The sequence below is a fragment of the Arachis hypogaea genome, chromosome 16 (assembly GCF_003086295.3).
Source record: "Arachis hypogaea cultivar Tifrunner chromosome 16, arahy.Tifrunner.gnm2.J5K5, whole genome shotgun sequence".
NCBI classification, from domain to species: Eukaryota; Viridiplantae; Streptophyta; class Magnoliopsida; order Fabales; family Fabaceae; genus Arachis; species Arachis hypogaea.
In genome coordinates, this window is record NC_092051.1 from 147,712,142 (window position 1) to 147,784,230 (window position 72,089).

Sequence of the window (72,089 nt, forward strand, 5' to 3'; positions counted from 1 at the left end):
TTAATTATATTTAAAAAAAAAACAGTTTCATAAAAATAATAAAAATATTTACTAGCTAATATCTTTAAAAATTACATTTTTTTAAGTAATTAATTAAATTTCCTCTTAAGAGAATATGGAAGCATATTATTCTGGGAAGAACCATACCTGGCTCTCCTGTTCTGGAACCATACCTCCACTTGTCTCGGCAGCAGATGCAAGTGTGTTGCCAATTCTTGCTTTTGCTTCTGATGATCAGGAAAAGTGATCAATTTATTATACAAGATATCAAAAGGGCAAAAAAAAAAGGAAAAAAAAAAGAGAAGGTTGTTATTAGTGTATTGCAATAGAAACAAACTAATACTATATCTGATTCTCATAAGGTGAAAATTCGAGTGTAGTTAAGAATTAATTTTATGTAAAATTGATAGTCGAAAAACTTTACATGATAATTCAGTCAAATCTGTCAAATTATTTAACGACTTTTAACAATTAACTTTACATGAAATTAACTGCAACTGAGTTTCTACCTTCTGATAATTAATAAAGTGAGTTCTACTATTACAGAAAATATTAGTTAGAGAAGATTAGGTTTTAACTATGATTGAAAGATTAGATTGATGAGGAGGATAGTCTTTATTTTTTCTTTAGTAATAATAAAATGCTAACATATACATAATAAATAAATAAAGAATAATATGGTACATAAAAGAAAAATAGATAAATGGAGTAATGTTATAAGGCATTATTTAATTAATTACCGGATTGGGATTAGAATGGTTCTTGAAGCTTTCCTCCAAGATTGTAGATTGTTCTTTTGTGAGCCTAAGTTTCTTCCTTTTTGTGTTGTTACCATCTTCATCCCTTGATGATGATGGAGCCTTCTCATCAATCTCAACCTCAAATTCTTGATCTTTCTCCTTCTTGATTATGATAGAAGAGTTGGAAAATGATGACACTGCACTTGGAGAAGAATTATTAGAGTCTTCAATAATCTTTGAACCTTGATTATGATTATCATCATCATCAATTATTGCTGGTCCTAATGTAAGAGATGGGTATGCCTTATTATTGCATTTTCTTGATGGATCATCCTCCTTTCTCTTCATGCAATTCTTCTCTTGATCATGGAAGCCAATTCCAAGAGCAAGACCAAGATCAAAATTCATGATCACATAAATTATGGGGCATATACTTTACTTTAATTTAGTAGTTTGTAGAAAGTATTTGATATAATAATATATATAACAACAAAAGTAAGTGTAGGAAATGATGATGATAGGAATTGAATTAATTACTTGTAGAGGAGGGTGTGAAGGAATAAGAGGGTTTATGATTGAATATAGGTGATAGGGGGTGCTTTGTGGGGACTAATTCATTTATTTATTAGGCAAGAGATTAAAGACTTTGAGGCAATAATTATATGAATATAATAATCAAACTTAAATTTAATTTTGCATCTCAAATTTTGGCTCATGCGTTGACCAATAGAAAGTTCATGACTCACCCTAGCGCCCTTTTCAACATGGGGTAAAAAATTAAATAATAAAAGTATATTATTGTAGATGAATTTAATTTGTACCATGCATGATGAATGTGTATATGGTAGATGGCATACGTGGAATCACGTGGAAAGTGGGTAGCACAATCAAGAGAATATGATCTTCAGAATATTTCAGGCCTTTTATTATTATTATTATTGGCTTTTTTTTTCTTCTTTAATTTCTTTCTTTTTCATGCACTTTCCTCTCATTGTTGAGATTAATTTTACTTTGTCCATATTTTACTCATGGGGGGTGAAAATAGGCAGGTTAGGCAGTTTAGTTAGAAGGCTGCGATCTGGCTTGTATTTATTTGTGTGACACATTGAGATGAGTAGATATCTAAAACATTTTTGTGATGATGAATTTATAAGGAGTCTGTGAAAAAATTATTTAGCAAGTTCTTGACTTCTTGAGGGATTTTTTTAATAGACTCATTGATCTTTAAGGAGAAAAAAATACCAAGGTTGTTGTTAAAAAATTCCAATGTTTGACATAATTCATCTCAAAAGCTTATTTGATTTTTTTTATAGTTCACATGGAAAAAAAAAAACTAGTTTTAGCCTTTAGTAGCAAATTTTTGGTAGCTATAGTATTATGATTATTATTTCTTTTAATTATTTTTTGTGACAGTTATATATTTGTCATTGTTATTATATATTAATATCACACGTTAAAAGAGTTTTATAATTATTAAAAAGTTTTTACCGATAATTATTATATAAAGTAGTTACTTTTATAAAGACACATTTTTATGTGAAGATGATATTGTGAACTGTTAAATAATTCAATCAAATAAGTTTAGTCAAATATATCAAATTATTTGACCGTTTACAGTATTATATTCACATGAAAATGCTTACATTAAAATAAATTATCACATAAACTTTTTAATTATAAGTAATAAATGTATTAACAATTATTTTTATTGTCAAAAAAGATAAAATAAATTGTCACTAAAAATAATTTTTATACCATGTGCGCATATATGTCATGAAATAATACAGGAGGAATGTTATAACTTTTAGAATATGTTATAAAAGAAAGTATATCCAATGCAACAATTTAGTTATAACTTATAATGGAGTTAAAAGAAACTTTGTCATAAAACGTTTTAGGTATATGGTTCTATGAATAAATTGTAAATCTCTTGTTGAGTCGAGAAGTAAAATAATATATATTTATTTTTTATTTAATACTGATAACTTTAGTTGATATTTTTTAGCAAAAAAAAAATCCAAATAAACCGATTAAATACAAATTAAAAAATTGGTAAAAACTCAAATACAATCAACTTCACATAAAGTTGATAGTTGAGAGCCGTTAAATAATTTAACTGATTTAATTAAATTTTTATTTAACGACTCTCAACTATTAACTTTACGTAAAGTTGACTACACTAAATTTTCACCAAAATTATAATGACAAACTGCAATACAAAATTGTATATAAAATTATGTCCATAGTCTCTTTCGTCTAATAATCTAATCTTTAATTTGACATTTTTTTTTTGTTACTTCACTGTGCCTTTTATGTTTACATTCAGTATAGTAACTTAATTTACTTGAACATCATAATAAGTTATCAAATATGATATGCAATAATCTATATAATTTAATATCTAATTTATTTTTTATAATAATTTTTAAATATTTAAAAATTATTTTGTTTTATATTTATTAAATTAAATATTAAATTTCAACATTTTTTATAAATTAGACGTTACTTTTTAATACTGTAATAATTACCTAATCTATACTATACACAATATAATGTTTATTTGATTTGATATAATTGACAGAGACCAAGAGATTATAATTATTGAAATAAGATAACCGAAAGTGAGACAGAAAGGTCTCGTCAGAGACATCATACCATCTATCCGATGAACACCATAAATTAAGTCTTTATCATCAAAATCAAATCCCACTTGGATCTTATTTATTTTATTTGGTCATGCTTCTAACTATTATTTAAAGTAAACAATTGTATTTGTTTCTAACATTTTAAATCAAACTTAAATTATACCTTTATCTTATTTTATTTATTTAGTTAAAATTAATATATTTTTTGGATAAAATATATTTTTTATTATCCTTGAAATTTGTAAAATATTTTAAAAAGATAAAATATTATTTTTATTTCTAATATTTGAGATAAATTTTATTTGTATTCTTAATGTTTAAATCATCTTATTTATATTTTTAATATTTATAAAAATAATTTAATATTATCCTACTGTTAACGCATCATGAATTTTAGAGTTTATACTTCGTTAATTATTTTACCATGTTTTGATTTAATGAGTCATTTAATTGTGCCATGTGTTCATCTCTTATTTATGGGTCAACTTAAAGCCACCCATAGTCACCATTCACTTAGTCACCATAGAAGCCGCTATAGTTAATTAATTATAATAATTTAGTAACGAAAGTAAAAAAAAAAGATAAACAAAAGATTGATAATCACAAAAAAAAAATTGATAGATAAACAAAAAAATTATAAATGAAAATATACATTAATTTTTATAACTAATTTTTATTAATAATTAATAATATCAATATATGTTATTATTTATCAGTTTTTTTTATTAATTTACCACTGTTTTTAAAATTTATTATTAATATATTATGTTTTAAAAATTATTTATTTAGTAATTAGTAGTCACGATTTTGATTACGGTGACATTTTTTTGGCATAGTAAGAGAAAAACGCAAAAGCAAAAGCACCTCCAATATAATCGAAGAAATATTTTTACGATTATCGCATTTTTCAAATTAAGGAAAGAAAACGTGTAGTCAATAAACTTCTTATAAAATAACTAGGACCGCCCATTTCTATTTTCCCCCATAAAAAGCTGAAAAAGAATAATAGAAAGAAACAAAAATTCCTCCCAGAGTGTGACTTGGCCCATGTAAAATAGAGTAATATTATAGACACAATAATTTAAAATTTGTAATTTTATGTATATAATATTTAAAGTTATATATTTATTATATCTAATATTATGTATTTATTTTTAAAATAATTAATAAATATAAAATAAAATAATTTTAGACTAATTTTTATTATCTTTTAAATATTTTTGCCTGAAATATATGCGTGGGGTTATGATTGCATTACTTGACTTCATATCTTGTTATTGGCGCTCTACAAATTTTGCCTCATTATTGGACATCACAAAAGATCATCTATAATAATTGCCATATCTATTATCCTTGATTGATAAAAAGCCAAACTCCTTATCTTCTTAACCACTTTAAAAACTCATAATTTCATCTTTAATTATTGTCTAAGTAGCTTCTGATTTTGATGTATTCACAGTTAAGAACAACACAACATTGTACATTTTTATTTTATAATCATATTATTTTTGACATACAAGTTATTTTACTATATAAAAAAGATAATAATATTGTTGAAAGTAAAGTAGTTAAGAGTAGTGAGTGAGTGACCAAAGCAAAAAAAAAAAACGAAGAAATCTATAAAGTTCTTGAATTTCATGCAATTTTTTTATAACCACATTCAAATTGAAAGAAAAAATAATAAAAAAAGAGTGATAAAAAATTAAAATCGTATAACTATCCTTAAAAAGAGACTTAAAAAGAGAGTTATGCAGATAGTGAAATTCTGACATGTCCTTTTCTAAGATAGTTATACGATTTCAATTTTTTATCACTCTTTTCTTTCATTATTTTTTCTTTCAACTTGAATGTAGTCATGCAAGAATTGCACGAAATTAAAAACTCTTATAGATTTTTTCGCTTTTCTCTCTTTAGTCACTCACTCACCACTCTCAACTACTTCACTTCTAACAATAATAGTGTAATATTTTTTTCTTAGCAGCACTTTTTTAAAAAGTGTTGTTTAAGGATAAAAAAATATTTTAAATTTAACAACACTTTTTAAAATATCATAATCACCATAATATAATCATATTAAAATAATATATATCTAACTATATATACTCCATAAGACTTTTTTTATGAGTTTCATAAGATATAAAATGGCAAATATTACACATAATTAAAGGGTTTATGTGAACATAGTATATTTAACAAAACAACGGACATTAATTCTTTTGTTTCATCACTAAATCCGTAATTTTTTTGGAACAATATAAAAATATTTTACATAGTCATCTAATCATATTTATTTGGATAAAAATATAATTATTTTATTAATGTGGCATTATATAATTAAATACATGTATAAATTTATTTTATATATATGTGCACCAATTTTTTCTCTTTTCTTTAACATATTTTCTATGGACATTGTTATTTTTTTTCAACGGGGCCGAGGCCCAATAGACATTTTTATGTATATAAAAACCATAATTATTGGACATTACAAAATAACATATTTTGTGAACTCATAAAAGTAGCCCAACATTTTATTTTAACTACGTTACAAATTATATTTTTTGTCATGACTACATTATAATTTTGACTAAGGTTATAAATTAACCCAACTAAGACTAGGATGAGGTTCCGACCAAAAAAAGGGGAAACTCACGTTAAGGTTAGAAGCATCATAAATGCTTCCTTCTCTTGGAATATAAACTAATAGTCTTGTTCTCTTTTTTATAATAATAATTATTATTTATTTTTTTATTTTATTTCTTTGTATTCTGTATCTCATGTCTTTTGTCTTTTATTTCAGTTATTTTTTTTATAATTGTATCGAATTTTTTTAACTTTTTTTAAAATTTTTATTTAATTTTTAAAGTACAACCATAAAAGAATATTTAAGAATAGTAAAAAACAAGAATGTTGAATTCAAATATTCAATTGGGATAAAAACTAATTATAAGTACAAATATGAGTGATCTAATCTGAATGGCATCATTATACATCATGAAGAATTGGTGTGCGCCATCATCATACTACAGCAAGATTTTTGAAAAATTTCGTCAGTTAAAACAAAGTTTAACATCAGTAAAAAAGTATCATAAAAAATTGCTATATTTGATGTGCAAAACTAACGTTAACAAGGATCCTAAAGTTCTTACAGAAAAATTTTTCATTGGATTAAACAAAAAAATTGCAGATAAAATCAAACTTTATCTTTATGCAACAATGAAAGATTTAGACTATTTGACAATTGAGTTGGAAGCGCAACAATAATTTATAACAACTTGGCGCTCTTTAGACTCCAATTCTACACAGGATTCTAAAAAAGCAAAGTTTGAGAATACGACAAAATTCACTATTGCAGATTTTAAGAATATTATAGATCGACATCAGCAATCTTCTGATCCTATCTTTAATTCTAGTTCACAGTCAGAGATGGAAGAATTTATTAAGTATGCTATAGATAGAGATGAGTATTTGGAGGAATCAAATGTGCAACAGTTCTCAAAATGGTCCTTAGGATGTGAGCAATTTAAAAAGTAAGAGAAAAAAATAATTTAAGAGAAGAAAAAACTGAGAAAAAAAGTGCGTGTTTCGTTGAAAAGAATAAATATTTGAGTAAAAGAGAGGATTTTGAGAAAAAGGCAGAGAATTGTGAGAGAGAAGAGTCATTAAAAGAAAAAGAAACTGATAAGAATAAACACACTTGTGAGAGAAATCTTGAAAGTTATAATTTAGACAATAGTGCATTAGTATCTATGACATTCAAAGAATTTTTAGTTTCTCATATCTCTATGAATTGCCTAGTGTTTACATGTCAGATTTTAAAGGTTTTGCAGATTTATTGGTAAATTTTGAAGGAATTAATGTGGATGGAAGGAGTGAAGGACAACCAATTCCATTCTACAGTGAGCGGTTACATGAAACATGTCTTAAGTATTTAAGACTGCGTTTGTTTATGAAAACAGGATAAGACAAGACACTGAGAATAAGATATAAAAGATAGAGACACAGAATTTAGTATTTTTGTATTCTGTTTAGTAATAAAGTAGAACAATTTATGAAAATCTAATTTATTCTCTTTTTTGCATTCAAAAATTTGAGAAGAAAAATATAATAATAAAAAATATAATTACAAAAAATGAATAAGAATAATGAAAAAAATAAAAATTAAGTTGTGTTTCTTGTTAGTATTTTTGTGTCCTTACTTTCAGTGTCTCTGGATACAATGTCTCTATTCATATCTCATCTGTCAAACATAATTTTATGTTTTTGTGTCTGTCTCATCCTTATAAACAAACGTAACCTAACATATAATAAAGTGCAATTTGTTGATTGACTATTTTTCAAAAGTAATTAAACAAAATTCGAGAATGAATTTTTTTATAGAGGAAGAGATTAAGTCATATTAAAAAAATTAGTCTAATATTTAGTTTTTGTTGTTTTTTTTTATCAAAGGTAAAGTCATTTTATTTCACTAGAAATAAATGTACATCAAATAAATAATAATATTAAAAATGTTCCACCAAAAAACAAATTAGTTTACATAGAAGAATAAATGTCTCAAGAGAGTTCATCTTGAAGTTCATGGAATATCTACTAAGCTTCTTCTGCAACTAGGAGGGACTTCTTTTTTCCTTTAAAAATAAATGCATTCTTAGTTAGTCTTTTAATTTAACCAAGTTGTAATAACTGCCAAATTTCTCATCTTCTTCTCGTTAGCATCACTGAACCATTTAAAAAATTTCAGCCACAATTGCCATGGGAGATCTGTGTGAGATGGAACAGGGAGGTCATATGCATGCCAAGCTTCAACTGTGTCAGGGCAAGCTGAAAGACAATGAAAATCAATTCTTTTTCATTGTGGCTTTTTGGACAAATCAGTACCATTGCTTGGATTCTTTGTCCCAATTTCTATTTCACAGTTGAACCCTCGTACATCACTTTTTACATAAAATTTTTAATCTTCAGTTGACATTTGAGCTTCTAAATGGCTGTCCATAATTCTTTCTTTCTGCAATGTTCTGGAAGAAAATTTGTTGGAGGATAAAAAAGTTGAAAGACCACCCCATTACCGGAAGTTACTGTATATGTCCCAGATTTTTTTTTTTCATTCAAGTAATTCTATCCTCCTCCTGCTGAATTGTTGAATTTAGAATAGCATTTACAATTGTTGGATTGAATGCCTCACGAATTAGATCTGGTTCTATGTTCTGTTAGCATCAAATCTGAGATCCATTTTAGTCTTCGACCTTCTGAGTTATTAGGATTAAGAGTAATTGTTTAAAAGTCTCTTAACCATAGGTCTTCCTGAATCCTAATTGTATTATCTCTGCTAATTTGCCATAGAATTCTAATTTGCCAATTTGATTTGTTATTAGAATTTGTTAGAAGATTTGATTTAATTTTAATTTGTTTAGTAGTATATTATTTTTAGAAAGTTTAAATTTAAATTAAATCTGATTTAATTCAATAAAGATCAAATTTGATTTAAATTAAACTATCTTTAGAGATTTAAATTTAAATTGGATATCTAAAAATATTTGACTCAATTTTAGATTAATCTCTTAGGAACCTATTTAAAAACTTTTTGTTATTCTTTTTGAATTAGTTTTTGGTGAATAATTTTTTTTATTTTTTATTTTTGAAGAACTGGGTGTGAATAGGAGAGGTAGACTAATTCGAGTTAATACTCAAAATAACCCTTGAAATTTATTTCCGGACTAAATTTAGCCCTTAAGACTTCAATTGACTCTAATTGTACCCTAAAATTTTGATACGCACCTCAATTTGGCCCTTCTATCGCTTTCCGTCGCCGGAGAGCTGACCTGACAATTTTGGTTGACACCTGGCACTATCAAAACGACGTTGTTTAACTTTTGGCATCCAAATTGTTTAGAAACGAAGTCGTGTGACATGAGAAATGGGGTAAACCAAAACCCAAACGTTAACCACCTCAAAATGAAACCCCCAATTGATCCTTCTTCTTTCTCCTCCTCCCTTCATATACGTACCCTTAGAGAAGAACCATGGGTGTCACTGTAACTAAAACTTGAAGCTTTTCTTACTTGTTTCAACCCCCCATCGTGAAGACTAATTGTCTAGGAATCACCATCTTTTCAAAAACAGGGTTAGTAACAAAATCTTTGTTCTCAACATACGATGCTCTATTTTTTGCAAAATGTTGCATGAGATTTGTTTTTCATTTTTTTCGCTCTATGTCAAGAGATTTGTTTTTCATTTTTTTTTTGCTCTATTACCCTAATGGAGGAGAAACAAACACACCCAAAATTGTTGTTATTACTTCTAGTGCATATTATAATTTTATTCTTGTAGGTTTTGTAACAATGTAATTCTTCACACCTACTCAATTTTTCTTTATTTATTATTATTTTTTTAAGTTAATTAATTTTGATACATTAAGAGTAGTGCAAACTTGTTTGCAGCGTCATCTAATCAAATTTGTTGTCTTATATAACCAATTAAAGTGTATGTATTAAAGTTTGAAACTTTTATTGTTAGATTAGATTTTGGGTAAAACTTTCTACTAATAGTGTATGCAGATTGCATCTTTTAACTTTTTAGATCATGTTTCAAAAATATTTTTTTTTGGAAAGAAAGAAATAAATGAAAAGCTATGGTTTTATGTATTCGAACACAAGTAACAAAGGTGTTGAGTGACAACAGAGAAAGAGTGAAAGTGAGAAGATTTTGATTTTCACTACTTGGTACTTGTAGGTGGAACTTCAAGATAAAGGTTATATAACTTTTTTTAACTGTCTATGGCTTTCATTGCACAAAGCAAGAATAAAACGGTTATAATATTTGACCGATTCAGTTGAATTGTTTTGTGAAGTCCTTGGTCTATTTATACTAAAGACTTATTTGGTCATATGATATTTAAAGCTTTGTATGCATTCTAACATATTTTATTATTGCAGAATTCTTAGCTTAACCGGTATAAATAAATAAACGAAAGATTCACTACAATGTAGTATCTGGCTTTTTTAAGCATATGTTTAATTAATTTAACAAAAAGAAGAAAAACTGAACTCTTTTTCTTTATAAGCTTATATAAGGGAATAAGGAATATATGATAAATTGTTATGTCAGCTAAGACATTAGAATGATTTTTGATGATATGTTGCCAGACTTTTGTTGTATTATTGACTGCATTTTAAAACTACATGTAAGGCTACTTTTTGAACAATAATAATTACTAACATCAACTATATGAAATTAATATGAAAAAAATTATTTGAGACTATATAACAAATTTTATGCATCTTCTTAATTGTATAGCAAGTATAATAGTGTGAATAAATATGTCCAATTTTTGTCTTTTTATATCCTTTGGGTCTCAGAGTAAATATTGACAAGTACTAATAAAAAAAAAATTCAGTCTCTCTCCCTTTAAAAATAGATCAATTACTATACTCTGCTTTTGCAAGTGTGAATATCATGTGGATGTCTTTGAAATTTTATGCTGATACAAATATGTAGCACCATGAATACTAGGTATCTGATGTAATTTTATGCAGGTTCATCTTATTGGAATTTATTTTTTGCCGCAATAACTTCCTTCTGTGTGTTGACAAATGACAGGTCCGTTTGGAGTTAGGATTACAATATTTGTATCCTTAATATGTTGGGAGTCACTTAGTTAGAATTCAGTTACGGATGATACTACTTACAGACCATGAAAGAATAGGACGCATTCCACAACTGTACTAATGGAAAACTTTTTTACCTCTATTATAGTATATGTTCTTAACTTAGCCACCATGTGAACGAGTTTTATTAGAGCTTCCCAACATTCTTTTGAATTTTTGGAGAGATTCTTGCGATTTGAAAAAATTGGGACTATTAGATTTTATTTAAAATTTTTAAGGATTATATTGATGTCTTCAAACATTTTGTCACATTATTTAACTGCTATGGTATCAGGTATTTATTGAAATTGTCAGATTAATTTTTTCAGTGATAAAAAATGATAGAAGGGCCAAATTAAAACATAGAGAAAATTTCAGAATATAATTAGAGTCAATTAAAATTTTAATAGCTAAATTGAATCTGAGTCAAATTTCAAATTATTTTGAGTATTAATGAGGCTAATTCTCTTAATTGTTACATCACTATCGAAGTCCAAAGATGGAAGCCATGAAGCAGGAAAAGCTCCGCCGCCCGCAGGACACTGCCCTTGCCTCCCGCCGAATCGAAGCTCGCCGTCGACGAGGACGACCCCCTCGCTGGAAACTACTGCGACATCACAATGGAGTTCCTGCAGTCGAAGACCATGGACACGGGTTGTGAATCTGGAGAAGTCTCTAGAAGGGAAGCACGTTCTGACCCGAGCTAGGGTTCAGGCGATCCGTCGCGTTGGGAAGAAGATGGCCTTGTTGGTTGTGAGAGAGAAGGGCTTCACCGTGCATTGTTTGGTGCAAGAGCAGCGAGATTTGGTTAGCGTGCAGATGGTGAAGTACGCTGCCGCGCTGAGCCGCGAATCTGTTATCGATGTTGAAGGTCTTGTTTCGGTCCCTTCGGAACCGATCAAAGGCGCCACACAGCAGGTTAGTTAGCTTCTGAGATTTGATTTTGGATAGAAATAAAGGGAAACAGTGGCAATGAATTTAGTAGGGTTTAACACTTGCTGGTAAAGGTTGTACTAGTAAATGGTATTCTCCTTTACTTGAACATTTTGTTGAGGATCAATGCTTGAGATTATAGCTTATGTGGTTTGTTCTGATAGGTGGAAGTTAAAGTGAGGAAGTTGTATTGTGTTAGCAGGGAATCTCGAGGATGCTGCTCGAAGTGAAGCTGAAATTGAGAAGGCTCTTCAGGTAATTGATTGGAGGTGTCTGGTTCTTTGTTAACCTGTTTGACTCGTTCTTTGTTAGGGTGATTTGTTTCCAGGAGCTGATCTTTTATTTTTTTTTATTTCATTTTGTGTATTATTAAATTCTCCTGAATGTCTAAAATCGAAGTTGCACATCAATTTTTTTCATCCATCGGTTAACTAGTTCTCTTAATGAATGTAGGCTGGTGAACAACCTGTTCGTGTTAATCAGGATACACGTTTGAAGTCTAGAGTATTTGAGCTCAGAACCCCGGCTAATCAAGGAATTTTCCGTATTCAGTCACAAGTTGGAAACGTAAAGCATTTCATCTGATTTTTTTTTTTCTGAAGAGTTCTACTTATTCACGTTCATTTTTTAATTACATGTTGTTAAGATCATGGTTGCTTTAAATTTTAAATTTACTCAGTAAATGCATACTAAGACATTAAAGGAATAGATATTCCCCATGATGGCAAGTTGAATGATCAAATTATTTTTCATTGCATTGTTGGGTAGGCATTCAGAAAATTCTTGTCATCTGAAGGCTTTGTTGAAATCTACACTTCAAAGTTGATTGCTCTTTTGAACTATAAAGGGCACCCTGTATGCCGTGCTGAATCACCACACCTCCACAAGCAAATGCCAATATATGCTGATGTTGGCCGTGTTTTTGAAATTGGTTCTGCGTTTAGGGTTGAAGATTCCCTCACACCCAGACATCTGTGTGATGTTACCGGTCTTGATGTTGAAATGGAGATTATGGAGCATTATGATGAGGTATTTTTACTTTTAGGCATATCTTTTTGCGTATGGTTTCGAAATTATTGAGGTACATAATGTAATTTACTGATATTGAGTTTTGAACAGGTTATGGATATAGTTGATAGGTTGTTTGTCTCAATATTCGATAGCTTGAACCAGAATTGTAAGAAGGAGCTTGAAGCTGTGGCACTCCAGTACCCATTTGAACCTTTAAAGGTAAGCATCTTCTATTAAAAAAATTGTATTATATATATATATTCTTAGTTATCCTATGTTGTATTTGTTATGTTATGAACCACCAGTTGAAATTTGTAAATGCAAATGAATGCAATGCGTAAAGGCTTCTATGATTTGATATATCCCCTTGATATGCAGTATCTTTGTCAGACTCTGCGGCTAACATATGAAGAAGGGGTTCAGATGCTTAAGGTAAGCTTAAAAATTTTCTTAGTATCTAATTAACAAATAATGCACAAAAATTTATATTTTATTGAATGGGTTGATTTTATTCTTAATAAGACATGGATAAAAGAAATGGAGGGATTATACAACAACAGTGATAATAACAAAGTCCTGGCCGCTAGTTTATGCCGGTTACATGGATCATATGGTGCTATTGCACTGTGAAAAGTTATGTCGTTTTAGTTTCTAATTTCTAATCTCTGCTAAAATGTCAAGGGCAACATGATTCATAATAGTCAATGGTTTATTAGAAAATGTCATGGAGTTCCTATTGTTAATTGAAAAATAACTGGGATTGAGGAACATTTGTACTTATTCGCAGTCTATATCATAATCTCGTGTGCTTGCAAGTTAAAATGGGTTTATAGTCCCAAAATGGATGAAATTATTGTCTTGATGCCTAATTAGGTTCCCGTTCTTTATTGATGCTGAGGCTTCCTCTCTATTTTTCCTCTTATAGATGTATCTCAGTTTTCTTTGCAACTGCTGAATCAGACCTCAACACTCAGAATTTTGTTTAACTTTGCTAATAAGAATTTTAGGAAATGGTTATGTCTTGCACGCACTAATAATTTTGCTTCACAGGATGCTGGAGTAGAGATTGAAACTTTTGGTGACTTGAATACTGAAGCTGAAAGGAAGTTGGGGGAGCTTGTTTTAGAGAGGTAATTCCTTCTCTTTCACACGCGCACACATAACAAAGAAGTGCAAATATTTTATTTACTTTTTATGACCTATTATTTTGGACTTCATTGGGTTGTCATTTTTGTGTATAGGTATGGCACGGAGTTCTATATCCTTTACCGGTACCCCTTGGCTGGAAGCTCATTTTACACAATGCCTTGCTATGATAATTCACCGTACTCCAACTCATTTAATGTTTTTATTAGAGGTAAGCAATAAGCGGTTTTGCCATACATTGTATTAATACAAGAAATGTTTTCATTAAACTTTTCATCTATATTGTTATCAACAGGAGAATACTTGTAAACTCCTAGAGCACATTTAATATGTGTTCTGAAAACATCAATAGCCACTTATTCTTGATATTTTATAGTTTTTAAACATTATAAATGGAAATAAATGGATATAGTTGTTCTAGGAGTGTGCAAGTATTTCTCATAGCCATCATTGTTTCTTCATAGATATTTTATAAAAGCTTGGAGTTTATCACTGGTTTTTATTCGAAGTTCTGTGTTGTTTGTCCCATAGGTGAGCAGATCATTTCAGGAGCTCAGCATGTCCACGATGCAGAAATGTTGGAAAAACGGGCTAAGGCTTGCGGCATTGATGTCAAGAAGATATCTCTGATTCTTTCAGGTATTCTTCACGGCCTCTTGCTCAGTTCATCTTTGTTTAACTCTGGCAGCTACTATCATTTTAATAAAATTGTTATGTCTAAAAATCAGTATATCTAGACATCATTTGTGTCCTTATGGGTAACCCATTATCTTGACTCTTGAAATATTTGTTTGTTGACAAATTAGTCTTTTAAAATGGATAATTATTTCATGGTACCTGAAATATTGTTTTCACTTGACAGAAATCATTATTTCTTGTTGACAAAATGGTTCCCTGATAATTATTTCATAGTACCTGAAAATCCGCTCACATAAAGAGAGCACTATTTTGTTAGATATTTCTAGGGCAAAAATGATGGTTTGATCCATGATTCAACAAAGTTTATATTGGCAATTGAAAGCCTAACACAATCCTTCTTTTTTCCGGACTTGGGACTGGTTACATAATGTTTGCAACAAGCTTAGGCAGAGTTTGCTAGAATGATGAATTACTTTCAAAACAAAAATGCAGCATTATACATTCTGTCTGTTATGGCGTGGTTATCAATATTTGAATTGTCATTTTGTCAGCGAACTAATTTGAGAGTTGAGGGTTTATCATCCAAATACATTAAATTTTGGAATTTACAACTGTCTAACCGATCGTTAATATTTATTACCGGACAGAGGGAATGATTAATATTTTCAGCAAATTGAATTACCTTATATCAAAATCTAATTGCTTTGTTGATGATTCAGATATGGTGTACCACCACACGGTGGCTTTGGAGTTGGTTTGGAGCGCTTAGTAATGCACTTCTGTGGCCTGGATAACATTCACAAAACAACACTTTTTCCGACTCCTGGTGTTACACTATGATAGTTATACCGAAACAGTGACTTGGAAATTGCATTGTTACAAAATCTTCATATTGCAAGAATTTCTTTTCCTTTGAATTAGCAGTTTTGGAGCTGGTGTATATATACTTCTTTACAAAGCATATTAATTTTGGTCGACTTAATTGAGTTGCATTGCTACTTTGCAAATAATTGCCCTCCTTTTTTTTGTTGGATGCATTCTCAGAATGTTCAAATTTAACTTTACTCGGTAACCAGCAATTTAGTGACCTATTTATTTAATGAAAATTGGATTCGGATGCACTCTTACTCAGGATGTTCAAATACTCCCGTGATATTAATTTGTTTGTTTTGGTAAAAACATTGTGATGAGTTTAGAAGGATAGAATTGTGTTTGATTGCATAAGGTAGTGTTTCGCACTCTGCATTTTGTTCACTGCGTGTGTAGCGCCAGCCTTCCCCGTTTATCCTTTTTTTTTTTTTCACTCCACTTCCTTCTCTTCTTTCATCATCATTGTTTTTGTTTTTTCTTCTTCTTCTTATACTTTTTATTTCTTATTTTTATTTGTCTTCTTTATTTGTTTATTTATTTGTATATTTTTAAAAAAATTATGAATGAGAAAAAAAATAAAATAAAAAATAATAATGATGATGATGAAAAAAAGACGTCAAAATTTGTTTATATAAAACACAAAATTAAAATAAAATGACATTAAAATGTTATATAAAATACAAAAATCATTGCAATGATTTTGTCAAGGTGAATGCTATGGTGTTTTTGAGATTGTGTTTAACGTATTAAAAAAGATAAATAAATAATATTTAATAAATTTTAAATATTTTATTTTTTATTTTAAATATTTTATTTTTTACTTTTAAAAGTAAGTTAGACAATTTAGATATTAGACAATTTAGATATCATAATAAAAAGCATCATAGAACTCACCTTTTGTCAATTTATCAGTGCTCATGAGTAGTAAACTTGTCAATAAGTTGTTAATGATATTTCAAACAACATGGGTCAAGTGAAGATAACACACTAACTACCCTTCTAAATTCTAAGAAGACCTTTGTCCCTAGGCTTAATTTATTAATTGGGTAAAGCATTATTTTGATTTTAACATTTAGTCGAATTTTAATTTGGTTTCTAATATTTAAAATTTTCTATTTCAAGTTCTAAAAATTTTAAACATTATATTTTAATCTCAAAAAAGTTTTAAGCGGATTTAATATTATTTCACAATTAAATTTAACACAAATAATATGTATATTGATAAAGAGTTAATAGCATTCGATTTTAATATCTAAAAAAAATTGATCCACAGTGATCACTAATATAAAAGCTTTTTCTTTGATTTTGAAGCGTTGATAGTTGATTGTTAAGATTTGAGGTTTCATATAAAAAGAAAATTGAAAAGAATAAGTATTATAAAAATATTTTAATTATGTAGATATGACTTAACTAGTAATGTTATTGATGTGCATATCACTTATTCCGATAATTATTAATGTCAAATTTAATAGTAGGACAACGTTGAATCTGTTTAAAAATTTTTGAGGCAAAAATAGAACATTTAAAATGTCAGAGACTAAATTAGAATTTAAGGTAACATTGAGAGATTAAAATAGTATTTTATCCTTATTAATTAAATTATCACTATATCAGTTTGCAAATTGATTCTTGTGTTTTAGCTATAAAGCTAGCTCATATGAACATAAGTTTTCTTTTATATTTTCTGAAGATTATTAATTAAGATCAATATGAACATAAGAAACTCCGAAAGAATAAGGATATAAGGCTAGTATTAGCTCCCTTTTTCCTTAACAAATAAAGTCTAATCATTAGTCTAAGTTGTTGTTACATTAGCCTAATTGATTCTTGACTTTCATTCTTGCAGTTTCACTGCACTCAAGATAAAATAATAATAGCCTAATTATTTTATAGCATGGTTGATCTAACCGCTACTTTGAAAAATTACAATTAATTAGATTAATTTTTTAATATAACTGCTGTGCATATCACTATTTCATCATGTAGCAATGATGAAGTACAATAAATTTCGGTCATCAAATTAGTAAGTATTTATTTGTATGTATTTATACATATTAATTTATAAAATTTTTCAACTACATAATTATTAAAATAATTAAATATGTCATAGTAAAATAATTAAATATGTATTAAATAGATAATTAAATTTATTTTTAGTAATATAATTAATTATTTTATGAGGTATATAATTATATATTTTTATATGCAGTGATTAATTTTTGATAATATAATTGTAGAAAAATATTAAGTGATTAATATTTTTTTATTATTGTCTCCTAGTTAAACTAACACTAATCCTTTTTCTTTTTGGGAGATTTGTAACTCTGCACTTAGGTTTTTTCATTTGTAGGGACACATCAGACCTAATTATCAGATTGGCTTTAAAAATCCATTTTATAAGAATCTAAATGTATTTGGATATAACTTTAAAAAGAATACTCTTATTAAGAGAGTATTTCTGATAATATTTTTAGATATATAAAAATTCTTTACAGTAAAACATAGATAGCAACAAAAAATGTTATTAAATATTTTTTTCAAATTTGTTTTGAAGTAAGTTCCGATTAAATTAGTTAGAGTTGACGACTGACTTAATTCTACACTATATTTCTGTTTTATTGGGCCTTGATTTGAAATACCGTACAATGGAAACAGGATAGTGATAGTGCTAAATTAAGCTTAACCACTAATTACTTAATTAATAATTAGCAATTCAACATTTCAGAATGCATGCTGCTTCGATTTTCACGATATTATTATTATTATTATTATTATTATTATTATTATTATTATTATTATTATTATTATTATTATTAGTGAGCCAATATTTTTATTAATATTTTGTATTAATATTTTTTTGTATTATTAAATTTTAAATTTTAGTATCAAAATATTTTTATTGACAAAATAATATATTAATAAAAAATAATATATTTTATGACATATGGATTTTCTCAATGAATTTGTAAGTATTATAAAAAATATATAACTTTAGGTAACTCTTTGTAAAAATGATAATATATAAATTTATAAGTTTTTAAAAAATATTAAATAACTTGTAGAAAAACGCATAAAATATAGGTTCTTGAAAAATTACGACACGATTTATTCTTCTATTAAACACTATAAATCTACTGCTGTAATTTTTCATAAATTAATTTTTCTCACGGACTAGCATCGTAAAATCCTTAAAAATCTATTTGATATTCTCTTTTTTAGAGACTTTATTATTATTATTATTCGTTTGGTCACCAACCAAAAATAATGTAACAGGATTTAAAAAAGTCTACAAGTTTTTCGGTCAGCGTTTCCCTCTTTCTTTTTCTTTGGGAAGCTTTGTTGACTTTTCAACGGAATTATGCCCTTATAAATTTCAAAATCTTGTGGTTTTAAGGTTCGTCAAATGAATGATCATATTTTCACTTTTTCACTTTTTTTTCTTTGGTGGAAATTTGATAAAGTTTACAATTGAGAGCTGTTAGATAATTTGACTAATATGACTAAATTTTTATTTAACGCTTTTAATTATTAATTTTACGTGAAGTCGGCTATAGCTGAATTTTTACCTTTTTATTTATATTCTTGAATCAGTATTAGAATTTTTCGGATTACCAACAAATTTTAGTGACAATTTTTTTTTATCAGTAATTAGTGGCGAATTTAGCTAAAATGTCGACGAAAAATTGAAAGATAATTTTCCCCCTAAATTTTAACTATGGATAAACTGTTCAATTGTAAAATCCTTTGTTATATCCTTTGCATTCTGTGATGGCCATGCAAGTTTAGTGAATTAAAAAAAATCGTTAAATTAATTAACAAACTCAAACGACCGTCATATATGTTCGTAGTAGCGATAAATTTATTTTAAAAATCCATTGTTAATTACTTAGTTTGAACTAAATCTTATAATACACTTATTATGACGCACAAACTTGCTTCACCTAGCAAGAAATATGTCTATTTAACACTTATTATTATTTTTGGATCGTTGATAAAATTCTCGACTTATAATAAAAGAAAAGATTAGTATTCCGTGTTTATTATAAGATTGACAAACAAAAATTTACATCAACTCAAATAAAAAGGGATAAACAACTAAAATATAAACACTAAAAAAATCTTCAAAATTTTTACTAATCGCTAAATTTAAGCAAAACACCACAAAAATATTAAAAAAATAATTTAGAACCACTTACAAAAAAATTTATTATGCAAAATCTCTCCGCTTTATATGAGAGTGAATTTAACTCACATTGGTATAAGTTGTTGCTTTCATGCACATAATAAAAAAATCTTGACATGACAAAGTATTTAAAATATTGTCCGAAAGTTTTACCAGAGTTATAAATAATAATCAAACGGAAAGTCTCTTTTGGAAAGGTTTAAAAATTATTTTTAAAAATTTTTTATTTATAAAAAATAGTAATTTTTTATTTGATACAAATTTTAAAATTAAATTGTAATTTTTTAAAAAATTATTTAAATGTTTATAAAAAATAACTTCTCTTATAATAAATTTTTTTATCATATTTCTTTTAAAATAAATATTTTTAAAACTAAAAAATTAAATATAAAATAATTTATTTATAAAATATTTTTAATATAAATATTTATTATTTAAGTTATTTTTTTAAATTTAATTAAACTATTTACTCAAACTAAATCATAACAATTGCATAACTTTTTAGACTTTTATTACCTTTTCTTTTAATATATATTTTAATGCTATGGAAAGGCTAGAAGCAGTGACAAAAGTAGTGCATGCTAATAAACAGCAAGCTATAACAACAAGTTTCAACTACTTAACTAGCTGTATATGTAAATAATTGCAGATATAACAATTTTGTTGACAAAAGAGAAAAAGAAAGAACAGTACAGTGCAACTCAAATCCATGCATGCTCCAATGCAAGCATCTCATATGCTCATCAGTGAATATAAATAACTATATATTTATATAAATCTTTTTTATTATTTTGAATTTATACGAATTTTGCATTGATATATTTTTTTTTAGTCTTATGCAAAATTATTTTATTTATATATAGAACAAAAAGAATTAGATTTTAGATTTTTTATTATAAAAAATTTGATATCATATTATCAATTTTTTTAACAACTTAATGAATTGAATGTATTAAGATACATAAATAATTATATATTTATATTATCTTTAAAAACATATCATCAATGATTTTTTATTAGAAAGCCCATAATATAAAATAATATTTTTGTACATTTAAAATAATATAGAATTATTCTAAGTAAAATAATCTATTAATTTAGGTATTAGTGTAGAATACATTTTAAAATATTAAATAATATATATTTATATAAAATATATGATAACTAATTTAGTAGCTTATTTTTTATATGCACAAAGTATTTTACGAATAATATAAGGTAAAGTATTATTTTGGTCTCTAACGTTTGGACTAAATTCTAGTTTAGTATTTAATGTTTCAAATATTCTATTTAAGTCCTAAAATATTTTAAATTTTCTATTTCAATCTCAAAAAATTTCAAACATGTTAAATATTGTGCCACAATTAAATTTGACACGATAAATTAATGTATTAAAGATCCAATAACATTTAATTTTAGTACATAAGTAAGATCGATTTACCAATAATCACTAACAATCACCAAATGTCAAAGTTTTGCTTTGATTTTGGAGCGTTAATGATTAATAACGGATAAAATTTAGATTTTTTTTACAAGAAGGAAATCAATAAAAAAAATATTACAAAAAGATTTTAATTATTTTTTTTAACACACAAAAAAAAATATAACTTAACAATAATGCTGGTAATATTCATATTAATCATTCTATTAATTATTTGTATCAAAATTTAATAATAAAATAACATTAAATTCGTTAAAATTTTTTAAAACAGAAATAAAACATTTAAAATATTAAAAACTAAATTAGAATTTTACTCAAATATTAGAAACCATAATAGTAATTTACCAATTTTCATTCACCCAGTTATATATATAACTCATTTAAACACTTAAGGTCTCTATTATTATATTTGATGAGTTTAAAATTTTCACCAATTTTCACTACTTATGGACTATTTTGGATCTGTATTATCTAAATTTGATTCTAGTTTAAGAAAGACAAGAAGAAGAGAGCTTATTCTCCTATTCTGTCAACACACTACACTACTAAATAATTTCTAGACTTTTCCATTAAAAAAACAGTTACCTTTCTTCACTGCTGCCACACTATATAAAAATAGTGAGAATAAGGATTATTGTCCTCGGAATCATGTTATGTATATCCCCTCATAATTTTTATATTAATAAAATTCTCTCTCTCTTATAATTCAAGCAAATAGGGTTAAGAACCAAAAGAATATCAAAGAGTGAATAGCCAAAAAGAAAGATGGGGAGAGCTCCTTGCTGTGACAAAGCAAATGTGAAGAAAGGGCCATGGTCTCCTGAAGAAGATGCTAAGCTCAAATCATACATACAACAACATGGCACTGGTGGCAATTGGATTGCTTTGCCTCCAAAAATTGGTAATCAATCATTATCATCATGTATATATAACCCCAGAAATCAATTTTATATTTTTTTTTCTGGGGTTTCCTCTATTTTCCTTGATCTCTTATCTTTATACATAATATGTTACTAAACTAGGTTATATATATATAGCTACGGTGTTTTGTAGTATATAGGGAATTTATTTAATATTTAATTTAGTGGGTTATTAATTAATTATATTATAGGATTGAAGCGTTGTGGGAAGAGTTGCCGTCTAAGGTGGTTGAACTATCTTCGCCCTAATCTCAAGCATGGTGATTTCTCTGAAGAAGAAGACAACATTATTTGTAGCCTCTATGTTAGTATTGGAAGCAGGTAATAATAATAATAATAAATTCTCTTCACTCATCATCATTATTAATATTTATGATTTAAACTCTATATTTAAATTTGAATGAATTTTCAACTTTGATTATTACCCTACTACATACATACATACATACATGCATGCATATACATACATTTTCTTATGATTAATTAGTATTATTTAATATTTATCATATTAATCATGGTTCTTAATTTTGTTTCCTTAATGCTTTTCTGTATATATGAAATTAAATAATCCAATTTGGTTTGTGAAAAACATATATAGATGGTCAGTTATTGCTGCTCAATTGCCAGGAAGAACTGATAATGACATAAAGAACTATTGGAACACAAGGCTCAAAAAGAAGCTTCTTGGGAATAACAAGAACCGCCGCAACAAAGAACAGCAACACTTACAAGCATGTAGCAATAATGGAATCAACAAGCAACAAGAAACATCATCAATTAATGGAGGGAGTGTTATTATTCGTGATGATTCCTTATCTTCCTTATTGGTTCATGAAAATAGTAGTACTACTCAACAACAATGTTATTGGCCACACTTCATGCCAGTGTTGCCAATACCAAATTTGCCATATAGCACAACAAATAATAACCAACAATTCTACTTAGGATCTTCTTTCAATGACCAAGATTCCATCAAGAAACTACTTATCAAGCTTGGAGGGAGATTCCATAATGATGTTGATTATGATAATTACCATCCTACCCTTGGTGATGGATTATTGAATCATCTTCATCAATCACAAGGTACTACTACTACTACTTATTATTCTAATAATTCAACACAACAACAAGTAGTTTATCATCAAGAACAAATACAATTTGATGATGGTAATAATGGACTTCATCATGATGAAATGGTGCAAAGAAAAGGAAACCTCAACAATGAAATTGAAGAAGAAATGGTGGGTAATACTAATTTTATTCCACAAAGATTATTAAATAATGGGTTGGAGTTCTTACATGGAGACATGGTTTTCAGTGAGGATAAGATTATAATAGGCTCTAGTACTACTAGGCCTAATTGGGGTGAGAATAGTAGTGGCAATTCAGTAATTTACCACCCTCTTGTTTCTTCTTCAAATTACCAAGAAGATGAAGGTGTAAGGGCATCAGAAGAATGTGGTTTGCAAGAGTATAGCACTATAGCCACCATGAGGAGCAATAGTAGCAATAGCATGCTTCATGTACAATAATAATTATACTGTGTACATTATTAATGTATTAATCAACAATGGTATTACTAGCTAGCCATTTGAAGCAAATTAAATAATTAAGGGAATGAAGCTTGTAATTTGATTTTGATTATATGTGATTATGATTATTAAAATAGACAATAAATTTATCATATATATATATATATATATATATATATATATATATATATATATATATATATATATATATATATATATATATATATATATATATATATATATATATATATAGGTCATTTTAGTATGTCTATATGTTATGATAGTTACAGTAGTTATGATATTTTAAAAAAATATTGCTAACATTAAAGTAACACATTTTGAGTATTCAGCAATATTTTTTAAAAAGTGTTGTTAAAAAATGTTATCAAAATATAAAAGAAATATGACTTTAATTTTAACAAAAAATATGAATGATTATATATTTAATATATTCCCTCAAATAATTTTAGAGTTTTTTTTGGATTTACTTTATTTTTTTGTATAGTTATTCTTTTTGTCAATTTTTTATTTGTCTTATGTTATTTTTATTTTTATTTTTAGGGTTTATCAAAAATCAAATTCTAAATTTTTTAGATATAAAATTTTGATATCATGTTATAAAATTATTTTTTAATTTAAATTAATAAAAATTAACATAAATAATTATATCTTTAATAAGTTGTGATTTGAATTTATGTCAATTGTATTCTAAATAGAAATTTATCCTCTTTTATAACTAGATGATATTATTATATAGGATATTCATTGATGGGTAGTTACTGTATTATTTTAATATATTTTATATCATGATACTATTTGACAAATTTAAGCTGATAAAAAATAACATAAATAATAATATTTTTAATATATTTTTTAAATATTTTTTAAAAATTGATTTGAATTTTTATATAATTTTTTTTCTTTTGAACATATATAGAGCTCTAATACTATTTTATTATATCATTTTTTCAAAAGTTTAAAATAATAAAAAAAGACAACATAAATTATATCTCTAACTTTTTGAAGGTCATAGTTTAGTGTATATCTCTAATAATCATGAATAATAATAGAGTATTGTATGTATATAATATATAATATTGTTAATCAGATCATCATAAGTGAGAATAATTGATATCACCTTCACTGTTTAATTAGCATATGCAGACCTTGAAGAACAAATTCAAGTTTTGGGAGTATGATAATAATAAGTAACTCACAAGGAAGGGGCACTAATTAACTTGGTACGGCATGTCATATAGTTATAGTAGCTAGTCAGAATTGGATGTGTGGTAGGTCTATAAATTAATTCCTCTTATGAAAAATAGAATGAAAGTGGATGCACATGCTATCAAGTAATTAATTCCTTGGCCGTATCTGTTTGACCGTTAATCTTCTCAGTTCCCACCTATAAAGTCATTATTTTTACATCCCCAAATATATATGAGACATATAATATAATATACATGCATCCGAAAGTTTTCAAGTATATCGATATATTAGTATTTCAATGTAATTTTTAATCGTTGATCTAAATATATAATAAATATTAATGGTTAAATATTATTAAAACACCAGTATATTTATATACTTAAAATTAAAGTTTTTTCATAAAATATATACAAAATAACGGTCAAATATTTAATTATCAGTTATACCTTTTTTTATAACTTATAACTTTTGAAAAGAATGTTATAATATTAAAATTTTTATGACATAAAAATTTGGAGTTTAATTCTTATTTATTTTAAATTAAAAAAATAGTATAAAACAAATAAAAAAAATAAGTTTTATATAAATATTATTCATACAAACACAATTAAAAAAGCTAACCTCTTACCTAAGGGATTTATTAGCTATTAGCTTAAGAAGAAGTGATTCACATTGATGATTATAGCATTCTATTGGCTGGTTTGTTCATTTTGTTTACTCCCAAACAAATAAAGCTATTTTGGGAGCATTTATATTACAATTCTGTTATATGTATACTTTTTGTAGTAGATATTATTTTAATGTTAGTATTTTTTAATAATTAATACGGATTTTTTGTTTTATTAATAAAAAATAATTTAAATAATTAATAATAACTATATTTTTATACGAATATAAAAAGAATTTTGTTATAAATAGTATTAATGTTTATATTATATGTATAGAGTTAAGAATATTAAACTAATAATACTGTATTTGTAAATTAACTGTAATAATTAAGTATATTCTTCGAAATATTTCAGGAATTTACTACAATTAAATCCATAAAGTATTCTTTTTATAGTTAGTTGTAATAATAAGTGGTATAATTTTATTTAAAGCTACATGAATACTGATCATTTAATCTCAACTATATATATATATATGAATACATATATAGACACCCCTACAAATTATTAGAGATATAATAACTATTTATGTGATTTTTTTATTACTTTAAATTTAAAAAATATTATAATATAATATCAGAATTTTATGTTCGAAAAATTTAAAATTTGATTTTTGATAAAATAAAAAATAAAAAATAAATAAAAATAAAAAATTATACAAAAAAATAAATAAATTAAAAAAATTATTTAAAAAATATATTAAAAATATAATTATTTATGTTATTTATTTTTATCATTTTAAACTTAAAAAAATATAATATCATGACAAAAATATTGAGTTTTATATATCATATGTACTTATCAGTCAAAGTCATCAATAGGAATAAGTTTCTGTAGCTAGACAATATTAATAATCTAGATAGTAGACAACAATTGGTATATAAATATGAAGCAGTAACTTTATATTATATTTTCCTATATTATATATACCCACACACGCAATCTAATGCTTATTAGATAAAAGTTTGTGGAATCAATAATTATGGTGTATATAGAAAATTAATTATCCAATAATTATTCATATAAAATAAATATGTATTAAAATAAAAATATATTAAAAATAAATTAAATAATATATATTTATACAAAATGTATAATTACCGATTTGACTTCTACACATAGTATTTTTGTTGTATAATTTAGGCCAACTTATTATTATTTATCCAATGCAATAAATTTCTCTCTCTAGATAGATAGGTACATAGATCCTAAATGTGTTAGTTACATTGTTGAAAAGTTTAAACCCTTTAAAATAAGTTGTCAAATAATGTATCTAGTAATTTCATAGTCTAAAGTTTTCAGAAAGTGTCTAACTATATATGTCAATCAATTATAATTTAAATGGTATAATTTTTTATTTTTATTTAAAAATTTTAGATTTGAATCTCATTTCTAATTTAAAAAAAAAAATGATTAACCATATATATAATTCCATGAACTAAAAAAAACACCATACATAATATATTCAGGTCATTAACTAATAATCATGTTCATACTTGCTTATTATAAATTATATATTAAATATCAATCACTTTTTTATCTTCTTGACTAATATAATCTTTTGACATATTTGGTTAATAGAGAAATATGTATTACCTATATTTCAAATTTAACTAATCTGGTTTATCTAGCGGAAGTATTATATATTGGACAGAAATTTTTCAAAAGGATTTTCTTTTTCCTTCTATGATTTATTCCTATATATATTTCGAACCTAGAACGGATTAAAAGGATAAAAATCTTTACCACATTAATTAACTAATAATAAGTTGGTCAAATTTAAATAGTTAAAGAAGACTTTGTTATCTCTCCTTAACTTAATTAAGATCAGAAATGTTATTTTTGGAAGTACTAGATTTTTTTTTCTTCCACGTTCATATATGAATTATAATACACAAATAACATTTTTTATTCCAAATAAATAAAATTCACTAGTTTTTTACTTTTAACTTCATGCACATACAAATAAGGGGGATATAGACGAACATGAATTAAATAGTAAGAATATAAAGTAATCTAATAATGGATTTTTTTTTTTTTACCACAAAACTGTTGAAATTTACATGTCCACAGTTAGCATATAAAGCTAATTAATTAACGGCATAGAGCAATGACTTTTGACTTAACAATCAAGCATTTAGCTTTGAAGTTATGTAGAGACTAGAGAGGTCCCATACACTCAAATTCAAACTTTATCCGGTGCCAGCAATTATTCACTAGGACCAATTGTTGAAAGATTATGCTTTCAATTTCGTTTTTAGAACACGAAATATTTTAAATTAGTTTATGAAAGATTGATCATATTCTATAGTTAAACAAGGACACGTGACATAAGTTATTTTATGACATGTCATTATATATAATTGATAGAAGGATTAATATTATCACAAAACATACAAAGGACATAACCTTTTTTTTTTCCCGCTCTTTTTACAAACATAGATAATTTCATTGAAGAAAGACATTATAAAATGGACCATAATCTAAGGTTATTAGGCCATTTTCAATGTTAGTTCTAATTTCATTTTATTTTGAGTCTTATGAAAATATTTGTGAGATTATATATTATAAATAATAATTTAAAATTAAAAATAAAATTTATTTTTTTAATATTTTTTATTTTTTTATTAAAGATAAAAAATTTAAACTCACAATCTCTAAGTGAGTATAAAAAGACTATACCATTTGAACTAGAGCTCGTTGAGAAGATTTAAAATTTTCATAAAATTATAAATAAAATCCCTACAAAATTAATTTATTATTATTTAATAATTTTTTAACTTAAAAATTATATTTTTTTAAAATAATAATATTGAGAGTGGAAGTATCTATCTTTTATTTAAGTGATATTTTTTTTTTAAAAAAATGGACAAAAGACGGATTGATTCAAAAGTAAAATGTTCCTAAATTAGAAATTATATTCAAGGGTTATTCTATTTGGGTCAAATATAGAGTTGGATACGTCTCAACAAGTTTGATTGAATCTCAGTGGCATCCAATATAAATATAAAGCTATTTTATTTGTTTGAATTATTTAGAAATGAATGGACCCAGGTCCCCTCTCATTATTTCTTGAAAACTTGAATTTTAAACACTAGATCGTGGGATCGGAATCCAACAATGTGTTATTCACTCTTATATGCGTTGAATTTTAGAAAATTTCTTTGGCGAGAACTGTAATTAGATGAAGACGGTAGTAACTAAATTTTTGAGAATAAAAATTATTGTTAATAAAAAATATTAAAATTTAATTAACATGCATTCTAAAAACATAAATTAAAGTTTTCGTCATGAAATCTTAACTTAAAAATTAAATTCATAGATACAAATTTTATGTTTCTATATACAACACATACAATATATTTATTGTCATTGGCTACGTGTTTTCCTAAATAAAAATTAGTAATAATTTCTATTTGTGTTGACTTTTACCTATCATTGGCTATAGAAAATATAAACCTCTCGATTTTTTATTTATATATATTTAAAAAAAAAACTTTTGACTTTGTTGCTTATAGGTTATTAGGTGTGAAAAAAACTACGAAAAGTATAAATGAATCGATTATTTATATTTACATGCATGATTACATAACAAGTATTCAAGATCTCCTATTTTCAGTAGCTAGTTTGATTAAATTATAAAAAGATTAGAGAAGTCATCATAATCTTATTATATACATTATTTGGTTGAGAACAGTTGTAATAATTTAGATGAATATTTGTTGACTATATGGTCATGATTTGTTAACATCAGTTGACACTTAGCTTGACATAATTTGACAATGGAATAGCTTAATTATTTGTTAAATCAATGTTTCAAACATTGGCCCATGGCTGATCTCACTTATTATTCACTTCTTATTATATAGGGAGTTTAATTTAGTGATTTCTTATATGTAAAGTTAGTTAATTATTTTAACATTAATAATAATAATAATAATAATAATAAATTATAATTTTTCTTGCTATTAATTACTTTTAATTTCTTTTCTCTGTTTATGTTCCTATTATACATATTTAACTATGTGTGTCCATCCGGCACCGATATAATTCTTTTTTTATAATCATTCACATTCTGCAAAAAAAATTGAGAAATAATAAAAAATAAATCTAAAATAGTATAAAATTATTTTATTTTATATTATTTAATTATTACTTATTTTATTTTGTTTTTTTAATTATTGTTAACATAATTCAATAATATTAAATGAAATAAAGGATAATATTATAAATATTATACGAATAAAATTATAAATATTAGTTAATTAAGTTATATAAAATAACTTTAAATTATTGTCATATTGTTTTTCTAATATTACTACACATTGCAATGTCTTAACATAAAATATTACACGAGTTAAGTTTTATAGTGGTTTTTGATATTAGTGCACTAAATTAATTTTTTTACCAATTATATACTTTTTAGTTTAAAATTTTTAATATTTTTAAATGTATTAATTTTAATTTTATTTTTTATATATTATTTAACTACAAGTACTTTTATAAAATATTTTTAAAATTTTAGTTTTAATTATATAATTTTTTTGCAATGATTTAATATTGATAAATTTTGTAATATATAAGTATATTATTTTAAAAAAAATTATATAGTTGATTAAACACATTTTTTAATTTTCGTAAAAAAAAACATGTGTTTTTAACCAAAAATCAAGAATATCAAAATGCACTTTCTTTTTTAAATGCTTTTGGCTTCTATGAAATACACTTTTTTGGACTTAAAAATATTTTTTTAAATCAATGATATAATTGTATTATTAAATAATATAATTATTGTTATAAAGTGTACTTGAAATTGACTATATGTAAATAAATTAGATGAAAAAAGTTAAAAATGACCGTGAAAGTTCTTAAAGTGCCTTCATATCAGTTCCAAAATGACGATTAGCGAGGTATTTGTAAGTAAAGACGAACCTAACTGTACTGCAACAAAAAAGAAGTGTTTATCCCCCACAAAATTAAAAAAAAAAACACTAATACTTATATATATTTACCCCTTATTATATTATGTTTGTTCTAAAATAAAATATAAATAATTTTTTTATATTTTATGTTTTAATTTTTTTTGTTAAACTTAACATATAATAATAATTATATTATTAAATTTGAGTTAGTATAATAATAAATGAATAAACTAATAAAAGAGTGATAATTTTTATTATATTAATTAATTAGTTAATAATTAAATTAAAATTTAGTTTTCTAATAATTAAATACAGTTTAAATTATTAGTAATTTTTAAAAAATTATTTAAGATAAAAATATATTATCTACATATTAATATACTATATTAATAATTATTATTAAAATAGTCTTGATTATAGTAATTACATTTGTTAAAAATTTTATTTATACCCTAAAGAATATAATAAGTAGACTTAATAGTTAAATATGAGATAATAAAAAATAAAATAATAATTTAAGAATATATAAAAAAATAATATTGTCATATTAAAAATAAAAAAAATTATTATAAATTAATTTTTATTATTTTAAATATTATATTGTGTGTGTGAAATTATTTTTTTATTATTTTAAATACTATAATAAATGAGTGTGTGTATATTTCTAGTTTTTATCAACGTGTATAAATAGTTCTAATTATTTAAAATTTTAAATATATCTAAATCAATTTGGATTGGTCGAGTAAACAGTTTAGTCGTCCGCTTAAATAAGTGTTGGGAGTTCAAATTCCGTTTCGTATGTATAATAATTCATTGGCCAATTGCAGACTCTTAAATCAAACTCAAATTCATGACGGATTAGTGCTTAACTTGTTGAGTATTGCGGGAAGTCAAAAGAAAATATATTTATACCTAAATTTTATTATATTTTTGTCCCCATTATAAAATTTTTATGGGTCCGTCACTTTTTGTAAGAGACTTCAATACCTAAATTAGTAAGAATTTATATATATTTGTTAAGATATTTATAGGGAGAGATGATAACTTAGTCATTTGAACTAATGATCTTATTTGAAGTGAGTGTGTGGTTTCTTCTTTTATCGTAGGAAAGAAAAAAATTCATATAATTAAAAATAGAATTTAAAAAATATTTGTATTTAATAAAAGAATATGTAAAAAAATAGAATTAAAATTAGTGCATTTAAAGATATTAAAAATTTTGAAGTCATAAAACAAAAGGGAAAAAAATTAGTGAAAGGACTAATTTAGTGTATGACATTCAATTATTTCAGAGAGTAAATGAATCTCTTAAGGTTAAGTCAGGGACCAATTTGATGCATCTACAATAATGTATAGTGGATGATATGTAGACAAATAATATTACAACACGTGGCATAAGTTGATAAATGGCCAAATAGTATTATGATACATGGCACACTCGTTTACATCAGCGTGTTACGTGTTACTGATCAACTCGTCATCACACTATTACACGTGACCATTCATCTTTTAACCCTTTTACCACTGCATACCTCCTTCCCAAACTCTCATCGCACCATCAGTCCCTCCTTCACCAGCCAACCTCAATGTCATCGAACTTTTTCTCTATCAAGAACGTCGGTTTAGAATGAAAACAACCATTCGCATACCTAGTAAAATAAAAATCCAACAAATTTCGTTTTATATACTTAAATCCAATTCAAATTAAATAAACATCCACCTTAAAATAAAAATAACCATCTACATATATAGTAAAATAAACATTCAGCAAAATTCATTGTATCTATTTAAATCTAATTCAGATGTTCATTTTTCCTGCAAACAATATGTTTATTTTTCATGTAAACAAGATGTTTGTTCTTAATGCGAATCACATCCGAAAAAGGAAAAGAAGGAGAGGAGAAGAACCACGGCGGCGGAGGAATGATGGCTAAGAGACAACAATAGCGCCACCCAAGAATCGCGAGGCAGCAGTAGCGGCGCCCGTGGAACGCGAGATAACTGCAGTGGCACATGGGAAACGTGCGCGACGGGATGAACGAATTGATGGCTCCATCGACGGTTCACTCTCCAACAGTTTTTATTGGAAATTATAGCGCCTTAGAATGACAAACCGGCACAATGCAACAGCAACTCCACGAGAGGGTGGTACAATGCAACATCGCAGCAATACCGTCAGGGAAGAGTGGCGTGAAAAAAGCGGCAGCAGTGGATGGGCGGATGGGTGGGAGGGGCGTTGGCTGAGCGTCAGAGGATGAGATGTATCGAACTGGCCGACGGAAGTGGAGGCGTGTTGGGTTGAGTAGCGGAGGGGAGGACTGTCGAGATGAACAACGGTGTGAGTGGAGGAGGGGGAGGAGGGTTAAAATAGAATCAGAACGTGATGTGACGGTATATTAAGAGGAGGTTACGTTTCCTAACTCTAATAATTTAAATTCAAAATTTGATTATTCTATTTAATTGAGAATCTAATTTTAATAAATTTAATTTTTTTAAACCGTTGTTTATGTGGTTTAACATTTATATTTTTTTAAATGAAAAAGTATAGGTAGACAATAATATTGTTGAACAATGTGAATAATGGGATTAAAAAAGTAAATTAATCTTAAATTTAATTAGTGGCATGAGTAATTAATATCTAATAATAACTAAATTTAAGATCTGTTATTTATGTTATTTAAGAAAGTCATTAGTTACCTAATATAACCCGATATGATATAAGAGAAAAATTTAAAGTAGTGTCTATTGTTGAAAACATAATAAAATCTTGTCTTAACTTATTTGAAAATGTAAAATGTTGATTGGTAAAGCATTTAAATAGAGAAATAAATAAGATGGAAGATAAATAAAGAATAAAAAATAGTCTTATTCTAAAATATAATACCTCAAATGATCTGATACCGTATAATTTATATAACTGATCTCACATCATAGGATAAAATTTTGTTGTTGTTTGTTGTTGTCATACAAGTGAATACTTGATTATTCCGTTTGAAAGTTTTAAAAATAGTAAGTGCATACTTAATTAGGACGATAATAGTGCATCAAAATTAAAGCTTTTAGCTAGACTTAAACTGAAACATTGTAAAACATAAACAACATAAGTTTTATCCTAAAAAATTAACAACATAATTTCAGTAATGTCAATCAGCTAGTTAAACACGTCACGAATGATATTAAATATTAATTACATTGACATAAACAGACACGCCTAAGAAGAAAAAATAATTAATTATTAATTAAGTATTAAAATTAATGTAACTGGTGGAATAATTTCGCACTGTAAAGTTAAAGGGAATATCCCGAAGGCAGAAGAAACAGGAGGGAACAATCCTAATACATAAAACCAAAGACTTCAAAACAAAACTCGAGAGTTAGGGCAACAAAATTACAAATTAAAATGATAATTTATTGAGAAACACAACAAAATAATATTCCGTGATTGAGTCCCTAGACTCTGGTCTATGATAATAGATATGATATTCAATATTATAAGTATTAATTAATTATTTTGATATTTTATTTGGAAATATTTGACTACTGTTTTCTTTTAAATATATCTAAAAAAGAATTATAGTATTATTAAATTAAATAAACATGCATAATACTTCTTTCAATTTTGGCATAAGATTTTAAGAGATATGGTAGATTCTATATTAAATATTGTGTTGATTTATATTTCATTCGTTATTGAAAGTAGAGTTCATATCACTACTCAATAATAAATGAAATCTGAAATAATAATATTGTGTTTAATACTTTTTTAATTCTTAAAATATCAGTTTGAAAACACAAAATTATATTCGATTCTAAAATAATTCTCTTTTTTAATATTAAGACGGTATTTATTTTTTCAAATAAAATTTTTAATTTGATTGAGATAATTGAATACATGTTAGTTACGTATATTCAACTCACTTAATTTTAAGTATTTATTTATTATTATTTTTGTATATATGTATTATGTATGTATGTATTTGTGTGTGTTTAGATAATTATTTAAAGAAAAAGGTATACAATATGTTTACCAAACATTTCTCAAGAAACAAGTTCAACTAAACATGGCATGCTGAAAACTTTAGCTAGCTTTAAAATGATCCTTCTTAAATTAGATCAAAGTCACTATCTTTAATTATTATTATTATTATTATATTGATATTGATTTATGCATGATTACGACATTGACCAGCATGTAAATTTTTCAAAACTTGAGTCCTCCTCTTAGACCTGACAAACGTGTTTCGTTGGGCAATTTAATTTTCTTAAATGAATTCAAATGACTGCAGACAAATTTTTTAAGAAGAGAGTTAGGGTTAGTAGATTTTATGATTTGTAATTATTAATTATTTATTATTAATATTTTTAATAATATAAAATTTTATTTAATAATATAAAATTATTTATTTTTTTATTGATTAAATACTAACTAAATTTTAATAAAAATACTTTTCCTACCCTTTCTCATTTTTTAATACCTGTGCATTGTATTTGTATCCATTCCAATAATAAAACAACCGACAATGACCCACTATATTTGTGTTTCAAAGAATCAAAGTTGCCCATTATAAGGACTACTAAAAAACACCGTATATATTTAACCCCCTCTATTTTGAATTAAATTAAGTATCTTTTTAATTATATACAATTATTAATTTTATTAAAATATAAATAGTTATTATTTTTATTAATTATAATCATTTTAATTTTCTATTTAATAATAAATAAAAATTAATTAATAACCTTTTTTTTGTACGTTGATTAATTAATAACTTTTAAGGTTCGGCCGTCGATTATATTTTATTGGGCCAAACAAATACTAATTGCAGCTTGTACTTTAGCCCAATAGGCCCATTATTGATAAGCAAGATTCATACAAAAAAAAAAAAAGAATTTGCAGGAGATAAACCCTACCGAAAACAACGAGATACTGATGCAGTGAATTGCAATTCCGAACAATTGAAGGATGGTGCTTATTCCTTCTCTTGCAATTCCTTCCCCTCCCAAGTTACGGGTACGTGTCTTGCAATTTTTTTTTTCAATTCATGAAATTAAGTTGTAAACTACATTTCTGGAAGAACATTTCAGCTTATTTTGTTTGTGCTGAAGCAAGTTATTCAAATACTGACTAGACTTTCTGTTAATTTTTTATTTAAATTTCATCAGTTAAATGAACAAGTTATCTTTTGCTTCCCATATTATTCTTTGAAAGATTTAGGTTTGAACTATGCAATAATTTGTTAATCAGGCAAACATAGCAACACTCATTCTTAGGTTTGAAGTTATCCTTTGAGTTAGGGCTTGTTTCTGTAGATATGAATTTCTGCTGTTAATTCTAGTGGCTGGCCAATATTTTTAACAAGAGGAATTGAAGATAGACATTGATCTTAGTGAGGTAGAGATATTTCCCCCTAGGAATAGGTTTGAAAGAAATAATAAAGGGTGGTTCAGGGCACAAGGATCCTATCTGGTGGAGTCTGGGGAGTGTATATATCTGCAGCCTTACACGATCGAGCTTCTAGAACTTAAAACCCGTCACCTCTTTGGTCGCAAGGCGGCAACCTTGTGTTGCACTACGACTTCCCTTGGATTTGAAATAGAATAGAGATAGAAGAGTATATGAAGGAAGCGATGTGCTGCTCTGGTTTCTTGAATCCGTGACCTTATTTCCATAATCCATCAACTAAAGGCTACATCTTATTTGAATCATCGTGTAACTCTTCAAGATGTTGGCTGTTATCCATGTAATATCGGTGCAGGATTCCGCTTAAGCGTACACTATTGGCGTTTTGCTTTTATGTTGCATTTGATTAATGTCCATAGACACAAAAATACATGAACACTGTAGGAAACAAATATGTTTGGTTGCACGGAGAGCGAGAATGAGAATGAGATCATGAGAGACATGGTGGGATTGAAAATCATTGTCCTAGTGTGCATCTCAAAAGGAAGGACAGTAGTGTCCTTGGCTCAGTGTCTTGTCCCTCGTTCCAAATGCAGCCTAATATATTTATATTATTTATGTGCAAGGGAATCAAATCAACTTAAGTTGTAGTTCCAACAATTTATGGATTATGTTGTGCCTCAGCATTTGTTGGAAGTGCTCATTTCTTAATAGGAGTATCTTTCATTCATTGTGCAGGTTAATCTGTTTCAGTGCCAACCTTGCCAAGCCCATCGATGCTCAGAAATACATCTTCCCCACAGAATATTTTGTACTCGAACTCGTTCAGTTAAAGTTAAAGTGTCAACGGCAGACCATAATGAGCCTAACGGGGTTAATATGCAGCTCGGAGTCCTTGGGGAGAAACTCAGAGCAGCAATACCAACATCAGTTCAAGAATTTCCCTGGAGAAAAGCTGAGCAGATAGTTCTAGAAAGAGTAGTTTTTCTTGTGCAAGAGGCAGCGAAGTGGTCTCTTGTTCTATTTTTTGTTTTTGGCTCTTTATCGGACGTTGTATATACATTTTCCATAAATCGGGAACTAATAATGCCTGTTGGCCTATTTGTTGGCTGCCTAATGGCCGATTTCTTGAAGGAGATCTCACAAGAACTGTTTCATAAATCCGAGGTATACTTTGAATTTTGTTAGTTATGCCCTTGCAGTTCCAATGTTTCATCCCCATTTCTTTAGTACATTTGTTAATTACAATCCCGTACTCTTTGTGTCTGTCAGGAAAAGGACTTGAAATGGCATCTTCTGGGCCTATACAGCTTTTTTGTGTTTGTCAAGTTTATATCGACTAGGTTCGCGATACAACCACATGTATTTCTCTTGCATGTTGGAAATGGTGGCTTGATGCAGGTTTTGTGGTCTTGGAGAAAATCTATGGAAAATGCAACAAGCAAGTCAGAAGAGAACAACACCTCCAATTTGGAGTCTTCATGATTTTTTTGCCGGATCTTTTTAATAACTAATGCTGGTTTTGTACTTTTATTTAACGTAAATATCAGCCATCAAGCTCATTTGATCCGGCAATCGATTTAACTGTATCTGCTATCATGTATGAGTTGATCTCAGCAGCCACCAATCCCTTTCAAGTTTCAATTGTCTTGCTCTTGTGGGCTGGTTATTTATGCTGCCTATTCAAGTGGATGCCTCATACCTAAAGGAGCACATTTCTGATATTCATTGTTAGCATGCCATTTAACTATCAAGAGATATCATGTTTTGTTGGCCTGTGATATGAATGATAAAAAATATAGTTCAAGATTTCATCTATGGATTGGCCTTCTTTCTCTAGGTGGAGTTGAATTTTTTATCTCTCTTCTCTGGATAAGTTGAAGGGAGTTAACTAATTAACTTTTTTTCCAAGCCCTAGTAGCATTATTCTTTGGAAAAGTTATATATATATATATATTATATGCGAAATTCATTCATGTACCCTTTTTCAAAGTCGTTATGGACTAGCATTTATATTCAAAACTTGTGCATTCTTTAAGGAGAATGAATATTCCCATAGAAAATTTCCAACGTATAACTTGGACCCACGTCCAAAAAAAAAAAACTTGGACAATTTACTAGAATTTGCTATGCTATATTATCATTATTATTATTAATAATATTATTATTATAAATATAAATGTATAGACAAAAGGAACGCTAGTTTTTATCCCCTTCTCGCATTGAAGGTATTGACATTTGTAAGCCATTACATTACCTCCTCATGTTTTTATCTTTTTAAGCTGCCTGGAATTGACTACTACCTTTTTTTTTTCTTTACATATTCGGATTTAGAGGAAGTTAATATCTAAACAAAAAATATTTACAACTCAAAAAGAATAAAACACGGGAATGTTTCTTATACAATGTACAAGGCGAAGAACTCATTTACATCCCACCAAGCACTACTGCTTTGGTACTCGAAGTGCGATGGAAAGACCCTGATTTCTCTTTTTTAAGAATCTCCTTCCCTGAAAAGCAAGCAGCGAAGTTTAATATAGCTACACACAAATATCCTTTTATCTAGAGAGAAAACTGAAAAACTATAGGATTTGATTAGTTTCTACTCTATTTATGGTATGCAAGTTATACGTGATGGTAGTAGTATCAACTATCAAGTGATTTATTATACTTATGGTGAATCAAAATTAATATATGAAATCAAAAGCATTAGAAAAAAGAAAACCTTTCAGACTACGTTGTGGAGAAAACTGAGCATCCTCTTCGTCCGGGTCGCAATGACTGAAGCATCGGGGTAGGTCCGGGTCATGCAGCAAACCGTATTGGCAGTAGGCTGAATGCAAGTGCTGATGAATCTCTCTCAGCTTTCCACTCTCCTCATCTCTCCGATCCATGTCAATGGCAGTCTAAAACAAACTAAGTTAATCTGAAAAAAAGAGCGAATGAGAGACAATGGCGAATGGCAGAGAGGTTTTACCTGTGCTGAGTTGCTCTTAAATGATGGGAGGAATCGTTGTCTGCAATACTGGTGAAATAGGAAAGTGCCAACTACAAGGGGAAAGGTGAATCCAGATGCCACTGGTGAATGTTTCACTCCAAACACCCCAAGTGCAATAATTTGAGCAAAGATCAATGAGAACACTGTTGTGTTGTGAACAATTGGCCAGTACTGTCCCCCGCTATCGTATTTTGCGACGTACACATTCAGAAACTGAAATTCAAAGATAAAAAACAAATGAAGGTAACTAAGTTTTGCAGTGCACTGCAAAATATCACCTCAGCTAGCTAGCAAATTATTCCAGAAACAGAGGAACTCAACTACATAATATGCATATATGCAGGCATACATCTCTATATTTGTTATTTGGTTGTTCTTTTTCCTTTTTTTTGGTTCATCTACACCACCCCAATTAAACTCTTTCCGTTAGAGAACATACAGAGACTTATTGGATTATATGGAGAAGCTGTAACATACTAGACAATCAGAATTGAGTTGTATTCTTAGATGAAGCGAGTCCCATGATTTCATATCGAAATTCTGGTTGTAATTTTCTGACTATTTAGTATTCCTGGTATAACAATCATACTCTAATAGGACCCTCAACTCTTTATGAATCAAGCTATATACGGTTTTATTTCTAATTCATGAAACTTGTACTTAAAGGTCCCATGCAAGCAATAAGAATTTATGTAAGTTCCAGTAATCATTTTCCTTTCTCTCATAAAAAACTCCTTTTTGATGAATAAGGTACGCATGACCTATGTAGCAATCTGCTCCCTTCCTCAACTTATTGCCCGATAATTAATAGCTTCCATCTCACATCATAATATCATACAATTGTGGAAAAATTACTACCCAAACCCTAGTACTTATTTATGCCTAAAAAGTAAAAACTTGTTTGGGAAACATTAAGTTGTTAGGAAAAAAAATTAATAATTTTTTTTATCATCTTTTAGAACATGTTTGGATACCATCAAATTATTTGAAATTTTTTTTTAATACGTTTGGCAAAATTTTAAAAGTAAATGTAAAAATATTTTTTTAGAAGTTACAATTTATATTTTTTTAAAAAAATATTTTCAACATTATAAATAATAAAAAATATGGTAAATTATGTTAATGCATTAAATGAAATAAAACAGAAGAAACGAGAAAAAAAATTCCAACATGCAAGTTAGGGAAGTTTAGTGCGGTAATCAAACACAAGGCAGAAGTACAAACCTGGTTTCGGTACACAAGGTAAGCAAGGAAAAAGTAGATTATTAAGAAAGGCAACATTATGGGAGCCAGAATAGCATTGGTGAACCCAAGGAATCCAAATAGTAAGATCCTTGGAACTTCTGTGTGGTAAGGGAAATTTTGGGTTCCATTCTGTGAATCATCATTAAGCTTGAGTAATCTCTGAATAAAATTGCATAGGAGTGGATAAATTTGCATAATTTCACATCCCAAACTTGCCCAGCCAGATGTAAAAATATATGTTGTGAAGAAGGTGGCCTGCATAACATAAAAATCACAATCAAGTGAATCAATAATCAAGACTTACCGATTTATCTCCACTAAAAATCTCCAGAAAAGGGAATCAAGTAAACAACTGTGTATTATCCGGTCCTGCTCAAATATATGTTGCAGTTAAGTGCATAAAATCATGTCAACAAGAACATGTATTGGTTTATAGCGTAACCAAAACAATAAATTGAAATGAGGAATGTGTAACGTAGCTTAAAATAGACACTATTCCATAGTTATATATCAGTTAATTTATTGATACAATGGTAAAATTTTCTTATCTCTAATGTGAGATCCCCACTTCAGAGGATCACAATTCCAATAAAAATATATCACCTGTGATGGCACTGCCTTCGCAAGTTGGACAGGCAGGTCTGCTACACTTGAGAAGACTGAGAGTTGACTGATGACAGATCCGGTAAAGACATTAACAAAAAATACATTCCAGATTAAAAAGTACAAGACTTTGTAGCATGCACTCTTCTTCCTTCCACTTCGGGAAATACAACCTTCCAGTGATGAAAACAGCATCATCATAGGTGGAACAGCAAACAAAAATAAAACCAAGATCAAACTTGGTAGGTAACCAGTCACCACCTGATTCACCATTTTGCTGAAACAAAAGAAGGGGGGAACCGTCAATTTCGAGTTAAATCTTTTGCATTGTATAATTTAAAATACCAACATTCCATACTCCACATCTTAGTTATGATTATAATATTTCAAGTTAATGCTACAAGAAGAAGTTTGGCATACATAAATACAAATTTTAGCTTTGCATATCTCAGTAAATTAAACAAAAAGAAATTATTTGCAAAAAATTTATTGATGATTAACTACACATGTGATTCATCTCTTTGGTTTGGTTAGCAAGTGTTGACTCATGGGCCACTGTTTCAACGTAGTTATCCTGTTGAGCGATCAATTGTTCCTAAACATAAACTTTGTCAGTATCTTTTTCTTTTCCTTATGGTAATTTTGCGTCAAAGTTTGTTTTCTTAATTATTAAAATGAAGTTTCATATTCATCTAATAATGTGCTATGTAGGATCACGTACTTTGTTGATCATTAGAAGAATATGCACGCAAAGCAGATAATAGTCTACGACACTTGTCTGTCATAGATATGCAGAAACATCGTACCTTTTCAGTATCTCTGTCAGAAAAGGGAACATTTTTTGAAGCTTGTCTAGTTGAGTCAAGCCCTGTACAAATGTGACAGGGAGAAGGAACACTAGCATGAAGGCAATAGAAGCTATAAGTGTAGCTATCTTCCGGATCCAAAGTTGCCTATATGGTATGCAAATATTAGACCAGTAAACATCTTGGGGTTCAGGAGCTATATCTGTCACCCATAGCATGGGATTTGATGATTGAAGAATCTTTGAAGCCAGAAGAGCAGCATACCGACTTTTGAAAAACACAAAAGCAGCTGCACATTCCTGTATCAAAACCCAAAAAAAGTAAATATCAAATTAGTGGGGAAAATAAATTTGTTAAGAACAAAAAATATTAAGTTCTTTAAATTTCTATATAATAAATTACAACAAGAGCGGAATTATTATTTAAATCTCAGCCAAAACATTACCTTTTTTCTCATATCCAAATCCGAGCTAGTGTTGGTTGTTGACTCAAGTGCACTATTCCTCTCAATATTTATCATCTGGAAAGAATTTGCGTTTCCTCCACAAGAGCAACAATGAGTAAATATTGGCTTGGAGGTATTTTCCATTGTACCATCTTTAAGTACTCTAAAAACATGTTCGGCATCATCCTGGGGAAGAAGATTAAAACACACAACGGTGTAAGTAGCTGTACTATCCGAAGAGCGCTACATGTTTATATTATTGAAACAAAAAAACTCCAAATATTGTAAAGGATGAGCATAAATATGGATTTGAGCTTCTGGAATTGCAGTCAAAGCCCAAGCCCAGGGAAGGGAGGTTAGTTGTCTGAAATAGAACGCTTAAAAGTCACAACACAACAGCCTACATTGTATATTTTCCATATCCATTACATAAAGATTGACTAAATAGATGTTGAGAAATTCCTCAGATATCATACCAATGAAAGCTAAAACTATGACCATTATCCTGGAAATGAAATTTAGCACTAGCAAAAACCTCAATTTTATGCCAAAGTAAAAGGAAAAAAGAGAGAAGAGTCAAGGAGATGTGCGATTTCTTTTCATCTAAAAGAACCCGCAAAATGCAAAAGTGGTGCATATTTGTTAGAAAGAAAAAGGTATTTCCATTTCATATAAAGAGAATTCATAATATTTGTGATTTTACTTCAGAAGAGATAGAAGAATATGGAAGTTCCAACAAGTTCAAAGAATAAGCCAGAGAATGAAAGAAATGCAGATAATCATTTCAATTGTAAGTTGTTATAATGGTTCAGTCAACCTTCAACCAAATGATTGCCTTATACAGTGCAATGGATATACACACATCGAAATTTATGACTACACTAAGTGATGAGGATATAACACAAATTACACAAACACAAACAAAGAAAGAAAAAAATATCATGCAGAAATTACAGAGGAAAAGAAAACGAAAAAGAAGAAAGGGAGAAGCACACCTTCATTTTTTGAACTGTACCACACTTGTAGATTATTTGGTGTGACAAATATGTCGATGCATGGTAAGATGAGAAGAACTTTTTCACTGTTTCACAGTATGATTCTTCAGGAGACCAGGGAACTGATCGGACAAGAATCGTGAAAAGACTTGGACTTGGAGGCGCTCCAATAATATGTAATGTCCTCAAGTTAGCGATGCTCTTATACTCCTATATTCATCCACCACTTGATTAGTCATATTTAAGAATTGAAAAGTAAAACCAAAAACAAACCGAGAATTTTAAGTTCATATCCTTACAAAGAAAAGAAGAGAACAAGCTGAGAATGTTATGACGTACAATGCGAGACAATGAGCCCAAAGCCTGAAATCAAGTAAAAGAATACATATTACATTTGAGTAACCAGTTTGGAGGAGTGCTCCTGTATAAAATCATCAATCATTACTTTATCAATAACTTAGAGTACAATTATGAAAAAAGAGCAGAATACTAAGATATTGAGAATTCCAATTACAAATATTTTTGGCACACATTTCATGTATTAGAACAAATGTTCATATTGGTCCTTGTAAACCATGCAACATAGAATACACCCAATTGTCTTTTTAAAATAGCAAGCCACAAGTCGACACCTAAATATACATTGGGGAAATAAATTGATGTCTATATGAAACATTTAAGAATTAGACGACAAACTTCATGGCACATATGTTTCTATCACTGTTCTCAGCATATACACACTATTGGCTATTCTAACAAAATAATAAAAACTAAAATAATTTGCACTTAACTAAAAAAAATTAGAGATAGTGCGTACCACTCTGAATGTTGTTGGACATTCGCAATAGTAAATACATCCATTGACTCCAAAGGTATATCCTTATGCAACCTGTCCTTACCATGATAATTCACTGGAAGCACTAAAAAAAGGCAGACGGCAGCAGCAATGGAAAACACTCGAAGACTGAAGAAGACAATAGAACATCAACCATTAGTAAAATCACAAGATGGACAAAGAAAGTTTGTTCAGCATATGCTTTGAAATATGTTGATAAAAGAACTTATTTTGATTTGCATCATATAAAATGGTGTTGAAACCAAATAGGTAAAAGATGAAGTAACAAAAGCGGAAGGACTTTAGATGGAGTGAAAACCTGAACACAAGTATCCTGACAAAAACCACAGCATCCAAGCCACCAATAGCGAGTATCTCATCCTCGGTTGTTTCCCATGCTTTCAATATCCAGCTAGGGGTGGGAACAAACCTTTCCAAACAGAAATTAACATTTTTGGAACGCTTAGAGGCTACTCTTCGTCCAAAATACACAGTAAAATTGCTGGGCTGTTTTCTTAATACTGAATAAATTGAGAAGAGTGTCACACACACGGCGATATTAATTCCGGCAGAAGTCAACAGAGCAGCAACTTCCATCCCTGCTCACTGTGCTGGCAAGTTTGGCAGCTGTGCATCCCATTACTTAAGAAGGAATACATTAGAAATCCAAATTCTTCCCATAACCTGAAAGAGCACAAATTAAAAGAAAAAGAAAATGCCTAGGTAAGAAATGGGTTTCTTTGTATAAATATAACATACAGGAATGCAACATCGAACGACCTATTCCTTTCTTTAGTTAAGATGGAGGAAGATGTGAGAGGTCTGCACCTTCAAACAATAGGCAAAAGTACAGAGAACCAAAGGATCCACGTACCTAGAGCTAAAGAATCGAACTTGAAAGAACAGAACACTAGAATTATGATTCTATGATTCTTTCAGATTATATATATAACAGTTTGGAAGTATCATAAACTTCTAGATATCCCTTTTCAAGTTACCAAATGAGAAGCTTACTTTAAAATATTCAATTTTGCCCAGAAGTGGTTACTTGTACTAAAAGTGGAGTATAATCTAGGACTACTCTTTTAGCTAACAACCAATCCCGTTGCATGCATGATTGTGTACCCCCTGCTGGGGCGAAGGGGCGAAGGAAAAAATAAAATAAAATAAAAAATAAATATTGTTTATTTTTCTTATGCAAACTGATAAATATTGTCAATTTGATAAATAAACTAATCGAATATTGAATCTGCAACTAATTTCTATTCAGGAAGAATTTCAGAGGGTGGCCATAATTGAGAGGTAGCTTTAGAAAGCCAGAAAACACTAGAAGAAGAAGCAGTTTAGTAAATCACTGCTACAAACTACCACTAGAAATTATCAAACTTCCAAACAATTGAACCAATCAAAACATATTCGAAGCTCAAACTAAACACAGCTTTCAGAAGTCAGAACCACTTATTTTCTTCCAAACCATCACTTGAACCAAAAATATTTGTTAATTTATTTTTTAAAAAATGCAGCAGCTAGAACTGCAATCAAACGAGTAAACACAACAGAATTCAGCAGAAACAGAAACGATTGCCGGAGTAAAATATCCCTGAACCAATCAATTGCAGGCTTTAAAAAATTGAAATAAATAAATTAATCGATTCGAAGAGTAGCTAAATAATAGCAGCATAATATTTCGAATACGAAAAGCAGAACAACAAAGAAAATTTCAAAAATAATAAATAAATAAATAAATAAAAAGGAGCAAAATGTACCAACAATGGCGTATGTGAATGAAGAATCGCCGATCTCTGAATCAGCGAAACCGGTGAAGTCGAAACAGCAAAATAATACAGAGAAATTAAAGAAGCGAATGAAGAATGAACGCTTCTTCTTCTTCTTCTTAGCAAAAACTGTACGTAAAACGCAAAAATGGTGTTGGTTGCTTCAACGTCACATGAAAGAAGAGATTGATTCAAAGGTAAAGAACGAAATCAAAACCCTAAAGAAGTCTTTGTGAATTATTTCCTCTTCTTCCGCGTTTGAAAATGCGAAGAATCTATTATTATGGCGAATCTCTCTCTTTCTCACAGCATAAACACAATCATCATTATCAACATTAGTTGAAACTGTTTCTCTCTCTTATTTAACGTTTTTTCCTTTCTTTCTTCTCTAACACACTCATGTCCACGGTGTCATTATGGTGCATAAATTGCAATTAGAAATGATAAATCAAATCATAATTATTATGATGGCATTTTTATTTTTATTTTGACAATTTGGTTTGGGCATTTGAAAATGAGAGAAGGTAATAGCGGGAGCAACGGATTCTACACGTGGCGGACACCGAGGCGCCAACCAAAACTACATGTAACCGCCCTAGCTATGCTCCATGACTTTCTCGATACGATGCGTCGCGGGTCTATCATGCATCCCTACATATGCTGCCACATGCCTTCTTCTTCTAAAGTCTTAATTAGTTGACCCCACAGATATAGAGAAACTCTTTGCACCGCAATTTTTATTATTTTTTATCATCATTTGTCGGGTACAAATATTAAATGATTACCTTATTAATTTATGTGTGTAAATTTTAAAAAATATAATTATAAATATATTGATTTATGTGTATAAAATTTTAATAAATATAAATATGAATTATATATTTTTTATATGTAAAATATATATAAATATAGGTGTAAATTATTACTGGCTATATAGCATTGCTCATAAATAAATTAAATCAACTATTCATTAAGTAATTTTATACGTGCATTTAATGATATAACACTATATAAAAAAAAACTACTTTTATACTAATTGTATAAATAGTCATAAAAAAAATTATATAATTATATAAAATATTTTACACTATCAATACATTAAAATTAAACTCATAAAATAATAGATAAAATATAAATACATATTATCTTAAATAATAATTATTTTTATATAAAAATATTTTTGTTAGTATAGTTATTATAAATTATATTTCATTTTTTGTACTTCAAAATTGTGTGTTTGGTTTCATTTTTCTTGTCTTATTTTCTTTGCTAAATAAAAAATATTTCAATTATCTAATAATTAATAATGATTTTTAATTAATCATTTATAATTTTAAGAGTTTAAATTTAATTGTTATGAGCTAAATATGTTACCCAATAGTAAATTTATTTAATAGAAATCATGATTGAATTAAATATTCGAATATAATTTTTTATACTAATATAATTTTTTATATTTACAAAAAATATCATATTTATTGATTATTCTTATTTTTAAATTATTTAAAAATTATTTTTTGATAATATCTCCTAAAGATTTTTTTTCAACAGATAATTTTTTTAGATATCGAATTAATAGTTAATTTTTATATAAATTAAATTATAAGTTTAATTATGTCAAAAAACAAACGAGTACAAGTCACCTAGTGATATGTCAAAAATCAAAATTATCAGAAAGAGATAATATACATGATGTATTATGTTAAAAAGACAGGCAATTTACACATATAAAATTATTGAAGAAAACATTTATGCAAATACAACATTGGTAATTTCCAGACGTAAATGTAACAAACGCAATTATATATAATCCGCTATATTCTGTAGCGGAATTTAATTGCACGTAATCCGCTACAGGGTATCGCGAATTACGTTGAGGACAGGGTTACTCATAAACCGCTACACCCTGGAGCGGTTTATGACCAAATGGCTTTTATGCATAATCCGCTACACCCTATACCCTGTAGCAGATTATGAGTATAGTGGTTTGTCTATATATACCGCGTGAGGCTGTAGCGAAAATCATTTGAGTTATTTTGGAAAGAAAGTTAGAGAGAGAAAGTAGAGAGAAGGGAGAGAAAATTTAAAATATTTGAGTAGTTTGAAAGAATGGAGGATGAACGGCGGTTGTACCGGCTCGACGGCGTTGCTCACGTAGCCGGAACCATCGATGCAGAGGTAAGTGTCTGTATTTCCAAATACTATTTTAATAAATGTATATTTTATTCAATATTAAGGAAGTAATTCATTAATTAGATAGATAGAGACTTAGTTTAGGTTTTGGTTTGTAAATAAAAATTTGAAATATAAACTTTGACATCTAACGTTTAATAGTCAAGGTAGAGAGGTAAATTAGAAATTTCAAAACCCAAGTAGCTTAAGACTAGAAATACAAGCTATAGTTTGGTTGGTGATGTTATTGTTAGAAATTAAGTCGGTGTTCTTTATTTCTGAAAATACAGCCAACCCGATGTGTGTATAGCGTCCGTAGGCAACAGAATATGTCGTTACATGATAGGATCATACCTTACTTAGAGAGGGCTGGGTTGTACCACCAGGCTAGGCTGAACACGCATTGGTTCTGGTTGGATGAACCTCTGGTCAGCGCATTTATTGAGAGGTGGCGGCCTGAGACCCACACTTTCCATATGCCATTCGGAGAGTGTACTATCACGCTCCAGGACGTGGCATACCAGCTCGGGCTGCCCGTGGATAGCCAGGCTGTTTCCGGGTGCATGACAGACTTCCACATGCACATTGAGGGAGCCAGACCGGCATGGGAGTGGTTCGAGGAGTTATTTAGTGAGCTTCCGCCGCCGGATAAGAGAAAGTTATACACAGTCCACTTCACATGGTTTCATGAGCGGTTCAGGGTGTTACCAGTGGATGCTTCGGAGGAGACCGTGCGCATATATGCACGTGCGTATATTATGATGCTTCTGTCGACATAGTTGTTCATGAACAAGAGTGCTAATCGAGTTCACCTTCACTGGTTGCCTTTTGTGGCGAGACTTGACGATATGGGCAGCTATAGCTGGGGCGCCGCTGCATTGGCGTGGCTGTACCGATGCATGTGCAGGGTGGCGAACAAAAACGTCAACAACTTGGCGAACAGCCGGATATGGCGGGCTGTCACCAGCCTGATATAGTTTGCAGTTATTGAGTGGCATCAGGTTGACATGGTCTTCCCACAGCTAGGGGGCATACAGCATTTGCCTGACCCAGCGCTCAACATAGAGTATCTTCATAATAAAGACGGCAGGGGTGGAGATAATGGTTCTCCACTTACTATAGGACATGGCATCAGCATTGGGACGAGCGACTTTGTTCTGTGTTGAGTGTCCAGAGAGTTCCTGATCCTGGTCCATCCCTTGAGTACCTGGACTAGTGGAACCGTGTTGCACATAGGATTCTGTCACCAGGAGTTGCTTTCGCCGACCCCAGGCCGACCCAGGTTTCGGACGATGCTATACTCAGAGGGTCGTCGCAGGCACCGACTAGAATTCCAGCGTCCGATATGCCGGATAACAGACGTTTGGAGCAGAGACGATGCATTGGTACACTTGCCATTGATCGCGACTGGCGCTGGCTATACGACAGGATGCAGGAGGAGCAGATTGGTGGTGATGGCGGAGGCCAGGCAGATCATCGCCTTCGTCGATCTTCTGCTAGACGACGGGTTGCTCGTGGTGGAGGAGCACCTCCCGTCCACCACGATGACGAGGCAGGATCGTCCCGTCAGCACCCTACAGACACTCATGCTGGTGGCACCGCGGAGGCTAGTATGGGTGGTACACCTTTTACCCACGTATCTAGCTCTCAAGTACTACCTGGGTGTAGCACACAGCTGTTAGCCGATATTGCTACCACTTCTTTCACCATGGATTTCGACGATCAGTTGTGTGGACCCCAGTTCTATGCGGATTTTGGTGAGTTCATACGGGGTGACGACGTTCATCAGTACAGAGCTCGATTCCAAGCGGCCCTTCAGACCCTACGGAATATAGGCCACAGCCAGCAGATATGCGGTGCCTGAGACCCAGCTCCCGGTCGACTTGAATGAGCCCGCAGGCAGCCCGTACGACACTTGGTTCGGGATGGGGAGGACGCCACCGTCTGCATTTGGAGTTGGGGCACAGGAGGCTCCGCCGGGAGATCGGCGAGCGGCTAGGGTTAGGCGTCCAACTCGTGTGGCACAGGCTCGCACCTACTTGGTTCATTCGGAGGCGATCATGATGTTGACGGTGACCAGCAGTATCGTCCGACTCTCTTAATTTCCGACAGTTATCCATGTATGAATTATGACTTATTTATTTTCTGTTAGGGTTAACGACTTGTGACAGTTATATCTGTATTAATTATGTAGTTATACCTATATTATTTTTGTACGAGTTAATGCGAATGACGATTATATTTTGTATCAATTCGTGCATTTGGCATCATGAATTTTTAACCCTAACATATAAACACCACTATACTCATAATCCGCTATAGGGTGTAGCGGATTATGTATAAAAGCCATTTGGTCATAAATCGCTACAGGGTGTAGCGGTTTATGAGTAACCCCGCCCTCAACGTAATTCGCGATATCCTGTAGCGGATTACGTGCAATTAAGTTCCGCTGCAGGGTGTAGTGGATTATATATAGTTATGTTTGTTGCATTTGCGTCTGAAAATTACCAATGTTGCATTTACGTAAACGTTTTCTTCAATCATTTTATATGTGTAAATTGTCCTAAAAAGACTGTCTCTAAATTTTTTTAAATTGTAGAAAGTAGATAACCAATATTTTTAAAATACAATATCCAAACAAAAAAAAAGAAAAAAAGAAACAAAATTTCATGAATGATTTTTTTTGGTGACTTAATGTCATAAATGAATTAATAATTGTGTCACACTACCAAATTAAAAAAAAAAGAAATTTAATTATGCCAGGTTCCATCATCCATTATAGTTCCATGTGGCATAATTTAAGGCAATAATCTTGTGCCGACTTGTGTAGTAAGATTTATAAAAATTTTCAACTTCACTTAAAATTAATAATTAATAATCATTAAATAAAAATTTAGTTAAATTAATTAAATTATTTAATAAATTTTAACTATTAAATTTACGTAAAATTAATTCCACGGAAATTTTCACTAACAAAATTAGGAGGGAAACTTCTTCCGTGTTGGCTTTCGGTGGTGTGGGCCCCCAGTGATGGAAGTATACCGAATTGGGTTAGATGGCCTTTCGTGTGTTTTTTAAACTCTCAATTCTCAGTTTCTGGCATTAAAAGTTGTCATTTTCTGAAAGAAAAAAAAAAAAGAAATAGTTGTCGTTTCAATTTTCATAGCAATTTGACATTTTGAAATTTGACGTACCAATAAAAGAAATTTAAGAATATTTATAAGATGAATGATAACGTCTTCCGAAAAAATTAAAAAGTGTCGTATCTTTTAAAAATTAATTTATTATTAAAAAAATAAGAAAAAAATAAAAATATTTTAATTTTAAATTTTAAATTTAAATTATTAATATAAAATATAATAAATATAAAATTAGAATTTATTAATAAATAAGATAACACTTTTTATTCAATAAAAATATTTAAGGATGAACTTTTTTAATGTCATTATAAATAGGACTTGTGAATAGAAAATATAAGCATTTGTTTGATTTTAGTTTTTATTTTCTATTTTAGCTTCTTTAACTAACGTTTTTACAATACTTTTTAGTTTTTAGCTGAATTTTTCCATTAAGATGCATGAGAAGCAATTTATTTACACCATGAATATGAACACAAATGAAGCTACGGAAGAGATAGTAGTAATATGCTTTAATTTCCATGAAATAAGAGGACATCGTTTATTTTAATATATCATCTATTTAATTCACGCCATATTTTTTATGTAAGAATTCAATATCCAACACAAAAGGCTTGTTTGGGTGCTTCTAAGAAAAGATCTTTTTCGAATTATCTTTTTTTAAAAGATTTTATAGAGAAGTAAAAGTAATTTTATGTTTGGATATCTCATGTAAAAAAAGTCTTTCTATCTATCAATTATGTTTGGGTATAACAATATAAAAGTACTTTTTTGTTTATTTATTACATGAAAAACATCTTTTTTTAAGGAAAAAAGATCTTTTAAAAAAAGATGTAAATTACAACTTCTCAAAAAAGATCTTTTTTTTTATTTTACTAATGCTTTTACTTTTACTACTAAAAATTTGTCAAACACGTTAAAAAATAAAAAAAGATCTTTTTTCATTGAAAAAAGATTTTTTTTTAACAAAACAATGGCGCCCAAACATGCACAAAAAGTTATACATACAACATCAATTTCCTTATGCAATAATAGGGTCGTTAAAATGAATTAAATTCATTGAATTAGTCTGTTTACTCATTTAAATAGGTAGATTTTGCCGGTAAAATTAAGCCCATTTAAATTTTAAGTTAAACGGACTGAGTCTAATTAATGCAAAAAAATGACGGATTAAACAGGTGGTTCGTTTATTTTTTTTTTACATTTTTCCAAAAAAATAGCACTTTTAGCCGATAATTCTCTCGACTCGATTCGAAAATTTGATCCATTAACTAAAAAATAATATTATTTTTAAAAAGTTTTTTGATTTAAAAGTGATATTTTTGTTAAAATATTTTTCAAAAAATAAAATAAAAAAGATAATGGATTGGCCCGTTTAATCTATTGTATTGACTATAAATGATTCGAGTTAAAAAATTATGGCCTACAAATAAAATGGACTTAAACAGTCTAACCCATTTAACCTAAAGACTTAATGGATTGAGCCTAAATTAACCGGACTAACTCATTTGACAGTCCTAATATTACAGCTTATCTAATGATTAGATTGTGGTCAATTTAGCAAGATATGAATATAATTTAGCAAAGTCCTAGCCATATTTATCTAATTATCTCCAATATACCATAGTTTCCAAGCGTTCACACCCTGAGTTATGTGATTAATCTAACCTACTCGAGGCAAGTGTTATTTTCTTTTGTAGCACACAACCAACTGCTACACCACCTTTACCACCTAAATCATTCAAGTGTTGTACTCAAATAAATTTCTTTAGTAAAATGGATTTGTCCAGAAATTATTTTATAGTTAGATTTCTACAAGAAAAGATTTGGCAAGTATTTTAAAGGTTAATGACAAGATTGATTGAAGGCTTGAAGTCAAGAACCTTATTAAAAGGTGTTCCAATCGAAAAATTAAAGCTCTTAGGAGATAAAACGGTTTACAAGTTGTCTGATTAATGTTCTTATCCTTTTAACCAAGTTGGGTTGGTCTAGTGGTTAGCTCACTAGTCCGCTTAAGTAAGTGTTGGGAGTTCGAATCCTACCTTGTGCATGCATACCGCGACGGATTAGTCCTTGACCTGCCGGGTTGGGGATACCGTGGGAAACAAAAAAAAAATGTTCTTATCCTTTTCATTTCAATTTACATTCAAGTTTCTTTTACTATACAAGTTCTTACTTAAATCAAATATATAATCATCTTATTTCCTGTAAAATAAATACAACATTAATGCTTTTTGAAGTCTGTAAAGATTAAAGCATTGTTGAAATAAAATCGTAGTGTTATAATAATTTTCTCTTTTGGCATGTTTATTATTTTATTGGCGTGTTTTCATTTCATTCATTTGATGCACTTATTTGGCCCAAGTGGAATTGGAATCAGGAGCGGCGCTTAGTTGACAGAATAGAACCATGGTCAGTCTCATAGGGCTCTGCAACAGGGAGCTTCCTTCTCTCAATAGGAGAGTAGTCCTAGAACTTCGGGTTCTTCTCCAACAGGGAGCTCTTTTCAATCTCAACACCCACAACAAATCTCTCACCACTCCCATACTTTATAAACAGCTAAAAGACCTGCAAAACACAACAAATACTGAGCAACGTATAGCATGAGCAGCATAGAAGGAAAAGTTATCAAGCTGAATAAACCAGCAGAGCTGGGATACAAGAAAGAGTGCTTAAATGTAGTAGGCAAGGTAATAAGTGATAAAGAAATAAGCTTCAAAACATGCAAGAATGCCTTACTGGGAATGTGGGGAAACCCACAGGGAGTGGCAGTAATTGATATTGGTTCGAAGAAGATACTATTCAGCTTTAAGGACAGAAAGAAAGGGCTACAGATAATGCAAAACGGGCCATGGAATGTAAGAGGAAATATGGTGAATCTGAGACTATGGAGGGAGGGTGAATCAGTGTTCGAGGTAGATCATGACTTCATGGAATTTTGGATCCAAATACATGGCATCCCGCTTGACCTCATGGATAGAGAAACAGGAGTGCGAATAGGAGACATGTTGGGAGTTCTAGCCGAGGCGGAAGACCCAAAGATGGATGGAATTCTGAGGAGATCATACCTGAGGATCAGGGTCAGCATCAACATCACCAAGGCGCTACCAACAGGCTTCTGGTTAGACAGGGAGGACCTGCCTCCTCTGTGGGTCTTCTTCAGGTACGAAAGGCTACCGGATAGCTACTGTTTTAATTGTGGAATCTTAGGACATGAAAAGAAGACTTGCAAGAACCCAACAGCAATGGCAAGTTGGGATCCTACCAAGAAGAGGTATGCACCAGGCCTAGGAACAGGAAATGGACAATCAAGATCAACGGCGGGGGGAGGGAGCTCAAAACAACAAAGTTGGAATGAGGAGGGAGAGAGGTTGGCGCGTGAGCAACAAAACCAGGAAAGGGAGAGTGGGGAGAAACAGAAATCGGAGGAGAGCAGGATAAGGGAGGAACAGGCGTTGCAGCAGAAAATAAGGGAAGAAAGTGTCCGGGAAAACCAAACTGAGAGAGAGGAAGAGATGGCTGAGGCAGAAGAGCAGGTAGAGAAAGTACAACAAATTCCTGATTTTCAGAGAATTAGGAATAGGCAGAATGTCCTAGAAGCTGCCTATAAATTTAAAAGACTCATTGAGGAGATAAGGGAGAGGAAAGATGAATGGGCCAATAGCAATAAGGCCCAAGAGGAAGGGGAAATGATTGGGGCAAAGAGGTTGGGAAGAAAGGGCCCAACAAAGGAAAATGGGGCAAATACAGAGGCAAACATGTTACATGGAGAATATGGGGAAACAAATGGGCTGAAACAACATATAATAGAGGAGGGGGAAGTAAACAGCTACAGCATTGCGAAGGGGAGGTTGGGCCTGGAAAATGAAGTAAGAAAGGAGACCATAGGCCAGGAATTAAAAAGGCTGATGTTAGCAAGACACAAGGGCAAACAAATCTGTGAAGACAGATTAGGAGGCAATGATAAGCTAGCCTTACTGAAGGGTGACAGGAAAGATGACAAACAAAAGAAACAGTTAAGGGAAACACAGAGGAGGGATCATAAGTATGAGAATCAGCATGCTCACTCAGGGGGGAATGACTATTATGTTGAACTAGCAAGTGATGAAGATCAAGAAGAAGGAATGGAAGCTCAGGGAGATTGGGAAACACAGCTTGCAAGGAAGCTGGAAATAAAACTGAATTTGAAAAGGAAGAGAGAACTATCACAAGTGCCCTTGCTAACGTACACAGAAGGGAGGGAGGAGAGCGAGGACAAGGAAGCCAAGAAACTGAGGAGCAGCAACACGGCTCGAGAATCATGGAAGTGTCAACCAGCAACACAAGACCCTGAAACTCTCAAAGAAGGACAGAAGGCTGAGGAGGCGGGCCTTAACATGCCCCAACCTCAGCCATGAGTATTATAAGCTGGAATTGTCGGGGAATAGCGGCTGCCCCGACAATTTCTGAGCTATACAATTTATGTAAAAAAGTAAAGCCGCTTATAATATATCTAATGGAAACTAGGGCAAGTAGAGACAGAATGAATAGGATTAATAGAAAGCTGAAGTTTGATAATATGTTTTGCGTAGAACCCCGGGGCTTGTCCGGTGGACTAGGTCTCCTATGGAAGTCTAATGTGAATGTTAATGTTTATGAATGGTGTGACAACTATATTAAAGCCAATATTAACATTAATAATGATTTGAAATGGCAGGGCATTTTTGTGTATGGAAATCCTGTTTTTAAGAAGCGAAGGAAACTATGGCAGGAGCTCACGGTAAGTAATATAAGCAAGGAGGAACCTCAAGTTTATTTGGGGGACTTCAATGACATTCTAAACCAAGAAGAAAAGGCAGGTATGCTCCCACAACCTAAAATCTGTTTAGAAACGTTTAGGAGGTTTGTAGATGAAAATGGATTGATGGATATCGACTTCAAGGGAAGTAAATATACCTGGTTCAGTAATCCTAGAAACAACTTCATAACTAGGGAAAGATTAGATAGGGTGTTAGTGAATTGGAATTGGTTGCAGATATACCAGAACGTTAGCCTAAAAGCAGCTCCGGCCATAAGCTCGGATCATTGTGCGCTCATATTGGATTTACAACAGAGAGGGAGGATAAAAAGAGAATTCAAGTTTGAGGCGTTTTGGGCTGAGCATGAGGAGTGCAAAGAGGTGATCAAGAAGGGCTGGCAACAAGATGAGGGAAATAGGAGTTGTTGGGGCAAATTCATAAGAAAGAGGAACAGATGCATAAGGGAGCTGATGGAATGGAGCAAACGAAAGTTTAAGAGAGCAGATAAAGAACTAGAAAGAAAGAAAGCAGAATTACATCACATCCAAGAGAGCGATATGTCAGAAAGAGACCAAAGAAGAGAGAGGGAATTGAAGAACCAAATATCAGAACTATGGAAACAAGAGGAGAAATATTGGGGGCAAAGATCAAGGCTGAAATGGCTAAAATGGGGGGACAAAAACACATCATTCTTTCATGCAACAACCATTCAGAGAAGAATTAGGAACAGAATTGACAAAGTGAAAGATGAAACAGGTCAGTGGATACAAGGAGAGGCAAGCATAATGAGGTTAGTGGAAAGGTACTACACTAAATTATTCACCTCCGAAGGGGACAGAAACTTGGAAGAGTGTGTAAAAGACATACCAAAAAGAGTTACTAGAGAGATGAATGAGGAACTAATGGCAAAAATTAAAGATGAGGAAATAAGGGAGGCTGTTTTCAGCATGGGAGGGCTGAAAGCTCCAGGGCCAGACGGTTTAAATGGGCTTTTCTTCCAACAACACTGGGAGATCTTAAGCAAAGAAGTCTGTGGAGTAGTGAAGCAAATTTTTGAAGAAGGATGTATACCAGGGGATCTAGGGGAAACTACTGTTGTTTTGGTGCCCAAGGTTAGCCAACCTGAAAGCCTAAATAAGCTCAGACCAATAAGTTGCTGCAACTTTGCATATAAAATAGTAACTAAGGTCTTGGTGGGAAGGCTAAGGAAAGTGTTAGATCAAATCATATCTCCAGTTCAGAGTGCATTTGTCAAAGGAAGACTCATACAAGACAATATAATTATAGTGCAAGAAGCTTTTCATAAGCTAAATAAAAAAGGAAATGCTGGAAGTCAGGACCTAGCGATAAAATTGGACATGAATAAAGCCTATGATAGATTGGAGTGGAATTTTTTGCAAAGGGTAATGGAAGAACTTGGATTTAGTAATGAATGGGTGAGGCTGGTTATGAGCTGTGTTAAAAGCGTCACTTACAGATTTAAAATTAATGGGAAGCTATCCAGTAGAATTACCCCACAAAGAGGACTTAGGCAGGGAGACCCATTATCACCATACCTTTTCATTTTGGCAGCTGAAAGCTTCACTATTCTGATGGAAAAGGCGAGAAGGGATAGGCTGATTTCTGGAATAAGATTAGCTCAATCTGCACCGGTCATCACTCATTTGTTATTTGCTGACGATTGCATAATTTTTGCAGGTGCGGAAGAGGAGGAGATATTTCAACTAATCCAGATTTTAAACAAATACACGGAGGCATCAGGACAAAGAATCAACACTGAAAAATCCGGGCTAATCTTTGGAAGCCAAGTATCTATACAAAAGAGGGTGAACATAGAAGAGATAACTGGAATGGCGTCATGGGATGATCCAGGAAGATATTTAGGGCTGCCTGCAAGATGGGGAAGATCCAAAAATAGGGCGTTGGAGTGGATAAAGGAGGAAATACTTGACAAAATGCAAGGATGGAAAGAGAAGCTGCTAAACCAAGCTGGAAAGGAGATTTTGATAAAAGCAGTAATTCAAGCGATCCCAGCTTTTGCTATGAACATCATCAAATTCCCAAAATCATTCTGCAGAGAAATCGAGGCTGCAATAGCGAGATTCTGGTGGGCAAACAACGGGAGGGAAAAAAGCATCCATTGGAAAAGCTGGAAAAAGTTGACTAAGAGTAAAACAAATGGAGGCTTAGGATTCAAGGATTTGGAGTGTCAAAACATGGTGCATCTAGCGAAACAGACTTGGAGGCTACTAAAAGAGGGGGAAGCTATTTGGGCAAAGATGCTAAAAGCAATTTATTACCCTAATTGTAGCTTATGGGAAGTGAAAGAAGGAAGAAATGCATCATGGATATGGAAAAGCTTGTTGGAGGGAAGGGATTTTATTAGAAAGAAAGGCAGATGGAGTATAGGGAGTGGAATGGAAATAGATATATGGGAGGATAATTGGGTGGCAGGAATTGGGAAATTGAGGAGATATGGAGAAGAACAAGTCAGAAAAGTGAGTGACCTTATAAAGCATGGAGAGGGCTGGAATGAGAACAGAATCAGGGAAATATTTCCGGGGAACATAGCAGAATCGATCACAAGAACACCTATAAGCCTGATTAACAAAAAGGATAATCTGATCTGGCCATACACAGCCGAAGGACATTACACAGTGAAATCAGGTTACCTAGCAGCGAAAGAGGAGAAAGATGCAAAAGAAGAGATAAAATTAAATGAAGCTTCATCAAGTCAGAATCACAGGGAGATTTGGGGGACTATATGGAGACTACCAGTGCCACAAAAGATCAGAATGTTCTTATGGAAAGCAGTGGAAGGTATTCTACCAGTAAACAGCAATTTGTATAAGCGCAGATGTGCAGTTAAGCCTTCATGTAGCATATGCCAGGATGAGAATGAAACTGTTGAACATGCCTTACTCTTATGTCCGTGGACGAGGGCGATTTGGTTCGGATCAAGTATTCAAATAACACCTACAGCCTATAATGTGGCATCGTTTGGAAGATGGATATGGGATACAGTACAGAAAATAAGAAGGGAGACAGGGAAGGATCAGGAAAGAATACTATGTAAGCTGGGATGTGTGTGTTGGTATATTTGGAAGACAAGAAACCAATACATATTCCAGCAAGCAACAATCAATCCAAAACAGGCAATAATCAATGAAGAACAACTAGCAGCAGAACACCACAACACAACAAGCGGGAGTAGCACACAACATAACTCAAGCAAAGGCAGGATTGGGGATAGGAAGAGAATTACCTGGAGACCGCCACCACAAGACAGGTTGAAGGTCAATACTGATGCAGCGTTCCAGAAAGATACAGGTAAGGCAGCTTCAGCCGTCGTCATTAGGAATTGGCAGGGCAAGTACATTACTGGGACAACAACACAATTTACCACAACTTCAGCACTAGCAGCAGAAGCTCAGGCATACAGAGAAGCTCTAATACTAATAAAGAATTTACAAATAGAAAATTGTATAATTGAAACAGATTGCTTACAACTGGTCCAAGCTGTTAAGGCGAGAACGCCAATAGCGGAGGCAGACGCAATTCTCAGAGACATTCTGCAATTGCTTGAAGAGGCGCCAACTGTAGGAGCTACCTGGACTCCAAGGGAAGGCAACATAGTAGCTCACCAATTGGCAGCGATGGCAATGGGGAATGTTCTCACGAGCCAGTGGACTTACAATATGCCTAATCCAGTTAGGAATTCAATTAGAACAGAAGCCAGATTCGCAATTTCTCACCATAATCAATGGGCGCAAAATCAACAGGTTGGACATTCATCCCCTACCAATCAGCAAAGAATGCAAAAAGAACAGGACATACCTCTGAGGGGAGAAATGGATACACGAGACATGCATCAAGCTGAACGGGGAGAGAAGCATCAACCCACTGCGTCGCAGCGGCGAACCATGGAGATGAGCAACCACAGTGGCAAAGATGACAGAGCAGAACGACGAAGGAGTGCAGATGGCTATGATCCTTGGCGGGAAGATTCGAGGCAGAGGATTGCTGAGGACGAGACAACCCACCCAGAAGATCCAACGCGGTTACTCCAAGAGCGGCGTCAGTATCGGACGGATGGGGAGAATAGACATGAATGCTCCAGACAACAAGAAACTCGACCAGAGAGCAAAGCGACGAAGAAGATAGTAGTGTTAGGGTCGAGTGTGAGGGAGACGGGGTTTGGGGTGAATCGGGTTCTGTTTGAAGGGCCGGGTCAGTAATCTGACCTTGGCCAGGTCCAAAAAAAAAAAAGAATAGGACCATGGTCTTTCTAATTTTTTTATAAAAAAAAATTAGTAATAGTATTTTTTAAAAAATAAAAAATAATTTAATTGGTTCAAATACTTTACTCTAATTTAAAATATTTAGGTTCAATTTTCATTTCTTATTTTTTATTGTATAATCATTTTTAATTTTAAACATTAATAATATGTTAAATTTGGACTAAATTTAGTGAGTCTTTGTTGGTTTTTACAACACATATAAATTAAAAGATAAAATCAAATCAAATAAAAAAGATATCTAACAAAAAAAAGATAAGAATAAAAAAAGATCATCTAACAAAATAAAAGATAAAAATCATCATTATAAAAAAAATCATCTAACAATCAAATCAAATCAAAAGGGTTATCTAACAAAAAAAGATAAGAATAAAAAAATATCATATAACAAAATAAAAGATAAAAATCATCATTATAAAAACACGCTGCTTTACTAACAGTTTCTCTATTACTCTCTATTCAACAAGTAACACTCTCTCTATCTTTGAATTCAAATAAAAAAAATTAGATATTTTTTATTTATTTGATTTAATATTATTTATATTTTATTGTTTATTTAATTTAATTTTTTATATGATAAAAAATATTAAAATATTCAATAAATATCGATATTATTATATTTATATAAATTGATAAAAAATTCAATAAATATTCTAAATTTTAATATTTATCCTTCTAACTTCTTTTTTACATATTTTACTCGGTATATATTCAAATTTTTATATAAAATAATGATAAGAATTAAAGAATTGATGCATTTTTTAAGAGAAAGACTAATATTTAAGAAGGAGAACATATAACTTGTATAATATCAATACCTGTAGATAGTTCTTCTACTTTAGTGAATCACGAAAAAAGTGAGATACAACCTTCAAAGCTTCAAAGAGTTGCATATGATGAGTTTGACCTTAATTCTTTGAAATGAGACCCTGAAAACGGCTTCAAATTTGGCAATATCACCCAACCCAGAGAGATGAGGTTATACGAGCTCATTTGAGTTTACAAAAAATTATTGTTGATAGATCAACTTATTCTCAGCGTAGTGATGCAGATAGTGCTTACAATACCTAACCTCATTTGAGTTTGCATTGATTTTGCATTTGATGAAAGATATTATGGTCTTATGGGAATAACTGATGTTCTTTGTCAAGCTTTACAAAAGCAGTCTCAAGACATAGTTAATGTTGTGCAACTAGTTCATTCTACAAAAATACTTATCCAAAGCATAAGAGATGACAGATGGGAGAAATTATTAAAAAATGTGAAATCATTTTGTGAGCAAGATTGATATTCTAATTCCTAATTTAACTGCTTCTTATGTTGCAAGGCAAGGACGCTTGAGTCACCAAAAAGATCATATTACAGTTGAGCATTATTTTAGAGTTGAGATATTTGTAGTCACAATTGATAAACAATTACAAGAGTTAAATAGCAGATTTAATGATCAAGCAATGGATCCACTAAGATTTTTACTCTTGTTGACAGCTACTATCCCGAAGACTTTACTCAACAAGAGAAGATTAATTTACTTTTTCAACTTCAGCATTTTATTCTTGATGCTCGTCAACATCCAGAAATGAAGAATTTGTCAACTATTTATGAATTATGTAGATATTTGGCAAAAACAAAAAAGTCAAAAGTGTATTACTTAATTGATAGATTGATTTGTCTAATATTAATTCTTTTAGTTTCTATCGCTACTACAGAGCGATCAATTTCAGCAATGATGAAAATAATAAAGACAAGATTAAAAAACAAGATAGAGGACGACTTTTCTACGGATAATTTGGTTATTTACATTGAGAAAAAAATTACTAAAAAATTTAATTTTGATTTAATTATTGAAGATTTCAAGTCACTAAAGATTCAAAGAATACCATTATAAACTATTTTATAATTCTTATCTATAAAATTATTTATTTATTATCTTATATTATTAGTAACAAATTTAAAAATTAATTGTATTTATAAATTTTATTTTAATATAAATATTATTATTAATTTTTATGTTACATTTTTTGTTCCAAAATTTTTCTTTCAAGTCCGCCACCAAGTGGAATGATTTTGCACTTACATATTAGGATAAAACAAATTTCGTATTATTCCATCGCAGGATTAACATTCTACCAAATTGGGTTTGAGATGGTATCTTCATTTCATTTTTATATTCATCAAGCTTAATTTTTTTATATTTTTTATTTTTATTTACGAATGAAGACCAAACGGCCAAACCATCATTTCTCTTCCCGAACGAAATGTCATACGTGCTCCCTTAGGCCTTAGTATATTAATAGGAAATTAATAATACACATAAACTCCCTTAATGATATACTCATGTTCAAAATAACAACAAATAAATGATTTAAGTTAAATGTTCATGCACTGCTCATTTGACCAGCCATAAACAAATGTATAAATTTTTATATAATTATGTATACAAAATAAACCATTTTGCTTTTACATATCCATATACGTTCTTAGTGGGCATATATAAGAATTTGAATTGTTAGTCTTCTCATCAAAAGAATAAAGGAACTAGAATCTTTAAAGTGGAACTTCCAAATATAATGTAAATGTGTATATAGCACATCAACTGAAAGGCTACTCTCGATTTATTCAAGTATATTTGAAAATTATTATTAAAAAAAGTGGAAAATTAGGAGAACTACATAGAGAGTCAATTAATATTGTACGTGTCATAATATCATAATATATAGTTATAAATATAAAGTACCATTAATCATGAATTCAAGCCCATGATAGCGCTACTTAATCTTTTTTTTTTTCCCCTTTAAAAAAGAAAAATGAAGAGAACTATCTCTTCAAGTGAATTCCCAATCTAATCTATTGCACCAACCTGTGTGTAATCTACACTGAAGTGAGATGCTAAAAGCCACAAGTACCAAGATCTGATTATTCAACATTTTATAAACAGCAATGGAGCAGAGAAGGTAAACTGAAGAAAATCCTTTCTTTTTGCTAGATTATTCAGACAAATATAATGAGATTTAATTTATATCTCAAGGGGGAAAAAAAGAAACTTATAACTTTAAATACAAAAATCAACGCCACTTTCCTTACAGCTCACCTAATTCAACTGATAACTTAGCTAAATGCCATTTTAAAGAATAAAGCTATTACAGGAAACAAACATAAGTGATACACCATCATCTATGGTTCAAAGAATTAAATTACCTTTATAGAAGTAGTGTGTTTCCGACGAAAAATGAAGCGAGACACAGCTATCAGGAGCTGCAATGCTACAAATGTAATCATATCCAGGAATCAAGGGAGGGACTTTAGGTGGAATATCTGGCATTTTGGTTCATATGAGCCCTTTGTTGAAGCTTGTTCAAACTTCTTAGAAGCAGATTCATTCTCTTCTAAGTTAATCTGAGCGAAAAACTTGGTCCACCAGGATGAACTTCTCATCTTGGCCTACAAGAAAGAGATATTTTGTTACACTTAATTTATGAATATTCAATACTAAAGAAAATGACCTGAGGCAACAAATCCGTTACTAGGTCACAAATTCATATTTATATGAATGCCTTTATCTGGCTTTTAAAACCCAAACAAAAATGCACAACATATTTCAGTTAAAAATAAAGCCTTTGCTTAAAATTAACTACTCTTGCAAATTTTCACCTTATCTTTTAAATTAATATCTTTTTAAAAATAAATAGGCATACTTTAACTTTAAAAATATTAAAAAGTATACATCACTAGTCACAAAGTGCCTATTAATTTTTAATAAATAAGATGTAGATGAAGCTGATAATATCCCTTGCTTCATAAAGACTGAGGGTCTATTATTAAGGACCTTCTAATTCATACAAGCTCAGTAATTGACATTGAAGAAATGGTTAGAAAAGGGAAAATAAAAATATATGATTGTTGTTACTCTTCATGTAAAATCCACTTACCGCTCTTCCAAACTTAGAAACATCTGCAACCTTGGCCTTTTGTTGAGTCGGAAAGCCTACATCAATAGAATACTAGATCAAGAATCCAGTCAACAAAGAATCATCACTCTTAGCGACTGTTCAGAATTTACCATCAAAGAGATTATATATGATATGCCTTAAGTCATAATGGAAACAGATTTTTAAGTGTATAGTTCACATGAAAAACACTTCTGCTCTTAAAAACCAATACCGTTCTTGATCTTAGGCAAGCTCAGCAATATGAATCAATTGATACAATTGAGCAACACCAAAAAATGAACAAGAATTCTGGAAATGCATGCCCTACCTTCCCTTCCCAATGTCAGGTTATAACTATAAATCTTCTCTATTTAGTGCAGGTTTTAAAGGGTTATTACATTGATGGAAGGAATCATCAATAACTCAAAGATTCTATAATATGCTCTTACCAGTAAATATCGCTATACCATCTGCTGATACCCTTGCCAAATCAGGAAGTGTTTTATTGAGGTATCTGGGAGATAAGTAATCCAGAGCATCTGAAACGACTACAAGTGAGAAAGATTTTGGCCTGTATGGAAGAGGAAATTTGATATCTGCCACACGCACACTGCCTCTACGGATAAGTGCTTTGCAATTACTATCGGCATCCTCTATATCATACGGTTCAATACCCCAAGCTTCAGTTTCTTCCTGCCTTAACAATTTGGAGACCACAAAACAACTATCAGGTCCAACATGCAAAACTTTATGCATGCTGTCTCCATATGCTTTCTGTAAAATAGGAATGGCTTGTTGGACCTCTCCACTGCACAAATAATCACCTGCATTTGGAATTTATGAATATTATTTTGACATACATAGATGGCAAGCTAATTACTGATAGATAAAGCTGGCCAATTGTGCCAATTCAAATGAACAAAATCTTGATGACACGGAACACTACATAGTCGTCACTTTTACAGGCATTAGGATGGAGGAAAAGGAAGGAAGGAGAACGTTGTTTGGATGTCTATAAATGAAGGATGAACATGTGATATCCAACCCGTATCATCATTAAATAAAATATACAAAATTTAAAGGTCCTCCATGTATGAGGATTTTGTCAAACTATGGGAAGAAAAGTTGCAATAATCTGTTACTCACTTTCCTTCTTTTTCCCCTTAGATTGTTCCCTCTCCCTTGCCACAAAACGTCCAAACTTACAAGATGCAATGCTATATTTATTGTTCAATTCAAAACAATGTACATGAGCTATTTATAAAGTGAAAAGGATGGCAGAAAATGAAATCCATCTAGTGAACAATGTAACCAAGACCCACAGTGAGATAAGCATCTTAAGTTCTAACATGGCACCTTAATATAGATTATGATTTATTGAAGTACCATAATTCACAGTAACAACCAACCCCAAACTACAAAGTGTTCAATAACACTTCTTCATATAACTTAATAAAGTACTGTAGGCCAAAAATTGCACATAATGCAGCAAGCCGATGTTCAACTTCAGATTATCATCAAGGAGAAAGTAATCACAGGCAATGAATCTTTCATCGCTACTTAAGACTTCTTAAGAGTTGGAAATCCATCAAGGGAGTTACAAAACTTCCCCACTAGCATGACATTATGGGGTTCCTTAACTAGGAAGTAGCTTTCCATGTAAACCATAACTCATAATCAATACTTCAAAAGTAAAGTAAAATGCAGCGGAATAATGAAATCAAATCAAGTTAAAAACCACAATACTATATTAAATGGTAAATAACTTGAAAGTGAAACAAATCATAACCAAGAGGACAAGGAAATTAAAATTGAAAATTACCTTCAATCCTGCTAACAGAATCTAAGTGACCACCAGATCCACCTATAATATATTCATAACCAAAAATTAATAAGCTCTGTTGCTTGTCATATACAGAAAACAAAAAGTTCATCACAGCAACAAAATGAGAACAATAACGGATAAAAACAAACCTGATCCCTTATGCATATAGACAATGAAAAACAGACCACCCTATAAAAAATAGCAAAAAATCAAAGCCAGAATCAGAACCTCACCAAACACACAGAGTACTGAAAAACTAAACTGAACACAAAGAAAATCTATCAAAGGTATCTCTGCAAATATATTATATCTTATAATTATAATATTGTAATCTATATATCCAAATCTATCAGATGCAATCCTAATCAAGCATTGTCGGCATCAAAAGTAATTTAGCTACTTTAAGATTCAAACCGCATTTAGCTACTTTAATTTGTGGTCCACTATACTCTATCACTATACCAAATCTTAGCTGGTTTAGATAAACTCTCTATCAAAGTAAGCCGAAAATGTATAAATCCAACAATTGCAATGTGAAACCTGAAAAAGAATAAGAATGAATGAAAGAAAGAAAGAGAGTCACCAAGACTACGAGGCCAATAGGCAAAATTGACGAGGACCTCGATTTCGAACTTGAGAACAATCCACCGCCACTGTCTCCGAACCTTCTCGAAGGATTCACCGGTCTCCGAGACATCTCTTCCCGATTCAGTTACTCGCCACCACCACCACAACAACAATAATAACAATAATTTATTATTCTTCTTAGCCTTATTATTATTATTGTTGTTACTATATACTAGTATTAATCAATCTGAAAAAAAAAAAAAAGGAACAAGATTATAACATCAGCATTGAAAACAAGGCAACTAAAATCAAAGGAATGAAACTACGTGTTAGATGCGGTAGGAATCGAAGAAATGGATCCGTACAATGGGAATTGGGAGTGAAGAGTGCATAATTGTGAGAACGATGGAAGAGTTAGATCTGAATTATGCGCGTCTTGTTCTGTTCTGTTCTGTTGCTTGTTGAATTGCACAGACATGTTAAAGTGCATTACACGTAATAAAGTTATAAAAAATTATATTATAATTTATAAAAATATTGTTAAAACAAATAAAAGCAATATTAGTTTCTTTAATAGCAAAAATATTTTACAAATCATAAAGAATAAAAGCTATTTACAAATTAAATTTACACTCTAAAACTTAAAGTATTAACTCTGCCTCTTAATTATATAATCCTAATTTATTAATAAAAGAGTAACTTTATAATAATTAAAATATAAATTAGAAAATAGTTTTTAAAGTAAATAAAAAGAAATATTTCAACGAAAAAATAAATTTACAAACTAAATCTATAATCTAAAAGAAAAATACTACTTGACAACAAAATCCAGCTTTTCAATCTTTAATATTATTTAATTATTTTTAATTAAAATATATTTCTATTTTTTAGATGCATATTTATAATTAATATTAATTTAAATTTCAAAAACTAAAATTTTTTTAACTTCCTACTCACTTCATAGTTAGTTATTGTTTTCTTTTTTTACGTTCATTTTCTATCTGTAACACGAATTTTTTTCCTTCTATTATTCTCTCATTCTTTCTTAAAGTGACCGTAATTTCTTTTTCAATTATAACACATCTAAAATTATTAACTTATACAGAAAATATTTTTAAAACACATCCAAACTCATAAATCTAAAATTTAAATTTAAACATTAAAAAATAATTGTAACACATCTAAAATTATAAAGTGATATACAAAATATTTCTAAAACACATTTAAAATCATAAATAAAAAATTTAAACCCTGCCGTAATTGCAGATATAACAATATTTAAAATAAGACTAAAATAAAATTTTAAAGAAGGCTAAACTAAATTTTACATATAATTTATATATAAAAAATTAAAATTAAGGGACCATTGAGCTTTTTTTGTACCTGATTCCGCCCCTGCTTGCACTACATTTTGTAAAATTCCAAAAATACTACGTTTTGTAGTCACGTAGATTTGAAGACTGAAAATTTGTTTTTTTAAGCTAGAAAATTGTTTATTTAGGTGTATATACTACTAAATAGTAATAAAGTAGCCTTCTCTGTTATTCTATTTTGGGTTAGTTTTATTTTGGTTTATGATTGGTTTATGGAAGGGTTTTGATTTAAAGAAAAAGAAAAAAGAAGTAGTACAAGTATTTTTTTATTATCAAAATTTTTTAACTTTTATATACTAGATTAAAGAGACAATAGTTTAATTAATACTACATTTTCTGCAAAATTTATTGAAAGGATTCAATAATGTTTTGAAAGGACAAGATAGCAGAAAGTGAAATCTACCTATAATATTGGATCACATTATTGGACTTCTAAAGTAATAGTATTATATAATAATTATTATTTGCTTAATGTTTGACTAATGTTATCTCCATCTATTGTATTAAACTTTTTTTCAGTTCCTTAAAAAAAACTGAAAGACAAGATGGCTGAGTTTTAAGTTGGTTTGTCTAGACTTATATCTTTTGTTTTAGAATTGTGTTTAGTTCGTTTGTATATAATGTATCTTAACTCACGTAAATTTAATATATGTATATAAGAATATGTTATGTCATAATTGTTTGTGAGATCTTGTTTTATTAAATATGCTGGATGTTAAAAGTTGTTGTTACTAATAAATAAGGTTTAAAATTTTATATTTTGAATTGTAAGTATGAAGTTGACCTACATATAAGATTATGATTAGATAGAAGTTAATATTATTTTGTTTGAAAATTTAGGACTAAAAGCCTAAAATGGATTTAACGTGGACACCATTAATTCCTAATTCGATGAGCACCAACAAGACAAACATGCTGTTGAATTGTTTTAATAACATTGTGCACAAAATTTGAATTTTTATAAGTTGCATTATGTTTCTATAAAGAGACAGAGTTCAAAGTAAAAAATTATAAAAGCCAACCCCTTGGATTAGACTGATCTGCCTTTGCTCGTATTTGTGATTTAAGTATGTCTTTATCTTTATGCCTTTAACTTTAGAGATTAGAACCACTTAAAAAGAAGTTCCACCGTTCAGATCACTATAGTAATTCTATTTACTCAGAGCCTAATTGATCTTGACTTGGCTACTTATTTGACTTAGTTTGGTAGAATGGCAAATGAAAATGAAGTGCTTATTTTCTTTGGTGACATGCCACACACAGATGTGTATTTGTTGAATCTTTTGTTGTATTTACTAGAACGTGTTAATCTTATTTGTTATTATGTAGAAGTTTAAAATTGAATTGATATTATACTTTTTTTTTGTTTATCTATATAAATAATAGATTTATTATTCTATCTTTCTTTTTAAATATTATAATCATGTACAAATAAAATAACTTAGCTGTGAATCTGTGATGGTCTTAATATATTTAAACTGTTCAGTTAGTCACGGTTAAACTAAGGCTACAATTCATTTAATAATGTTGATAATGAACATAATAAAAAAAAGTACTATATTCACTTATTAAGGAACTTAGACTCGGTTTCTCTCTTGCTCCAAACTGTGTATACTTCAACTTTAACCCTTTTAAACCGAGAGGCTTCAACTTGTAATGGCACTCTGTTTTGCTTGGATTCTTTCCAATTGACACTGTGGAAGTGTGGAGTGTAGCGACTTGTAGCGGCACTCTGCTTTGCTTGAATTCTTTCTAAGTGACACTGTGGAATATAGCGACGCACATTACATTATTAGTCCACTAATTAAACAACGCTAATTTGTTGGTGAGAGATAAAAACTTTTATACGACTAAAAATGATTTATACATTATTTTTTATGCCTTTTTAGACTCTTACAAGGTCCCAAGAATTAATCATCAAATAGGACGGTTGAGTTCATATCAAATAGAGTGGTTAAAAAATACGGCCAAAACAGAATGCTCCCATAACATTTAAGATGTATTTGTAAATATGGCCTTTATGCTCTCTTCTACTCTACATTTCAAAGACTGAAAAAGGTTCTTCAAAGGCTTGGCAGCTTTGACAGCTTGATTATTCATACTAATAATGCATCATGATTTCTACTAAACTTCTGATCTTCAACCCGCTTGTATATCTCATTAGCTCGATCCTTTAAATAAAAAACCAAATGCAACATAAGAGGATTAAAATATTTATTAACATCAGTAGTACTCAATTTCAAACAATCAGTAGTACAGAGGTAATTTTCCCTCTTGGTACTCATTGCTGCTCGGCTAACATCAGTAGTACAGAGGTAATTTTCATAGTTTCTTGCCAAATTTGTAACTTGATTAAGCACGCTATCAGAGTTGGTTGAAAATGAGATCATTCCTGTTTTTTCCAAGCTTGGTTGCAGGTAGTTATGAAAAGAATGGGCCATCTGGTCCCACTTCATGGAGGTCTGATTGAAAGAATCGGTTCTGCAAATTCCTAGTTACCAGGCTTTTTCAGGTTCTGTTGATAAAAGGGCAATCACGCAGAACATGGAGCAAGGTTTCAGCATTATTTGGACATCGAGGGCAATCGACCACCTCTGTAAGCCTTTTTCTGAATCTATTTTCATTTGTTAGTAGAGAATTTTGGGCTAGCAACCAGGTAAAGGCTCTCAGCCTCTTTGGAAAGTGTAATTTCCAAATTTTTTTTGAAAGAAAAATTTGTGCTAGAGTTAGGATGAACCACTTCCTGTGTGATAATAATGTTATCCGCACTAGTTCTTCCTGGAATAAAGCTTGATTGAGTGTCCGAGATCAGCTTATTCATAAGAGGTTTCAAACTTGTGGCTAGCAGCTTAGTGACAATCTTATAGCAAACGTTACATAAACTTATAGGTCTAAAGTGCGCAAAGTTTTGGGGTTTTAATCTTAGAAATAAGAGAAATGAGAGTCTGATTGACACTGCTAATACTCTAAGGATCCCTGAAGACATCTTTAACCCACTTACAAACTGAAGGGTCGACCGTGTCCCACGAGTGCTGAAAAAACTTCGGAGAAAGCCCATCAACACCGGGGGCTTTGACTTCTTCATCTATAGGGTCCTTAGATAACTGATTCTATTCCTATTCTAATAACGATGGAAAAATCCTGAAATAGGAAAGGGAAGAGGAGAGGTAACGTTAGGACTAGAAAATAAGTTTTCGAAGAACTCCACCCCTAAGGCCTTAAGCACTTATGGGTTGTCAGTCCAGGTTTTATTATCAATTTTGAGGGACGTGATTGTGTTTTTTCTCCTTCTGCCATTGGCTTTAAGATGAAAATAACTAGAATTTTTGTCACCGAAGTTGATAATATTACATTTAGACATATGAAACCAATAAGTTTCTTCTTGAACCAAAATATTATCATACTCCCTCCAGAGCTCCTTTTGGAGCTTATCAAGGAACAGATTATTTTGAAAGGAGAGACTTTTGTTAATGCCCTCTAACCGGGCTAAAATGCCATTTTTTTTTTCTAAAAGTATTTCAAAAAATCTCTTTATTCCAAATTTTTGCTTTAGTTATAAAAGAAGAGATGTTTTTGGTTAAGGAGTCCTGAGCATTCCAAGCTTCATTCACAAGGTTAGGATAATCTTCATGCAGAAGCCAGGAAGCAATAAAACAAAAATGCTTATTAATATTTTCCGGTTCCGCAAGCTGAAGGTGAATCAATATAGGAAGATTGTTAGATTTTAGCTTTGGCAAATGTTTAATTCCTATAGCTTGATAGGTTTAAGTCCATCTAAGATTGCCAAGAACTCTGTCAAGTCTCCTTTTAACATGACCCGCTGCCAGGTGAAAGGAGGACCTGAAAAATTAATCTCATTGATATCACAGTTAGTAGTACATTCAATAAACCTATTAGTATCCAAGGATATATTAGAGCTATCCCTTGAGTCATTAATAGATTTGATGGAATTAAAAATTTAAAATCTCCACCAAGACACCATGGACCGTGTATAGAGACTACAATCTCTTCTAGTTTTAACCAAAGATCTTTTCTATTGGTAACGTTCGGGCTTTCATAAACAGCAGTGAGGAATCAAGGATCCTCATTGTTCCAAGAAACTTTAAAATGGATAAATTCATTGTGTATCTTCAGAACATTAACATCCCAAATATCCTTATTTCAAAGGCACCAGATGCCTCCTGAGAACCTCTCTGCCTCATTGATGCTCCAAGTATCAAAACTTATTCTTTTAATAATGTTTTCTACCTTAGAATCTGAGACCTGGGTTTCAAATAAACAAATAAAAGAAGCATGATATATGAAGCTTAAATCTTTAATAATAGTAGAAAGCCTTTGGCTATGGCATTTAAGATTCCAAAATAAAATATTTCTATTAATCATCATAAGATAATAAAATATTTCTATT

At 30.2% G+C, this 72,089-nt stretch overlaps 6 protein-coding genes, 1 long non-coding RNA gene and 1 pseudogene across 11 annotated transcripts in view; 5 read left to right on the forward strand and 3 right to left on the reverse strand.

Annotated features, from left to right (window-relative positions):
* LOC112697706 (homeobox-leucine zipper protein HAT9) overlaps positions 1–1,360 on the reverse strand; it is a 2,849-nt gene extending 1,489 nt beyond the window's left edge. The window contains exons 1-2 of the mRNA XM_025751000.3: positions 741–1,360; positions 148–227 (exon numbers count right to left, since the gene is read on the reverse strand). Coding sequence (XP_025606785.1) covers positions 148–227; positions 741–1,148 — 488 coding nt within the window. The 5' untranslated portion in view covers positions 1,149–1,360. The remainder of the gene's footprint in view (positions 1–147; positions 228–740) is intronic.
* Positions 1,361–11,527: 10,167 nt separating this feature from the next.
* LOC112697707 (aspartate--tRNA ligase 2, cytoplasmic-like) lies at positions 11,528–15,767 on the forward strand (annotated as a pseudogene).
* A 6,117-nt stretch (positions 15,768–21,884) lies between these two features.
* On the forward strand, positions 21,885–23,789 carry LOC112697708 (uncharacterized). The gene is made up of 3 exons (XM_025751002.3): positions 21,885–22,152; positions 22,363–22,492; positions 22,770–23,789. Exons 1-3 carry the CDS (start codon positions 22,017–22,019, stop codon positions 23,701–23,703), a joined length of 1,200 nt encoding a protein of 399 aa, XP_025606787.1. The 5' UTR covers positions 21,885–22,016; the 3' UTR covers positions 23,704–23,789.
* Positions 23,790–35,346: 11,557 nt separating this feature from the next.
* LOC112697709 (uncharacterized) lies at positions 35,347–37,721 on the forward strand. The gene is made up of 3 exons (XM_025751003.3): positions 35,347–35,513; positions 36,642–37,070; positions 37,176–37,721. Exons 1-3 carry the CDS (start codon positions 35,466–35,468, stop codon positions 37,386–37,388), a joined length of 690 nt encoding a protein of 229 aa, XP_025606788.1. The 5' UTR covers positions 35,347–35,465; the 3' UTR covers positions 37,389–37,721.
* Positions 37,722–38,016: 295 nt separating this feature from the next.
* LOC112697710 (CSC1-like protein RXW8) lies at positions 38,017–46,107 on the reverse strand. 5 transcript variants are annotated; one of them, XM_025751006.3, is made up of 13 exons: positions 45,823–46,077; positions 45,597–45,734; positions 44,150–44,514; positions 43,813–43,959; positions 43,295–43,358; positions 42,996–43,205; positions 42,001–42,186; positions 41,556–41,854; positions 40,750–41,026; positions 40,126–40,401; positions 38,881–39,114; positions 38,629–38,809; positions 38,017–38,413 (listed from the first exon to the last, which is right to left on the reverse strand). In XM_025751006.3, exons 3-13 carry the CDS (start codon positions 44,425–44,427, stop codon positions 38,331–38,333), a joined length of 2,235 nt encoding a protein of 744 aa, XP_025606791.1. In that variant the 5' UTR covers positions 44,428–44,514; positions 45,597–45,734; positions 45,823–46,077; the 3' UTR covers positions 38,017–38,330. The 5 variants fall into 5 exon arrangements, with proteins under 5 accessions (XP_025606791.1, XP_025606789.1, XP_025606790.1 ...); XM_025751004.3 differs by having other exon boundaries at positions 45,597–46,107; XM_025751005.3 differs by having other exon boundaries at positions 45,601–46,060.
* A 1,607-nt stretch (positions 46,108–47,714) lies between these two features.
* LOC140180316 (protein MAIN-LIKE 1-like) lies at positions 47,715–48,556 on the forward strand. The gene is made up of 2 exons (XM_072220787.1): positions 47,715–47,783; positions 48,068–48,556. Exons 1-2 carry the CDS (start codon positions 47,715–47,717, stop codon positions 48,554–48,556), a joined length of 558 nt encoding a protein of 185 aa, XP_072076888.1.
* Positions 48,557–62,942: 14,386 nt separating this feature from the next.
* On the reverse strand, positions 62,943–66,799 carry LOC112697711 (probable pectin methylesterase CGR2). Its single transcript, XM_025751009.3, has 7 exons — positions 66,674–66,799; positions 66,325–66,555; positions 65,891–65,930; positions 65,739–65,780; positions 64,366–64,740; positions 63,917–63,972; positions 62,943–63,428 (listed from the first exon to the last, which is right to left on the reverse strand). The coding sequence occupies exons 2-7, from the start codon at positions 66,436–66,438 to the stop codon at positions 63,276–63,278; spliced, it is 780 nt and encodes a 259-aa protein (XP_025606794.1). The 5' UTR covers positions 66,439–66,555; positions 66,674–66,799; the 3' UTR covers positions 62,943–63,275.
* A 3,298-nt stretch (positions 66,800–70,097) lies between these two features.
* The window catches only part of LOC140179872 (uncharacterized), an 8,262-nt gene continuing 6,270 nt past the window's right edge, over positions 70,098–72,089 (forward strand). Inside the window, exon 1 of the long non-coding RNA XR_011873705.1 lies at positions 70,098–70,277. This is a non-coding gene — a long non-coding RNA (uncharacterized lncRNA). The remainder of the gene's footprint in view (positions 70,278–72,089) is intronic.

What these genes read in the sequence shown, in the direction of transcription:
- LOC112697711 (XM_025751009.3), bottom strand. Translation starts at nt 66,438, where the DNA reads ATGTCTCGGAGACCGGTGAATCCTTCGAGAAGGTTCGGAGACAGTGGC. An exon ending in TTCTGTTAGCAGGATTGAAG is followed by an intron (nt 64,741 to 65,738) that starts GTAATTTTCAAT and finishes TTCCAAATGCAG; the next exon opens with GTGATTATTTGTGCAGTGGA. An exon ending in TTTCTAAGTTTGGAAGAGCG is followed by an intron (nt 63,429 to 63,916) that starts GTAAGTGGATTT and finishes TCTTTCTTGTAG; the next exon opens with GCCAAGATGAGAAGTTCATC.
- LOC140180316 (XM_072220787.1), top strand. Translation starts at nt 47,715, where the DNA reads ATGGAGGATGAACGGCGGTTGTACCGGCTCGACGGCGTTGCTCACGTA. An exon ending in CCGGAACCATCGATGCAGAG is followed by an intron (nt 47,784 to 48,067) that starts GTAAGTGTCTGT and finishes CTGAAAATACAG; the next exon opens with CCAACCCGATGTGTGTATAG.
- LOC112697709 (XM_025751003.3), top strand. Translation starts at nt 35,466, where the DNA reads ATGGTGCTTATTCCTTCTCTTGCAATTCCTTCCCCTCCCAAGTTACGG. An exon ending in CTTCCCCTCCCAAGTTACGG is followed by an intron (nt 35,514 to 36,641) that starts GTACGTGTCTTG and finishes TTCATTGTGCAG; the next exon opens with GTTAATCTGTTTCAGTGCCA. An exon ending in AACTGTTTCATAAATCCGAG is followed by an intron (nt 37,071 to 37,175) that starts GTATACTTTGAA and finishes TGTGTCTGTCAG; the next exon opens with GAAAAGGACTTGAAATGGCA.
- LOC112697708 (XM_025751002.3), top strand. Translation starts at nt 22,017, where the DNA reads ATGGGGAGAGCTCCTTGCTGTGACAAAGCAAATGTGAAGAAAGGGCCA. An exon ending in TGCTTTGCCTCCAAAAATTG is followed by an intron (nt 22,153 to 22,362) that starts GTAATCAATCAT and finishes ATTATATTATAG; the next exon opens with GATTGAAGCGTTGTGGGAAG. An exon ending in TATGTTAGTATTGGAAGCAG is followed by an intron (nt 22,493 to 22,769) that starts GTAATAATAATA and finishes AAACATATATAG; the next exon opens with ATGGTCAGTTATTGCTGCTC.
- LOC112697710 (XM_025751004.3), bottom strand. Translation starts at nt 44,427, where the DNA reads ATGGAAGTTGCTGCTCTGTTGACTTCTGCCGGAATTAATATCGCCGTG. An exon ending in GTCCAACAACATTCAGAGTG is followed by an intron (nt 43,359 to 43,812) that starts GTACGCACTATC and finishes ACTTGATTTCAG; the next exon opens with GCTTTGGGCTCATTGTCTCG. An exon ending in CGAAGGCAGTGCCATCACAG is followed by an intron (nt 40,402 to 40,749) that starts GTGATATATTTT and finishes TATGTTATGCAG; the next exon opens with GCCACCTTCTTCACAACATA.